Source organism: Pollicipes pollicipes, unplaced genomic scaffold (genome assembly GCF_011947565.3).
Source record: "Pollicipes pollicipes isolate AB1234 unplaced genomic scaffold, Ppol_2.1 Scaffold_4219;HRSCAF=4965_pilon_pilon_pilon, whole genome shotgun sequence".
Lineage (NCBI taxonomy): Eukaryota > Metazoa > Arthropoda > Thecostraca > Pollicipedomorpha > Pollicipedidae > Pollicipes > Pollicipes pollicipes.
In genome coordinates, this window is record NW_023596448.1 from 33,508,606 (window position 1) to 33,559,423 (window position 50,818).

General features: G+C 52.4%; 2 protein-coding genes and 1 long non-coding RNA gene across 3 annotated transcripts; 2 read left to right on the top strand and 1 right to left on the bottom strand.

Moving 5' to 3' along the window:
* Positions 1 to 9,254: 9,254 nt before the first annotated feature.
* Positions 9,255 to 11,248, bottom strand: LOC119095729 (uncharacterized). The gene is made up of 3 exons (XR_005093934.1): positions 11,195 to 11,248; positions 10,639 to 10,722; positions 9,255 to 9,509 (listed from the first exon to the last, which is right to left on the bottom strand). It is a non-coding gene; the product is annotated as an uncharacterized LOC119095729 (long non-coding RNA).
* Positions 11,249 to 11,655: 407 nt separating this feature from the next.
* Positions 11,656 to 16,006, top strand: LOC119095618 (early nodulin-75). Its single transcript, XM_037218476.1, has 4 exons — positions 11,656 to 11,683; positions 13,421 to 13,641; positions 14,818 to 14,912; positions 15,178 to 16,006. Exons 1-4 carry the CDS (start codon positions 11,677 to 11,679, stop codon positions 16,001 to 16,003), a joined length of 1,149 nt encoding a protein of 382 aa, XP_037074371.1. The 5' UTR covers positions 11,656 to 11,676; the 3' UTR covers positions 16,004 to 16,006.
* A 4,900-nt stretch (positions 16,007 to 20,906) lies between these two features.
* Positions 20,907 to 38,619, top strand: LOC119095227 (uncharacterized). Its single transcript, XM_037218096.1, has 6 exons — positions 20,907 to 20,947; positions 33,856 to 33,965; positions 34,486 to 34,609; positions 35,814 to 36,929; positions 37,917 to 38,114; positions 38,301 to 38,619. Exons 1-6 carry the CDS (start codon positions 20,907 to 20,909, stop codon positions 38,617 to 38,619), a joined length of 1,908 nt encoding a protein of 635 aa, XP_037073991.1.
* The last annotated feature ends 12,199 nt before the right edge of the window (positions 38,620 to 50,818 follow it).

A 50,818-nucleotide genomic window follows, 5' to 3' on the forward strand; every position in this document is an offset into this window, starting at 1 on the left:
GCCAGAGCGGTGTTAGTCAGATCGTTGACGTTATAATGTATGGTGATAGTGGTCTCAACCGGAACGAACACTCGGCGTCGTCGCCACCTTCTACCATGTACGGAACCGTGTAAGAATCCGTGCTCTCGGCTGACTCGCTAGCGCTGAGACCACTTGGTCCCGGAGCAGGCTCGGGTCAGCACTAGCAGCCAGCGCTGGCTCAGCAGGCGGCGTGGGCTCAGCAATCGGCGGGGAGGGCGATTCTGGTTTCAGCCGCAGACACCTTCTCACATGGCGGCCGAAGCTGCGACGTCCCCTGGAGTTCGTCTGGTCATCCTCCGCATGCTCTCGAGCCTCCCAGCCACACATCGCGTCCCGGTCATATGACCTCGAGGTAAGTTTCCGGTGCCTGCACTGTTATCTCAGTGGCTAACCTGCTCCTGGTTTTTTACACTGTGCAAGCAATGGGTATGACAAGCTGCCACTGGTGCTGCATTTTGCATTTCGCGACATCAAGAAGCTTGTTGAGTTTCGCGGTGGTGGCGTTGCTGTGTCACTCTCTTCTTTCTTTGATCTCTTGCTGATAGCTCTGCTGGGATGATATCAATCCCCATCGATAAATTTTGTCACGTATTTAGATCATGAACAGGGATCGCTTCGTTGGTCCACAGTACCCCTGATTTCTACCGTCGCGGTCTTGAAGATGGTGCTAGTGACATTCCTCTTCGATTCGCTTAGCCTCCTGATGTGGCTCAATGCGTTCCCGTAGTCGGCAGTTGGTGGTGGGACAGTAGAGCCGGGTGGCCTATCACAAAATGTTTGGTGCGCGACCGTGTAGCCTTCGGCAGACTTACGCAAATAATTGTTCGAAAGAAATGTTTTAGTACCCGCAAAACTAAAGTAGTAAACCCATATCCCGCACGCAGAAAGCACATAGATTGCAAATCAACATCACAAAGATGCGTTAGCATTAACGAACTTAAACCTACCCGGTCTGCTGAAGCATTCTCATAACTGCCCAGTTTTGGGTATCACCAAAAATTAAGGTTCTTTACTAAAAAGCCAGCTTAAAAGCTGTTTGGCAATGTTTTGCTGGCGCTCTTCATGATATATGTTTCATACTTAATCCGCCAAGTACCAGTAGCGTGGAAAGTGGCAGCTTTGAGGCTTGTTGGACGTTGATCCCAGTGCGGAAAACAGGTGGCGTTAGTATTGAATACCGCTTTCTTGGCATATCGACGGAAAGCTGTTTCCGCCTCACGAATATCAACATTGGTGCGGTGCGACAGACCTCAAAGTTTATCATCAATCCGTGTGCCGAGGAAAAACTTTGTCTCAGCTGATTCCAAGAGATTCACCCCCTCGATGACACACCCTACTGCTCATCGACTGTTGCATACGAGCTTCGTTGTGTCTCGTATGGGGCAAACGGACGACAAAAACAAAAGCAAATGGGCCCAGTCTTCTTCTGAATGTCTTAAACGCATAAGATTAGATGAGAAAAGGCTTCAAAGGAAGTGTTCCACATTTATATGGGTTCTGATCCGAAGCAGCCATCCTGACGAACTTCCGCTGTTATTCACAATCCTACTCTTTTTAAGATCTAAGCCCCTCTAGTTTTCGAGCCACACGCCCGCGAAAATGGGAAAAGGTATATCACGGAGAGTATTTCAAAGGCACCTTGGCATACATGACGTCATAATAGCGTCATTCAAGTCCTGCCATTCTATAAGTCACGCGGCGATAAAGGCCAAACAATATAATTGTCGAGGTGTTTATGTCTGGCGTTCGTGAGCACGATTTTGCGATATAACGGCCGTCAATTGGTTCTTAACCAATATTGTGCAAGGAACGATGACGCAATCAAACCATGACGTCTTTTTTAAATATTTGATCTAAACCCTTTGAATGGATGGATTTCCGGGATCAGAGCTGATGCTAAGCAGTGTTTGTTGTGCGAGCCATGACCCCTACCATCCGATCGCGCAATTCCATGTCAACGGCGGAATTTGGTGGCGAAAGCTTAACGTGCCGCAATGCTCGGCACGGTCCGTCCTGCCCTCTGACGTCAAATGACCTTTAGCGCGACCGTTGCCACCGGCTGCAGGTCATACCTGTCAAGGGCAAATAGCGAGCGCCCCAAAGCGACTCGAACCCACCCCGCCACGGGTCGGTAGATCGGAAAGCAGACGCTCTAACCAACTGAGCCACCTGAACAGACAATCTTGAGTCGATTGTCTTGTCAATCAAGTCTTGAGGAGCATAAGTATGCAGAGAAGTATGCTGAACTACTACTAAACTACTTCTGAACTACTGAACTAAGCAGAGAAGTATGCAGTCTATAGCAGCCTTTTCCACTTAAGAAGTATACCAATAGTTATAAGTGAGCTTGTTCATCATATCTGACGCATGCTTCAATATTTTTTAATGCGAAACATTCTCTTTAAACACGCATTAACTTGACGGACAGCACACCTTACGAATGATCATTTATTGGACCTGCTGTAACTTAGCATGGTAGTGAGCCATGTTGCGCCTGCACTATTCCACTGATTTGTTCAGGAATTATAGCCATCGACGGAAACAATCGAATGGAAATAGCCAAACCTAAATCGGGATACATGCCTTGTCGACAGAGATTGGAAGAGGCTTTGGCGGAGCACCGCGCTCGACATGATCCGATCAAACACATTACCTCGGCCAGCCGATCGCGAAGAGCTCAGGCCCTTGATCTGGTCACTGCGCCTGGCCACAACCGCAGCGTGACCTGGCACTTCACGGCCCGCACGCGTCCCGCCCGGAGCCTCCTCCCCTGCGCCATATAAGGCCGCTGTTCTGACGAGCACCACCCTCGGACTTGCGGGGCAACCGTCCGCGGCCGGGCCTCCCTCCTCCAGCCACTCCACCGCTCGCCCCTCGGGAGAGGCCTGAGGTTGAGGCGGGCAGCTGCCGGAGCTGGGGGCGCAAAGGCTCTGGCCGCCCGCTTGCGTGTGGGAGGAGACGCACTGTGACACCGCTGTCGGTGTTCTCTTCCCCCCCCTCTTCTCTCTCCCTCTCTCTGCTCCTCTCTCCTCTCCCTCTCTCTTTCTCTAGCTCTCGCGCTCTCTCTCTCTCTCGCTGTCCCTCTCTCGTCCCTCTCTCTCTCTCGCTCCCTCTCTCTCTCTCTCGCTCTCTCTCTCGCTCTCTCTCTCTCTCTCTCTCCTCTCTCTCTCTCTCTCTCTTCTTCTCTCTTCTCTCTCTTCTTTCTCTCTCTCTCTCTCTATCTCTCTCTCTCTCTCTCTCTCTCTCTCTCTCTCTCTCTCTCTCTCTCTCTCTCTCTCTCTCTCTCCCCCGGGATAGACAGCTGGGAACCCCGGCGCCCTCCCAACAGTTGGCGTGAGAGCTTGACCAGGGTGGTGGGAAATCAAAGTTACTCCGGGGGCTGGTTTGTCGTCAAAAGTTTTCTCAAATTCTTGATGAAGAATTCAAAAGTATCTGAAATATCTCAAGTACCCCAAATGAATAAATACTTATGAAAAAAGATAAGTGTGCCGGATCTTGGCCGCAGGTCAGAACTGAAGCGGATAATTTTATCAATGGTTTCAGCCCGATTGATATAACCCACGTTTCAGTGCAGCTTTAATGTGTTTAGTCTTAAATAAAGCAGATTTGTGAAAGCTGGTTTCCTCGGCAGTGTCCCTCTCACCCCCCCCCCCCTCGTGCGGAACCTATTGCCCCTACTGAAGGGCCTACCAAAGGCCGCATAAAGCACCGTAATGTTCACGCCGCACGAAGGCGATTCGCTCGCAGTTCGTCCTCAGATGGCGGGCCCTCATCATGTGCTGGTCCTCAGACGACGGGCCCTCATCATGTGCCGGTCCTCAGATGGCGGGCCCTCATCACGTGCTGGTCCTCAGATGGCGGGCCCTCATCATGTGCTGGTCCTCAGATGCCGGGCCCTCATCATGTGCCGGTCCTCAGATGGCGGGCCCTCATCATGTGCTGGTCCTCAGATGCCGGGCCCTCATCATGTGCTAGTCCTCAGATGGCGGACCCTCATCATGTGCTGGTCCTCAGATGGCGGGCCCTCATCATGTGCTAGTCCTCAGATGGCGGGCCCTCATCATGTGCTGGTCCTCAGATAGCGGGCCCTCATCATGTGCTGGTCCTCAGATGCCGGGCCCTCATCATGTGCTGGTCCTCAGATGGCGGGCCCTCATCATGTGCTGGTCCTCAGATGGCGGGCCCTCATCATGTGCCGGTCCTCAGATGGCGGGCCCTCATCACGTGCTGGTCCTCAGATGGCGGGCCCTCATCATGTGCTGGTCCTCAGATGGCGGGCCCTCATCATGTGCTGGTCCTCAGATGGCGGGCCCTCATCATGTGCTGGTCCTCAGATGCCGGGCCCTCATCACGTGCTGGTCCTCAGATGGCGGGCCCTCATCATGTGCTGGTCCTCAGATGGCGGGCCCTCATCATGTGCTGGTCCTCAGATGGCGGGCCCTCATCTGCTGCTGGTGGTCGGGCTGCTGGCCGTCGCCAGCTCGAGCGCCTCGCCCGCCTACCCAAAGGCCCACGGCAAGGGCCTCTGTGGCCGCGAGCTGATCGACATGTACCAGATTGTCTGCAGTCTCTGCCGCTACACTGAACCGCCGAGCGTCGCAGGTGATTACAGAGAGATGTGAACATGTGTCAGATCGTCCGCAGTCTCCGCCGCTACACTGGACCGCCGAGCGTCGCTGGTGATTACAGAGGGTTGTGAGCATGTATCAGATCGTCCGCAGTCTCTGCCGCTACACTGGACCGCCGAGCTTCGTAGGTGATTACAGAGGGATGTGACGCCCGTCACTCTCCGATGGCCGGAGTAGGCGCACTCCACGCCATCACATCTTCTTAATTGATTTGCACGTCAGAAGGCAACTACTACTGTACCTTCATAGAGGTCTTCGGATGCCTTTGTATTTAGGGCATGATGCTTTAGCCCTTTTTACACGAGGTGGAGAGGGGCGAATGGCTCCCCCAGTAGTTTTCTTATTTCCCCATCAAACAGCTTCAGCCAGAGGGTGGTATTTGCTGGCTCTTTCTGACCATGAGTTGCGCACATTCTAACAATACATTGGCTCTCTAGTCTCTTCACCAGGGGTAACACCAAGGTTTGTGTGAATATCGTCAAACTGAATACGTGTGTCTCTGAAAGAATGTGTTGGCAGATTGTTTCCGTCTACTGAAACCGTACTATGAACAGATTTCAGGCATTTGTAACTTTGCATTGAAATGGCGTCACATATTAACGTGACATCACAAATGATTCTTTGCGACGTCTCTTGAGGACTATAAACGGACTGAAGAGTTCATAGAATATACCTTGGGTGTAGCGCCACGATGAATTGACATTGATTTCGGTACCGTAGTTAGTGCATATTTACTCGCATGATAGCTGTGAACAAAGGGTTTATCTTCATCATGGATGCGGCGATAATTGCTCGAAGACAGGCTGAAGTAGATAAATGAAGAGGCAGTGACAGATCAGATAATGGTACGAGGAAAAGATGGCTTGTGTTTCAGCTGGGGCAATTTAAAATAGGCTGTCTGTTGATAAAGAATCGAAAATTACTACATACAAAGCTCACTTCAATGCCCACGGAACTCCAAAAACCTTAAAAACTTAAAGACTTACTCAGACTCAATTCTTAAGGGCCTCAAAGGTCTCATGGATGGGAAAAAACATTTTGAGATATCTGACACTCCTGGGAAACAGGTCACCCAAGCCAAGCCATCTAGGCGGCTGTTAGCCAAGCTGATATCTTCTTGGCTTACTAACTGGCTTTATCGCCGTGATACAATATTTCCCTTGGAAAAGTCATTTCCGTGTCTAGCCGTGCAAGTTTACAGCGATTGGTCCTGGAGACCTCAAGGCGATCTCGCTCGCTCTCTAATTGGTGTGCTCTACTGACCCCGTGCCTCAAACGATGCATTCGCTCTTCACCGGTTAATTATCACGGAATCTCACGTAAGTTCCGTATCCCGTGGTCGTGATGGCACCTTTTGAATGCTCTATGAAGGCTCTAACATGAATCATCTGGTGCCAAATAGACTGAATGCTCAAAAACCTACTGAAGCACTGAACTGCTCCTGGTGTTGGCCGCGAGGGTTAGCGCTGTTGTGTGGAGCGGGCGATGGTGAAAGTGGTTGTATGAAATGCTGTCAAATGGAAACATTGCACTTAGGTGATAAATCATCTATTGAGTGGTGAGAAGAGTTGATGCGATCAAAGGTGCCGCCAGGATTGCCTTAGCGGCAGGGGGGTGGGGGTCTCAGTCGGCACCTAAGAGAACCGAAAGAACCGCCTGTGGTGCGAAAGTAAGAATTTCTTACCTGAGCCCCCCCCCCCCCCCATGCTTTGACTGCACCTCTGGACACGAGCGAGGTTGTCACTAGTTTAAGTTATCGTGTCAGGAAGTTGCATTTGCTAGAATTAGTGCCTGCCAGATGGGTACAGCGGAGCGAAATGCATTAGGGCAGAGGTTAGTAACAGGTACCGATGCATGGAACGATTCGTGCGCACCTTGGAACTGCGCCAAAAGTGCATCTTCTCCAACTTCGTATATCCTACATGTGCCGCTTTGTGAGGTAATTCTAGTGGTTTATACAAGGGTCATAGTGTGGGATAGGGGAGGAAACGCTACTATTTTCACCTCACTATCGTACGCGCCACAATGTGCTCAGCGCCTTAGGTGACCAGCGCAGCGAGGCCCTCTGGACTGCTTGGCCTTCTCTCCGGCTGTCGAGGCCCTCCGAGCCTCGTCGGGACGGTAGTGGCGGGTGTCCTGTGATGATGAGTCCAATGATGATGTGAGGGCAGGGGTAAACATGCTTTTGACGAGGTATGTTTTCTTCCAGTGTCACAGGCCTAGCGTTATTTCTCGCGAAATTGCGGAGAGCGCCTGCCTTTCTGCTTTTTACCCCTCCTCGTTCACCGCCCGTGAGTCTTATGTTCTGACGCGGCGTTTCGCTGATACTTCGTTGCTGTGTGATGCTCTCAAAGTGCTGGTTCTCGCCTGACAAAAAATTTTGCATTTTTCAACAGATCGCATGCCTCAACAGCAAAACGCCATTGACTACCCAGCGTCCGCACCACAAGGCTTGGCTTCGTCAAATGGCCGACAGATGTCCCAGCGTGCGGCGGCTCAGCCGAATTACAACAGCCTCGCCAAGAAGCGCAACACCGAGGTTTCTGGTCGGGTGCTGTCAGCGTTCGCTGCCCGTCCGAGGAGGAGCGAGGAAGTACTTCGGCTGGCGGATGCCTGCTGCCGCCAAAACTGCGACCTGGAGACATTGCTGGAGTTCTGCTAGTGGCGGGCCTGAGCCTGGTCCAGGCCCGGTCTGGGGATTTCGATTCAGTTTCCTTTCGGGCTCGCGCTTGCGGTAACTCAGCCCGTAGCCCAGCGATTATTTCCAGCCCAGGCTTAGGCGCTCGTCTCATTTCATGAACTGTCCCAGCCCATGAAGCGAACTGAGACAATTCACACACTGAAAGTGCTTCCGAGCTCAGGCTTCCTTCCTGCAGTCGGATTTATAGCTGTATTCTGGTCGGTGCGCTTACCTCTGAAATATCTGGGCGATCGGCCGGCGGCTGGAGTGAGCGGCTCGACGTCCTCAGCCGCAACATGCTAATGAGCTCAAGTGCACGAGCCAAAGTCAGTCAGATGAATACAGCAGGCCGAACGGATCGTGTGATACGAGACGCATATCCCAGTGCGTGTGTGTACAGCATGCACGTCTTCCCTTGGGTTGTCTTCTGTTTCGTATTCCTTAGAAAGCGTTCATTCTGGGCTTGAAGAGAGTGTTCGGGTTTTCTCCATGGAAGCCTGGTTACTGCCTGAGATATGTACAACATAACGGCACTAGTACCCGAGATTATCCAAAGCTATGCTGGAAAGGCTCGCAGCTCTGTCGCAAACGTGGAGCTTTCGGCAGCGAGTGCCAACACTTCAAGTAAGCAGCGTCGGCTCTTCAACCGCGTTGGCAAGTTTTTCAGTGGGAGATGAAAACTTCGTCACGTGAAACAACTAAAAAGTAATTTGGAACCTTACGACTCACTTTCCAGAATTGCTAAAACTGAAAAGGCTCACCTATGCTGGTGTTTCGCAGTAATTTGACTAACGAGTGTGTAGGCGAGTATGCTATTTCTGTGAGCTATATGCAGTTACAAAAGCTCTGCGTTTCCCATTTGTTTGAATAAATTCTGCACTGAAAATCTACTGCCTTTTCAGTCATGCTGTTGCTGTTTTTATTGTCATATCAGCCAATCTGGCAGACAGTATGCTTACTTCACTTAATGCACACAAAACCCGATAACATGCAAGCCCCTCGAGTCTACCGGATGAATGTCACCTAACGTCTTTTCATTATGGATAGATTTATCACTACGGCAACAACCCCCAAATCGCCGAGCAGTCGGTTACAAACCGAAGAAAGCTCCACCGCACCCTTCGTTACACAAAAATGAAGGTTACTTTATCATACATCAATGCAAATCAGGCGCATAAGCAAAGACGCCTGGGGATCACCGCACGCTAAAGCGCTGTTGGGCTCTTGGTCGCCGGGCCCGGACGTTTTGTTTTATGCCTCCATTTGCGACGCGTTTCATGCTCAGCAACGTACAGACAATGTGTTGGACTACACCTAGCGACACGCATGTCAACGGTCGATGTTTTACGTTCATTGTTCTTGGAGGGACGGCTTGCACGAAATATATGTTGGACTGGTGCGAAAGCAAACTTATTGATGGAAGACCTTAGCCCTGCACGAAGCTGGAGTGAACTGTCGTCGCATGAAAGTCATGCGGGAAGGAAAGAAAGCTCATTTGCTGCGACCAGCGATCACAAAGCAAAGTGTCAATTTTCCAGACAAAGCTTCGTCGTGGCTAGAGACAGTGCTATTTGGAATTTGCATAAAGCGTCCTTGAGCATAATTTCGTTATATCAATCCTCCCAATGAGAACAAACCGATAATGAACAAAACCGATAATGAAATTAGTACGCCCCAGTCATGCTACGAGTAACACACAGGAGCGATATATCGCATTCTGTTAAGGCCCACGATAATGCCAGCAAATTGTTTCGATGGGTTGCATGCAACTGCACGGCTAAACTCACTAGGATTGTTTTTAAAACGTCGAACTCTCCTTCCGAAGCCATTCCATGGTTTCTACGGTGTATTTACAATGGACTATCACATCAATGCCCCCCATATCCTCCATATCCACCGTACGGACTGCTGTAGCCGTATCCGCCATGACCTTTACCCGCCATAACCATGTCCGCCACCGTATCCACCATAACCATATCCTCCATAATCAGCGTGGCCGTACCCCGAGTCGTAGCCGCCATAGCCTCCTCCGTAACCACCGTATCCGCCATAGCCTCCTCCGTAACCACCGTATCCGCCATAGCCTCCTCCGTAACCGCCGTATCCACCATAGCCTCCATGGCCACCGTATCCACCATAGCCTCCATGGCCACCGTATCCGCCATATCCGCCGCCATAGCCTGCAACAGAAGCATCAACGTCAGAAAATCAGAAAATATGTCAGCGACGATCAGTCTTGGGGAGCTCCTCCGGCTGCATGAAGAAAACTGCCAAACTATTGTTTCGTAGATGCGACCGCCAAAGCGTCACACATAAGGCACCTATATCAGCAAGTCACTCTTTGAAAAGAAATGCACAATGTATCACGTTTGTGAAAAACGGCTTACGGAATACCAGACTTGTAAGGAAAACACGTAGAAGTGGTTCAATTTCGAAAACATACACGAATCGGACCACAAACCAAGAACAGTCGCATGTGCCCGTCAAAAACGTGCGATCGAGGGAACTTTGGGAATATTCTGTGGCCGTCATCATGGAGGGAAGCATGAAATGTATAATTAGAACAAAGACCAATACTTTGTAATTTGTGTGCTTACTTTGTGCAGCGCAACCGACTTAAACAGATAGCATAGTTCATCTCGTCAGGTAAGGAATCTGCTACCATTCTAGAAGTAGCTGGGGATAAGTGGCACAGTGCTAAACTCGGCACTTGATCGTAAAACAATGCCGGAAAACTGGTCGAACTGCGAAACTGCGCCACCAGAAGTGGCCGCAAAACAATAACGAAAGCGTAGGTCAACCAGTGTGAAAACCGCGCTCTCGTAGCGAGGTGGGGAGCGATGGAGGGGTAGCGTTACGTGCCAGGTCAGATAGGTCAGGTCACGCCGAGGTCGTCCGGTCAAGATTGGGATCAAGTCAGATCAGCGCCAGGTCAACCACCCACGCAGCCCTGGTACTCTGACCGCACCAAACCCGCCGCAAAACACCGAGTGAAAGCTCGTAGTCCCGTAGAGGAGAGTCTGGTCAAGGTCACCTCACTTCCGTGCGAGACGGCAGAGGAGGGTCGGGTCAAGGTCAGCTCACCTCCGTGCGAGACGGCGGAGGAGGGTCGGGTCAAGGTCAGCTCACCTCCGTGCGAGACGGCGGAGGAGGGTCGGGTCAAGGTCAGCTCACCTCCGTACGAGACGGCAGAGGAGGGTCGGGTCAAGGTCAGCTCACCTCCGTACGAGACGGCAGAGGAGGGTCGGGTCAAGGCCAGCTCACTTCCGTGCGAGACGAAAGAGGAAAGTCGGGTCAAGGTCAGCTCACCTCCGTGCGAGACTACATGCCCACCAGTGTCGGCGCGGGCAGCGGCGCACCAGACTATCAAGAGCAGCAGAAGCTTCATATTTTCTGCGGTGCGGAAGAACACCACTCGTAAGAAAGTGCGAGGTACAGCAACTACTCATTTGAACAATAGGGACGGAAACTCAGATCATGCGAATCCTAAAAGTGCAGAGCGAGTGTCTTTTACCACAACGCCGCCTGTGAAACTTGATATTGGGGTGCGACAGAATTAGCGAGTTAACCAGTTAACCCCGATTTAATCTTAATTAACGCGATTAACTAACTGTGCGGAGATTACACGCCCACCCAGCACATCTAGGGTGTGAAATAAACGGTCAAGCGCTTGAGAACAATCGGGGACGCCGGAGATAAATGCAATGTTTTTTTTTCTGCAAACAAAACCCAATGAAGAACTTGCAAATTGTAAATAAAAGGATTCATAGCACGAACACGTAACATCAACGAAATTCTTCTGACCGATCTGATCAGCACTATCAACGTGAATGCACACCAAAGCAGGGTTACCTCAGACGCTCACCGGTTCAGGGGAGGACGTGGCGGCACTGCCCTCACTCGGTGCTGCTGGATCGCCGTACTGTGCCAGGGCGGCCATGTGAACGAAGCTTGTCGGGTGGAAGCGAGCGCCTGGCCTGGTAGGCTGTCCCGCCCGACGCCACGCTCTCCGCGCTGATTGGCTGAGAGATGACCTGCGCTTGTACATTAAACTTGCGGATAAATTAAGGATATGATGAGGTTTGCGTGAACATTTTACACGGGAACAGCCCGGACACGTTGAACATCATGCTAAAAAAACGGCAAGCGAAAGAGAGTCCGAAAATAGTTTTAAAACCGATGAAGAACCATGACCTCGACATCGGCCGAACGCACCCGCTGCGGGAGGCCACCACGCGGCCGCCGGGCGCGAAGCCGGCAGAGGTCAGCGGGGTCAGCGGGGACAGAGGCGCCGCCGTGCCCTCTCGGTCACTCTGCCGACTCGCGCTCACCAGCCGGAGGGCCGCCATGAACGGTACGTTCCGCTGAGGTGGGAGTCGTCTGCGGATGGTAAGAACGTGATGTTTCAAAACCAAATTAGCATTTGCAAAAGCTTTTGTAGCGCAGTTCTCAGCTGACTGGGACAATCAGACGCTTAGTGCTGGTAACTTAGCTAAACACAGTATGAGATGGTTAGCTACTTTAAACTATACTATTGCACGAATGGGCCATGGTGCCCTCCTCCACCAAAGTAAAACTGGGTACAACACAAGCTACATAAAATTTGGTTTGCTGGGCAAAACTTATCAAAGTCTTATGGCGAACTATTTATGCTTTGATTAAAGATCAGAAAACCATGCATATATGTATACATTCGTAGACTAGACACTTTTTGTTTTTGAGTTTGAGTTCCATGCAGTGAATATGCAGTTCAAAAGTCCACCTGTGTCCAAATTCACTACGGTAGATTGACGAGGGCTGCGTATGTCTAATTCAAAGCACATTGATGTGACGCATCATCCAGAAGGAACACCGAATTGTTATATAAGTCGTTGCTTGATAGAGATACGACCTAATTTCTCACACCGGGCTTCTCGAGCGAGAAGTGCGAGCTGTGGCGTCCGGTGACGGTCCGCCTGCATTGGCACGCTGCGTCGCCGACATCCTCGACATCGCTGGCGTTTTTGATCCGGCTCAGTTCGTCGGTAACTGGTTTCGTTATTCCCGATCTATAATCACGTGCGTTGCCGAGCAGAAACTCTGAAATTCAAAACTCAAAAACTCAAAAACTATGCTATCCTTAAATCAGTGTCTCTTGCTGACTTGGTTCGCTGGCCAAATTGCTTTTTCAACAAACAATCACGAAGTCGCTGCGCTGGTTAAGAGTTCGCTGGGAAATGGGCATTGTCATCGGGCAGCATGATGATTAGCTCCGTCGAAACAACAGTTCATCCGCTGAGCTATGATGTGCCAGGCTTGGCCGAACGAACCAGCTGGAATTGTACTATATTGCGATGCAGCTCTTCAGCGCTTTCCCGTACTAACGCGTCTTCCGCAAGTATCCGCCTCTTTTTTACCAACGACCGCTTCTAGTGTGCACTAACTAGCATGCTAAACGCAAAAGTCTTACCTTTGAAGAGCGTTTGTATTGGGCTCATGCATTTGGTTTGTTCAGTATTTGTGGGAAAAATCTGCACCATAGAGGCGCATACTGCCGCCGTTTTTCTTCAGCCGATCACGCAGCCATGTGCCGAAGGCGGGTCCGGGCGCCAGGGGTGCGGACGCCAGGGACGGAATTTGCCGCCAGCCCGTGAACACGTGGAGTCATCGGGTTCGCGGTATTTTGGCGCTAATTTGTCTGGAATCCCTCACTCACTCCATGAATGATTTATTGGAATTTTTGACGTGGCAGTGTGCTCCGACCCGGGTCGGAATATCATTTTGCTCGTGTGGTCACGCTGGTTGGTCAATGTTTGCTCGTGTCCCGTGTCTACAGTGATGGCAAAAGCGAATGGCGAGGGACCGGACATCCAAGCCCGTTTCTGCCCTTGGTAATTGCGTCCGTCTTGTACTTGCAGCCATGTGATATAATTAATGTCCCAATCGACGCCGCGACGCGCATATCAATTGAGCAACATTCACGACGTGCAAGAACGCGGTCTGAGATGCCTCCGCACTCCTGGCGGTTGCCGTTCATGGCTTGTTTTGCTCCGGTGACCTAAGGTCACAGCCGGGGCAGAGAGATTTATCACCGTTCGCGGCCTGCTTCCAGCGCCGCTATTCTGCTCGCTGCTGGCGGCCGCGCTGTGCGCATGCGCGGGCCAGCCGTTCGCTCCGGGGGCGCCGTTCGGCGGCTGGCCGGCGGCACGCGACGCCCAGGGTCACGCCTCCTCCGGGCACGGGGCTGCGCTCGGGACCGCCTCCTCTCAGCAGGGCGGAGCAGGGTTCGGGCCGCTGGGCGACTCGTACGCGCACATCTCGGACAGCTATCAGGTAAGTGACTGAGTGACCCACAGAGCGAAAGTGTTGCACGGAGTGGGAGCTCTGCGTTCCCCACTGACCAGCCGAATTACGTGAAATTTATAATTGCGTTTAGTCTTGACAAGATTCATCCCTATTCGATCATCCGTAAAGTTTTGTTAGGGAAGCTCACAAGCAGTGTTCAGCATGCATGCGGCCGCTCGCCGATTAACGTACGGATATTGCAGCTACGATATTACAGCTACATCACGTTCCATGCAATCGTTAGTCTTTCATGACTGATCAGGGTTGTATGACCAGCGGCAGTCCAAGCCCAGGTCCATAAGGACAGAGGTGGACTGCTGGTCTGTGTTGTGCGCGCCGGTATTAATACCCTCCACTCCATGTTGTTTCTCTGCTTGGGTAGTCGAGCTATATCGTGCATCCCGGATAAGCCGTTTGTGTGGAATTAGTGTTTGATAACTAACGGTGAGCATTGCATGAATTTCTTACGGTGAAAAGGGGCCCTGGGAAGCAGACATTTGTGCTTCAATGGGTCATAATGTTAATTTCCCTCGCACCAGATAGCAGGCACGCTCATTCTGAGCACGAAAGTGTCCTGGCACGTTGCTTTACGGGAATGTCTTTCCGCCTAGTCTGCCACTCGCCGATCTTCGGCTTGGCTATCACCTGGCGGAAAAGGTTAACAGCGATGTTTCGCAAACTCTTCCGCGCCCCCCCCCCCCCCCCGCTCCCCCTCTGACATCCCCACTCCGCTGATATTCCTAGTCCTCTGACGTGCTTGGTTCGACTCCTATTTCACCGTGGCGTTCCTAGTCCGCCGTGACGTTTTTAGTCTGCCGTGACGTTTCTAGCCCGCCGTGACGTTTGGCTGTGGTGTCCCAAGTTCACCGTGAACGTTCCTAGTCCGTTGTGACGCCTCTTGTCGCTCGTGATGCTTGTACCAGGAGTGTGCTGTTGTACTCTTGATGCTCGTTACAATTTACATGCGCTGACGTCTGTCGGCTTTATCCGCGTCGGGCGGGTTTGTCGAGTTTTAACCGTGCAGGTTCATGCCTCCCGGTGTCACGTCACAGCCCATTGCCAGTTTTGCCCCATGCCATTTCCCACCAGATGGCAGTGCTTACATCGGTTCTTACCCTATTATTACATGTATTACCACACTGTTCTGACTCCTCCTTTCGGTAGGAGTGTCCGTACGGCACGGTGTGCGTCGACGAGTACTCGTGCCCGCCGTACGGCCGGTCCGGCCAGACCGGGCCCGTTCACCCTCGCTCCGCCCAGTGAGTGTGCCGCGGGCCGGCTCCGCTCGTCCCGCTCAGACGCCACCGTGCAGCACACCGCGTAATGTTTCTTGGGCTCTTCCTCGTCATGCTTCTGATATCACTATTGTGCGGATGCTCGCGGATGGCTGCAGCATGACGTAGGCAGCTCCTTCACCCGGCACGGTCGGTGCCTGTCTTACGAGTGGATAGCCTTGCGTGCTGTCCTTGTCTTTCACGCTTCTTTTGACTCCTGTCCGACGCCGTGTATGTTGCGCTCCTACAGGTTCGGTGAGGGGCGCTCCTCGTCCAGCTGTGGCTACAACAAAATCTGCTGCAAAAAGGAGTTCATTCACAAGGAAGCGCACGGCTGCCACGGGCCGTACTGCCCGCCGCCTCCGCACCACCACCCACCTGGCTATCCACCGCACTCGCCGTACCCCAAGCCGTACCCCAAGCCATACCCCAAGCCGTACCCTAAGCCGTATCACGAGCCGTACCCTAAGCCGTATCACGAGCCGTACCCTAAGCCGTACCCCAAGCCGTACCCTAAGCCGTATCACGAGCCGTACCATTCGTACTCTGGGTACGGCGGGGACGCGCCGTATGGTGGCGGCCACTCCTCGTACGGAGGGTATTCGACTTATCAGACACCCTTCCCAAGCTATTCGTCGGGTTATTCAAATGATCACGGCTACTATCCCTCGGGGTATTCTGATCATTACTCTGGCTATTCCTCGGGCTATGGAGGAGGGTATTCGTCATATCCGTCGTACAAGACCCCATACCAGTCCCACTACCCCTCGTATTCCACTTATCCTTCGTACCCCTTGTATCCTTCATATCCTCATTATCCCTCGTATCCTTCGTACTCGCCCTACCCTTCCTACCCACCCCACTACCCCTCTCCGTACCCGCAGTACCCTAGTCACTACGGCGCGATCCCGTACTTCTCGGCCGCTGCCCAGGGCTCTGCCCCCGAGGATGATGACCGACCCCCGGTCGAGGGTCAGCAGTCAAGCCAGGGGTCACCAACCCGCGGCGGCGCCAGCGGGCCGGTCGACCTCGACCCGCCAGTCCCAGTCGGCGCCAGAACGTCGCGCATGTTCTGAAGGGTTGAAACTCCCCTGCAGCGGCTGTACTGCGCTTTACCGAGCGGGCGCGCGGTCCAAACAGCCGTTCGAAGCGGCGAATGCTTGGCGAACGCTTGTTATAAGTGGAGTATTGCTGTCGAAACCGAGGGGACAGATTTGGGGGCTGTTATCGTGATTGTTTTGTTTTGCAATGGACTGAATATACTAGAGGTGTCTGGCACTTTCTTTTCGTAGTTTGTGCACATGAGAAGATGCGTGCCACGTCTGAGAGAATTGCTTCTCCAGACTTCATATTACAGCTCTTCCTTCACTCGAACTTATCAAATGGGAGTGGGGGAAGTATGCCTGGCATCCATGGAATGCACTGCGACATGAATTCGCAAAACACTTGTCCGGACTGTAAGCCAATGTTACCGGTACGACAGGTCTTGATAGCACTAAGTAAATCATTTTTGGTAGGCCTCGAAATGCGATACGGTGTTGCCAGTGCTGCCAATTTAATGTCTGCATTACAGGCAATTGAGAAGCAACGGCTGAAGAATAACGGGGACAGGCTGAGAAATACTTGAAACAAAATCACCTGAAAACATTTTTCCGTCACGATCTACAAGGAAGTTCATAAGCTTCAGTCGTGCTGAGCTGGCTATAGTTTTATAAAAAAGATGCATTTTTTCAAGCGGTTAAGTCAGTTTATTTCACGGACCAGTTCTATGCAATTAGTGACTGCATTCCTGGTCAAGACAGCGCTGCTCCATTACGCCTTTAGACGGCGACTGGAATCTGTGGTTGGTGCAGAGGCGTCCATTTCATGAAACTTTGTGTTGATGCACCTATTGCAATATCCCTCATAAAACGCGAAACAGTGAGGAAACCGAGAGTATATTTTACCTTAAAGATTCACGGATAAGTTGATGCAGGCGAGAGGGCAAACACAGTACACCCTTATGGAATCGATGATGACCGCAATCACCCGACAGTGGCGCAGAATTATGGTGTTTCCTTGCCGCCTACACTACCCGGATGGCCTGAAATCAGTTGCACCACGAATCGACAGCGTACATCGTGTCTCATAACGCCTAATCTACGTCCGCGCAGGAACACTGCAGAATGAGGTCGGCACTGCAGGTAAGTAGAGCTTTGCCTTGGTAATACGAAGGCAAACAGTCCGTAACATAGAGACGGCACCACAGCCAGTTGGGTCTGGAATAGAGCTCTGCACGGCCCGTTGCGCACCATCCCACTGTGCAGAGAAGGCCCTGACGGCGTCTGGGCAGCGCTCTCTCGGCTGGGCCTCTGACGTGGGGCCGGGGCGTCACTGGGCAGGGCTGAGGGTAGGTTCGTTCGGAGCAGCCCGCTGCGGAGCCGACGAACACCAATATCGTCAAAACGCCGCAGAAGCGTGCGCCGTAAGGTGTCTGTTTTTGTTTTGTTTTTTGCCGCGGCGACCTAGTCGTAGCCGGGGCTGGGGGAACTTCTTCTGGCTTAAGGCCAGGCAAAAAGCTACCTTAAGCCAGCTTGTGATATCAGGCGCAAAGCAAGGGACAGGGATAAGTTATGTCACGTTAAACCGGCTAATTTCGTCCGGTAGCAAATGCAAAGTAAAACACGAGACACACACACATTGATTGTGTTCAACAAACGCAATACGTTTGGATGGCGGACGACCACCTCATCGCAGCAAAGGTTTCCCGCACGGCAAACGGCGGGCCCCCGGCTCGGCGGTCAAGTCCGTCAGCGACCTGAGCTGGGTCGCTCCCCACACTGAATGGGGGCAGCGGCCCGGTGCGACCTTGCCGTGTTGTGTAGTGTAATCCCGAAAAAGTCCTAAGCACAAAAAACTGGACTCCTATACCTATGGGAAAAACCAGCACGCTTATGTCGAATTGTGCTCGGAAAACACCCTTTGCAATTGAGGAAAACCAGCACGTTTTGGCCGAATTATGCGTGAAAAAAATTTCACGGCGATGAGAAAAACCTGCTCGTTGGCAGAGGAGCAGGTGAAAACCTCGCAACATTTACGTTGTTACATGTAATTATCTAAATTGTTTTTGTGTAGGCATTCGAGGAGGAGCGTCAAGAGTTCAGGATGTGTGTCGCCCAGTATCGTAGGCAGCGTCAATAGGAGTCTGTGTTTGTTTGTGTACTGCACGAGTTTTTCACGGCAGCGCCTGTAGACTGGGCACGCCAGCATGAAATGTGCTATCGTGTATGGTGTGTGGCAGTAGTGACAGAGTGGTCGTGGGTTACGTTCTATGATGCATGCATGAGTTAGTTTTGTGTGGGCTATTCGTAGCCCAGCGAGAAGTATCTCCTTAAGGCGCGTTTTCTGGTTGCCTGAGCTCAAGGGTGAGAGTGTTGGCTTGATATTGTGCATGTGTTGGCGGCCGTGTTCGTCCCATTCGCGTTGTAAAAAGCAGCGATATGTTGAGTTTATAACAGTGAGATAGTCTGGTACTGGGCAGGCAAGATGGTTTCGGGCTGGCATGGTGATGCTTTCTTTTGCAGCAGCGTCGGCGAGGTCGTTCCCCTGGATGCCCGCATGGCCTGGTATCCAGAGGAAGATAACGTGTGACTCCGCTGGTAGTGATGACAGTGTGGAGAGGATTTTGTAAATAAAAGGGTGCGAGGAATTGTGTATAGCTGATATGGCGTGCAGAGAAGAGCTGGAATCGGTGCAAATTACAGTTTGTTTTGATGGCATGTTTCTTTAACATGGCAAAGTGTTGAAAAGATTGCCACTAATTCTGATGCGTGTACTGCATGATGATCTGAGAGGCATTTGGCTTTTTAGATTTTGGCTTTTGGCATTTGGCTTTTTTTACGAATGTACCCGCATGTACCCGGCGGAAGGGCCGTGCCCCGGAAACGCAATCGGAACAGGGGTTGGGCCCAAGCTCCGGACGGCGCGACGGCAGGCGCACCACCTCCGTTACGCCCTGAGCTAGACACTCGCCGAGAATGTTCTCCTCGGACATCTCGGCGAGGGCCGGGACGTACACGACCGCCTGAACAGTGTTCAGGCGGTCTGCCATCACAACTATGACGTCTCGCACCAGAAAGCAATTCAGCCTTAGAAGCGCGAACGCCTGATGGGCGCCGTGGACTTTTATCAACAGAGCTGCCGAGTGAAGGGGTTTGGCCCCCTCCACCTCTCCAACGTTGTGCTCTATTTGGCGGGGCGGATCGCGAATGGGTTAAGGGTGGCAAAGTTTTTTCCGTCACTATTTTCTATTAAGAGAAACGATGGTCCGTCCGGCAGCTCGGGTGACGGGGGAGCGTGGGCCCAACGGCGGGGGTGGGTGCCGGCGCGATGGGGATGGGGACTCGGGCAGCATGTTTGGTGTTTGGTGATTTTGGTGCTTGTGTTGGGTAGAAGTGAACGCTAAAGGCTCAAGGCTGACGGAGTATGGGTTTAAGGCCCGGCAGTGTTGCTGAAGGCTGTGTGTGTACCTTACGGATTCGAAGGGACGGCTGCACGAAACAGGAAAACAATCGACGATAACTGAACTCTTCACACCTTGCACAAGAAATCAAACTTAATCGATGTCAATCTCTGCGAAACTAACGACTTAGCCCCTCGTGTTAGACACTAGACATAAGAGGTGGAGGTGTCTGTCACGCATTTCCCATCAGGCGCATTGACGTGGCATGCAGTTCAGTCTGCGCATGCGCGTAGGGTGCTCATGCGGCAGTCTCAAAGCACTACAGGATGCAGGGCTGCCTGCGGTCTCTGCGCGATTTGACAGATGACGTCATCCGCACAGGCGTGCTGTTCTCATTCTTCGGCGCGACACTTAAAACGCAGTGCAATGCGCTTATATTCAAGCTGATGATCCATGCCGTTGGATTGGGGTCAACACTTCTTCAGCAGCTCAGTTCATTTAGCGTCGAAAGCAGTTCGGCCGACCTCCACGGAGGCAGCGGAGGAAGGGGCGGAGGGGGGGGGGGGGGGCTTACGGGACTACGGAACTGAAATTTGTACAAGGAAGCCAGACCCAAACCGTGCTTAACGGCTCCTGTGGATGCGAGTGCTCTCCGCATGGAGTTACACTGTCCCGGTTATCATTCATGCCTTTGCTCGACTGCGTTGTAGTGCCATCGACAGAGACCCCGCGTGGCAGTGCATGATCACTTTGCTCCCCTGAATAGGGGCAGACCTGTGCTTATTTGTGTTGGCATTGCTTCATACTCGCACAAGCGCGACGATGTTCATCAAGGAGCAGGTTCGCGGTTTTTTTACCAAGGTATTGGCAATGAAATATATACCTTATATATATATATATATATATATATATATATATATATATATATATATATAATAGCCATGCAAAAATTCCGTAGAAATTGATGTCAGCGTAAAAACTGATCGTAGCATGCATTTCGGCGTCACCCATTGTAAATAGTTTTACAATTTTGTCGCTTTTGAGGTCAGGAATGCATACTAAAGACATGTGTTGCAAATTTTATCAACAAGGTCCTCAATGTGGTGGCTACAGCTCAATCACTTTAATTATCCCAAACTGAAGAACGCGCGTGACTTATTTAGAGAAAGCCTCATGTCGTTTATGTGCCACTCTTGATATCGCATGCAAGATGTCGCAGACCACATTGGCCGAAACACCATAATGCATATTGAATGAACGCAACAGCTTTCATGGCTTTCTGGTTGTTGGTTTCCCCCACGGACCATGCCGACCTCTAGCAGCACGGCCGCTCTGATTATTGGGCCGCGATTGTATGCGGCTACGGCGGGCCTTTTCAGTCGGCGTTCCTCAATGCCACGGTGGCTGGCCCTCAGTTGGGCTTTGAGAACCGTCAGTGATTTGCGGCGTCTTGCCCCAAGTGGGCCGACGCCTCCGCCCTTCTCGGAGAAGGCGTGGAGCTGTCACCCCCGGGTTCTCGCGGGGAAAAGTCAGGAGCCATGTCGCTCCTGTACGATGCCGATGATTACACCAAAAACAGGTGAGTGTGACGGGTGTCATCTAGAAATGCTTGTGTATGCAAAAGCTGACGTCCTGCGTGGCGGTAAATTTTGGCATTCTAATCTGAGCGAGCCACATTCTTTAAAGGCTGCTTTAGAATATAGGACAACTGAATGATTAATGAATCATATATCAGGTGTTTATTTTGTGTGCCTTCATTGGCAAGCAGTTGCGGTTGCATTTAGCTCCGAGAATAGACCGTAGAAATGGAGATAGAAAGTTGGTTTTTAAAGGGTTTTCATGCGCTTGGTCATGAAACGCATGAAAAGTCTTAGAAATGCTCTCCATGGAGCTTGGATTGCCTTGAGCTTTCTTTACAACTCCAACGTCGCTGTTCTCTCCTATCCGTGTTCTACGTCATGTTCCAGTCTGTCCGCTTGTAATCCTAGATTTACACTTCCTTCCTCGTTGAATCACAGTCTTATGTAAGTGGAAAAGATAATTTGGAAGGTATTTTTCAGCCTCCTCTGCGCCCGATACATTTCAGCTTTTTCGTAAATAGTGCTCGTACAGATGTTAAATGACGATCAATAATATTGCGTCCTTGCACTAATCGTAGAGCAATACTTTCGGCTCGCCTGTTTACGGACAGTTACAGCGATGGAGAGAGCGCCCGTGACCTGTGGGACATTTTCCCAGGCGTCTTGTTGAGAGGTGTGTATATTGTTTCCAATGCATTTTCTGCTAGCTTGGCGATCAACGGATTTGTGCCCGTGATTTCCTTCTACTCAAAAATTACGTAAAGGCACCTACTCATACTAAAGGGACTTGAGCACAAAAGGAGTTTGAAAAATGCTCTGCAAACGTCAACTCACAGCAGCCCATACCGCTCACTCCACTTACGAGTACGAGCTATTCGATTGGCGCAGCTCTTGACCATTTATTGCACACAGTGGTCATCAGGAGCATCAGCGATTCAGTGACTCATCTCATCAATGATTCACATTGTCAGTGATTCACATGAAAGGCAGCAGGGAAAGAGCCACCCTGTGAGGTACCAATATTTTAACGAAAAAAAAACTAGTACAAATCTATACACAAATGAACCTTCCAGCGGCCGCCTTTGCCGCATTCCTTGCACCAGAGCACGATCTGCTCATGTCAGGCACATCGTTGGCACTATGTTTCACGATGAGCGTTCGTCTTTTGTGCGCTGCGCCGATGAAACACGACTATGAAACTTTCTGTCAACACCTTGGGCGCGTCGACATCCGTCTGCCCAAGCTGAGAACGGCTGCATTGGCAAAGCTTACGCAGTTATGCTGCGGATGGATTCAAGAAAATGAATTCTCGTCAGGCAAAAGGTTCAGCTGTGTTTTTGAGCCACTGGCAGTTATTGACAGCTTCCTAAAATTTTGTACAGATGAAATGGTTCCCTTTGCACATTCATTTGCCTGATGCATATTACGTAAAAAAATGTTGATGCCGTAGTTCGGTAAGGGCCTTACCGCAAGGTATTTTGTTTTCCCGGTAATCGATATTTTGTATTTGATGCTCAGCTTCGTCTCATCACATGACATGACAGTGACTCCACAAATAACACCCATACCGCAATTATTTCCGGTCACTGAAATGTACACATGACCTTTTTGATTCAGATGCATTCCTCACTTCTGTTACTCATTCTATTTGGTCTAAACCAACATGCTATGACAGTGAGTCTGTCGTATCCTTCCCGAAAGGCAACTTTATGGCGGGTGACACTAGCAGTATACCATCAGGCATATACGCTGGACCATGGGCGTGGCTTCGCAAAAAAAAAATTGGGGAGGAAACAGGCTGAACAGTGAAAATAACTTGACCTACTCCAAAAGACGACACAAGTAGGTTTCTCCCCGGATTTGGCCCTCTTTCATTTACAAGTTTTTTTTGGGGGGGGGAGGCTGAAGCCCTTTCCCCGACTGAACGGCAAACAACAACCCTGCACTTAAGCACCCACTTTTTAGAAGGCAGTCGGCTTGTTCGCTGTTTGAAGATGTCACGTTAACCGTTTTACGGCACCGAGCTACCCACCAGCATTGGCTCCATGCTTAAACTCATTTCCGGGCCCTCTGGTGAAGGATTCGTCCCCCCTCCCCCTTCCCTCCCCCGCCCGCCTTGCCACATGCGCACGCAAAAACTCCATCGGATAATTTGTCCTTCACGATAACCATGCCATAGTTGGTATATTTGGCAAATTTCCGCTAGCGTACATGTCTGTGTCGACCATAGCCAATTCAGCCATTGTAAACAGCACGGTGCTGTTCTCAGATCGCGCGACGCTCAACATGCAGATTGTATGAGGTGCAATGATATGTAGCTTGCGATAAAGGACGCTAGTTTTTTGTTAGCTCTGTCTCGTCACAGGACAGTTGCAGAGCACACGGCGGAACGCGATCTCCATCTTCCTTAAACTGACATTAGCACGTGTAAATCCCCTGCATGCGTCTTATCGTCGAGTTCAAAATTGCTTGATAATGGCAACGCAAATCTGTTTCAGATCATTGTTAGCATCGGCGGCACCTTTCCCTCACACCTGGTTGCACCATTGCTCGTTATGAATGAAAAAGGATGGATTAGGTATAAAATCTTCCACCATGACTCGGGAATTAATATGCTATTTTTTGTTTTCAGCTACAGCACTTACAACAGCTATAGGCCTCAGACAAACCTACCGCTCACGTGAGTACAACCGGAGTGCAGACACTAACAGCTACAGCACTTACAACAGCTATCGGTCTCAGACAAACATACCGCTCACGTGAGTACAACCTGAGTGCAAACACTAACAGGTACGCGATTACTGCCTATACATTTGCATAATTTGTCGAATATTCACATCATTTAGCGAACGCAGGACTTCAGAGCATTGCGCGGCCCGTGAAAACATGTAGTCTTCAATTTGTGGGAAGGAACACAAGTACGGTACGTGAGGAGCACTGAGGGCGCAGACTGTAATCGCGAGCATAACAAGCGATGCGCTGCTGGATCAGTTACCGCAGCACGGAACTGTCTAGGTTACGTGGCGGCGAAGTTGGCCATCCGGGATGGAGGGCGACGCGTGTCGGAGTGGTCTAGTTATCGAGTTCCTGAGGATTAAGTCGTCCCCTTAAAACGAATGTAAAAAGTGGAAGGCCAAAATTTTCATTGAAAATTCATACTCAAGATAAACCGCAACTAAGATGCCTTTACCGTATTATATTAAAACTACTTTCAGCACAGGAGTACCAATTCATTCGAGCCGTCCAGACAAAACGCACGTGAAGAGGTACTACAGTCTATGATACTTTTCCTCTGTCATCAATTTTCATCCACGAACAAAAACTAACATTATCAGCGAGACGGACATAGTCTAATTCGTCTTGAAAATATGCACCGCAACTCTGGCAAACCTCAGGTCAAGGCGATCTATATTTAACGGTTTTTTATTGACGCAAGTCAGTAACAAAAACACTCAAAATTTGCTATGGCCGTCTGGAATCGCTTATGCGACCCTCAACATCATGTTTTGCGATCCATTTTTACCGTACCAAACAGTAATGTTCGAGGCAACCCGTCGAAAGACGAAGATGAAGAAAACTCCTGTAGAGCGAAAGAGAACAAAACTCTTATAGGGCGAGGGTAAAGAGAACTCAGTTGGGGCGAAGGTGGAGAAATCTACCCGAGGCGATGGATAAAGGTGACACAGAAGCCAAGGCTTCTTCTTAACGCTGGGTTAGTTTACATCATCCTTGCAGGTCATTAAGCCTCTCTTCAATCGATGGACGCCGGAGGCCATGACCTGAGGTCCGAGAGCCACGCTACGGAACATCCGATGGTTGGGTGGTCACGTGTAGCCCACTGAAGAGTGTCACGGTGGTTAAGAGATTGTAGGTGAACATCACCTCTCAAGTTGACGCTTTACTTTGTACATATGTAGCCATTAAATTAAGCGTGTCGAATTTAAGCTTCTAGACCTTTCCCCTTTTTTTAAAATAAATTTGATCCGAACTCTTTGAATGGATGGATTTCTGAGATTAGTGCTCACGCTAAGCAGTGCTTGCTCTGTGAGCACTGAGCACCGCCATCCGATCACGCAATTCCAGGCAACGGCAGAATCTTGTGGCGAAAGCTTAACATGCCGCAGTGCCCGGCACGGTCCGTCCTGCCCTCTGACGTCAACTGACCTTTAGTGCGACCGCTGCCACCAGCCGCAGGCCATACCTGTCAAGGGAAAATAGGGAGCGCGACTCGAACCCACCCTGCCGCGGGTTGGTGGATCGTAAGACAGGCGCTCTAACCAACTAAGCCGCCGTGACTGATAAACGAGACGGACGGACAGCTGCTCGTCAATAGCAGACATTTTTCATTTCGAAATAACTGTTCTTACGGCGCTTGCATTTCACATGCCAGTTCTGATCCGCCACTGCTAGAATGGTTAGCCTTCAGCGCTACTTACTTCGCTTTAATGCGTCAGTGGCCGAAGTACTTGTCCAATGTAAGTTGAGATAAGACTATTATTTTTCGGGTTTGTACCTCAAAACTTTATCCCAATGACAAACATTGTTAATGGACACAGCGACATCCAGTGCAAGCCAAGCAGCTTAGTTTCTTGGGAGCAGACACTCCCTGCCGTCCTCTTCAGCGCAGCATCCTCTCCGTCACACATGCGGCGAGTTCATTTGGCCGCTCCAATCTTAACTCGATCCACCGGCTGGGTGTCGACTTGGCACGACAGCTGGCGCCTGACTATGGCGGCCGGTGAGAGCTCGCTTCTCGTTTTTCCGAGGATATATGCGGCCCTCCCGTCAGCTGCAGGGTGACGGGAAGTCCCATCCTATCCCATTCAGGTGTGCCTCACGGCTCACTCGTGTGAAATCATGAAGAGAACTGTCTCAGATTACAGGTCGCAGGAAAGGTTTTCTGCAAGCGCTCAAACACAGTAATCAAGCTCAACTCCTCCCCTTTCTACCGTCAGATGAGACCGAATCTAGGGCTGTCCATGATGAGGATTCCACTTTCCGACTTTGCCACCAAGGGAAGACGCCGAACTGGGGCTGACCGATGCCTGATTATTGCTTACCAGTGACCGAGTGCCACGTTCCCCATTTAAAAAGTACTTACCTGAGTTGATACCTATGACGTTGCAAACGCTCACGTGCCCACTACAAGCGACCATCCTCCAAGCCGTAAGAACCGTTGTGACGCATTTACCTCAGAGGACGTCATAGGTTGCGACTTATGGACGGCGTTTGACGATGGGAAACGCGACCCCGGCTGCAGCAGTGGCCTGCGCCGTGGAACGGCGACGGGGGCAGGGGCGACACAGAGGCGTCCGTGCCGGACGCCGGGAGCGGCTGCGCCGGTGCCGCCTGCTTGGACAGATCAGCAGTCAGCCGTGTGTGGGGCTGGGACCCGTGCACTGGCTGAAAGGTCGCCCTTATGGCTCGCGCCGGAGACGGCCGCTGCCCTCCTGACGGCACCGGAGACGGCCGCTGCCCTCCTGACCGCACCGGAGACGGCCGCCGCCCTCCTGACCGCACCGGAGACGGCTGCCGCCCTCCTGACCACACCGGAGATGGCCGCCACCCTCCTGACCGCACCGGAGACGGCCGCTGCCCTCCTGACCGCGCCGGAGACGGCCGCTGCCCTCCTGACCGCGCCGGAAGACGGCCCGCCGCCCTTCTGACCGCACCGGAGACGGCCGCCACCCTTCTGACCGCACCGGAGACGGCCCGCCACCCTCCTGACCGCGCAGGAGACGGCCGCTGCCCTCCTGACCGCGCAGGAGACGGCCGCCACCCTCCTGACCGCACCGGAGACGGCCGCCACCCTCCTGACCGCGCAGGAGACGGCCGCCACCCTCCTGACCGCACCGGAGACGGCTGCCGCCCTCCTGACCACACCGGAGATGGCCGCCACCCTCCTGACCGCACCGGAGACGGCCGCTGCCCTCCTGACCGCGCCGGAGACGGCCGCTGCCCTCCTGACCGCGCAGGAGACGGCCGCCACCCTCCTGACCGCACCGGAGACGGCCGCCACCCTCCTGACCGCGCAGGAGACGGCCGCTGCCCTCCTGACCGCGCAGGAGACGGCCGCCACCCTCCTGACCGCGCAGGAGACGGCCGCCACCCTCCTGACCGCGCAGGAGACGGCCGCCCACCCTCCTGACCGCACCGGAGACGGCCGCCGCCCTCCTGACCGCGCAGGAGACGGCCGCCGCCCTCCTGACCGCTGTGTGCGGTGTCACATTATTGCTACGGCAAAACCGCCTTTCGAAAGGAGTGTCCTGACATCAGTTATGTGCGACTTTACATCTGCTGCAAAAAAAACTCATCCAGGCTCAACTTATACGCGAGATTACTTCTACTGTAAAGATTCAAACACGACGTATGTGCTATACGACAAAATGCATGCTTCAAAAACTTATACGCGCTGCTATATATGTTAAAAGCGCAAACAGTCAAACATACGCGACATTAATTCCGCGGTAAAAACTCATGCACGTTGTGAGTGCTACTACGACAAAATTGTACTGCAAAACTCATACTGGCCAGTGCTTTAACAGTACACCATTTTATAGGCTTTACTTGTACGCGGCACTACTTCTACTGCAAAAACTCTCTCTGCTACTACTGCAACTACTGCAAAAACTCGTACCACGCGACAAAATTTACGCTACAAAAACATATACCAGTCATTATGTCTGCAGCAAAGGCTTGACCACAAATCTGCTGTAGCACTTAGGTCGCGTCGAATCTTTGCAGTAAAAGTAATGCCGTGCATAACATATGACTGTATAAGTTTTTGTAATAGAGGAATGATGGGCATTAGTTTGAAGCATGAGTTTTGTCGTGTAGCACTAATGATGCGGGAAAATATTTGCATTAATATTAACTTTGTGTATAAGTCTTCGTGGTGGAAGAAAAGTTGTATATAAGCAATGACTATATGTTTTGCAGTGGAAGTAATGCTTTGACTATACGTTTTGTCATGTAGCATTTCGCCGCATATGCGGTTTTGCAGTAGAAGCAACGTCCTACGTAAGAAATAGTTGTATAAATGTTTGCCGTAGAAGCAATGACAAGCCTAAGTTTTTAATGTAGCGACAATGTTGTGCCTAATTATTGACAGCGAAAGTAATATCGTACCACTCCTGTCGGTAGGAGTTGTTGCTCTTGTAGCACTAATGTCGTACCTAAGTATTGACAGCGGAAGTAATATCGTACCACTCCTGTCGGTAAGAGTTGTTGCTGTTGTAACACTAATGTCGTGCCTAGTATTGACAGCGGAAGTAATATCGCACCACTCCTGTCGGTAAGAGTTATTGCTGTTGTAGCGCTAATGTCGTGCCTAAGTATTGACAGCGGAAGTAATATCGTACCACTCCTGTGGGTAAGAGTTGTTGCTGTTGTAGCATTAATGTCGTGCCTAAGTATTGACAGCGGAAGTAATATCGTACCACTCCTGTGGGTAAGAGTTGTTGCTGTTGTAGCATTAATGTCGTGCCTAAGTATTGACAGCGGAAGTAATATCGTACCACTCCTGTCGGAAGGAGTTGTTGCTGTTGTAGCATTAATGTCGTGCCTAAGTATTGACAGCGGAAGTAATATCGTACCACTCCTGTCGGTAAGAGTTGTTGCTGTTGTAGCACTAGTGTCGTGCAGCCGCGCCCCTACGCCCGGTGCTGGCACTGTCCAGCCAGCTGCCGTCACACTGAGATTGAGGACACATGGACATAAGGCCTCTGATGCCACCAATTGACGCCGTTATTGTACTTTTGCGTGGTGGGAGGCTGGACATGATGTGTCTGTCGGAAAACGTTTCGGGCAATTTTCTCGTGTTCCTGGGCGGCCGCATGTCCGGCGAGAGGGATGGGGGATTCGCCGAGAGGGGGTGGGGGATCGGCGGGAGGGGTGGGGAGATCGACGATAGGAGTGGTGGATCGGCGAGAGGGGTGGGGGATGGGCGGGAGGGAGTGGGGGATGGGCGAGAGGGGTGGGGGATCGGCGAGAGGGGGGTGGGGGATCGGCGAGAGGGATGGGGATTGGCGGGAGGGAGTGGGGGATCGGCGAGAGGGGTGGGTATTGGCGATAGGGGTAGAGGATCGGCGAGAAGGGGTGAGGGATTGGCGGGAGTGAGTGGGGATCGGCGAGGGGATAGCGTGACCTCACTATACCGTGAAGATCATCGTGTCCGAGAGGGCTGACGTACCGCACTGGGTCATCGCGGAAGTATCACTGCACTGGAACATCCTACCGGTGCTCCAGGAAAACAATATGGAGAGATATTTGACGGTTTGTGATCTCGACGAACAAGACAGAACCAGCTCCTCTTCCACTCGAGCAGGCGACTCGACTGGCTGATCGCCTCAATGCACACTTTGCTGCTGTAGGTCCAGGCGTTGCCGCTGCCGCCGCCACAAAACAGGCGGCTGCGCCGCCGCTGAGCCCGTGCCCGCCTCGGGGTGCGCAGTGACCTCTACCGGGTAAAACCGCCAACACTCCCGGAACTGAGGCAGATGCTCGGAAGCATGAGTGTGTCGAAGGCACGCGGCGTTGATGCCATAAGTCTTGCGATGTTGCGCCTCACGTTTTTAGTCACCTGGACCCCACACGTTGCGTGTTGTGAACGCTTCTGCTGAGACGGATAATGTGTCATTCGACAGCGAATTAGCCCGCTGTAGCTTCATCAGCTCAGAGTTTACCACCATGGGCTTAGGAACAGGAGGAACGGTTGGGCCATGCCCCCCCCCCCCCCCACACACTTTACAAGGTGGGGGGCCAGCAGTGTTAACTGCCCCCCCCCCACACACACACACACTTTTCAGGTTAAGGTTGTGTTTACCTGACTTTTGCACCAAATTTAAATATACACTGCCAATTTACCTAGTTCACCTAGCCATCTTCCCCAAGATGCGTCATCTTTTTCGTTTGCTTATTGACCATCGCTTAGTATCACAGCTGCAGGCCGACGCCATGCGGGCTATGGAGACGGTAACGCCGGGAGTTCATGCTGCTGTTGCTGTGACTTGCGAGCGCGTATATTCAAAACCATACTGCATATTTTTATCAGTAATCAATTCTGACTGAATCTTGAACATTTTAAGACAAGCATGGATCAGCCATGTTAATACAAGCTTAGGACCCGTTTCATCTACAATCTACGTTCAGGGATTCCTCAATATTTCTGAAGAAAGCAGAAAAACCCGGAACTGGAGCCTGTGTGACAATTACTGGACCACCTTTGGCGATCAGGGGCGTTCTTGCGTCAATGGGGGCTTCTGTGCTGATACGGGGCCAACCGTGTGGGTAAGAAGGCCTCTCGTGTGAGGGGGGGGGGGAACAATGTGATGTGATATAGCCTTCCAATGGCCACCGGATCGACCAGGAGATCCCGCCCCGTGTCGCTAGAATGCCGGCCATAAGACGCTTCGCGATGGGATGGAGCAAACCTTCAGCTCTTGACCGGAACCGGTAATATGCCCTTGGTGTTGCACTCGAGGGTCCCCTCGCCCGGAAGGAAATAAGGGGCCTCATTATTGTTGAGTAGGGTGAAGATCTCATTATTGCTGAATGGAGTAGGTCGAAATGAATTATTAAAGAAACGGACAAGGCCATCCCATGTTTGCCTAAAAGCGCTCATTTTTCAGAATGGATTAGTGAAAAAAGTGCATCAAAAAGTTTGAACATGCCCGTCCGCAACCTCAAGAGCAAGGACAGTGATGGTCTGGGTTGCAGCTTCCGTAAAACCGAACGGCTTCGGCCGCTGCAAGTGCCATCAGACGGCGGGCGCCGTGATGGTCTGTCTTCTGGGCAAATTGATAGCTACAGAAACACGAAAAATAGAGAATCTAGATTTGCTCTTCCAGTTCCATCGCCGTATTCTGGCACCACTTCGCGGTGCTTAAGGGCCAATCCGGTCTTATCATCAGTCTAAAAATCGCACGCGCGAAATATACGCCCAGACTTCCTTGTAGATGTGAGATTTGATGTCCGGAAGCGTTCAAAGGTACTTCTTTCAGAAGCGTCATCATTTTCGTCCACCCTGTTGGCCACTGCTCAGTATTAGCTGTTGAGTCGAAGCTGTGTGGCCCTACGGAGACTGCAGCGCCTGGAATCGGCATTTTTTTACTAAGATTTGCAAGTACGCATGGTCTACATTATGTCACATAAGTTGTATTACTAACCGATTCAAGTTTTTAAAGTTAATTATTTCAGAACTGTTATTATTTTCGTCCACCAGTGGACCATGAAGAAAAGTTAACTGCTAAGCTAGTGCTCCGCGGCCTATGGAGACTGCAACGCCTGGTGTCGAGGCTTTTGTTGCTAAGATTTGCGAGCACGCATGTTAAAAACCACGTTATATAGATTGTATCACTAATCGATTCTGACTAAATGTTAAACATTTTCAGACAAACATGGCTTGGCGATGCTAATACGCATTGTTGACTACTCGATCTACAATCAAAACGTTCACCCCCAAATTTCGATCAAACATATCGATCTACAATCTACCCTCGCGATGTCCTCAATGTCTGGAACGCAGATGAAACATTATGAAAAATTTTGTGAATTCAGTCGGTTTAGAAAGAGTCAACTAAGCCATTGCAAATTAAGGACACCGGGGATTTATTCAATGCGGTCGTTAAACGCATGTTCTCTGCAGGTCGTTGATTTCAACACGCGCTCGGGTGAGGGGTCAAATTGACTCGCCCCGAAAGTTTCTCCAGAGTGGTTTCCGAACGCATAGTTGTAGACAAATGAATAGCGGATCATTTGGCATCAAAAATGTATATATACTTTGTAAGGTCGCTAACCTATGGCAGGTCAGTCAGACCATGGTTTCAGGGAAGTCAACTTCTAGGGAATCGTTCAATCTGATGCAGCAAGGGAGTGTTAGACGAAGCCATACATCTCTGAGATGCTTTCTTAGGCAACACAAATATTGATTGAGAAAATTACGTTGGCCTAAGGTCAGGTATAAATGTCAGGCCAAGGTCAAAACCAACCTGATTTATTTCTCTAGGGCTCGCTGTATGGGATAGTTTCTGGTACTCACTTCGAGTTTATTGTTAGCAGGAACCGCATTATGCATCGTCCATGGACTTCTCAGAGATAAGAATAGGTCATTGACCTAAAATGACCTAGGTCACATTTTGGTTTTAGAAACACACTGCCTAGCGCAATCTTTTTCGCCTATTCAAATGCAAAACTCAGAGCAGTCTTGTGTGATTTCGGTCACCATGACCTTCAACAGGCCAAACAAGGTCACTGACCTTGACTGAACATGTGACCTTTTGCTAAAAAACAATTATCTAGGTTCTGGGGGCACGTAAAGACGTAACTACGTGAAGACGTACGCGCGAAATTTGACCTTTTTAGGGGCACATATTGAAACTGATAAGAGCACTCGGCCAACTTGTATATCACCGAGCGAGTGCTATGTGAGCAAAGAGTTGCGGGCAATATCAGCTGAACAGATGAAAATGTATCAATGTTCCATTTTGCATGTAGAGGGCACCACCCGATACGTAGCCAGATCAAACACCAGCTATACCCGTGGAAGCGTCGGCTGGCGTGATGACGCGCCGAGCGTGACGTGTTGGCCGGCCCGTGCGCCACACATTCGCCGCCCCGCCCAGCCGTGGCCGCGTTGTTTGCCCCTGACCCAGCACGGCCGGCGGCGGGTGCCGGCCGGGGCCGTCACAGCCCGTCGATACGTGCGGCGTATCCATAACAGGCCGCAGACCACCTGGGCAGATCAATGGCCCCAGGGCAGCCGGCGGCCGGCCCCTGCCCGGGTAAGTCCGCCCTCTGACCCCAGCCACCGAGTGGCCGGAGGGCAGGGGTCACGGGGTGAACCGGTTACCATGCCGTGGCGTTGTGAAGCACGGCTGTTTTGCGCCGTTCGCTTCGGTCGGCTGTGGTTGGATTTCACGGTGTAGGAGAGGGGAGGGGCTGCACGCAGCTAAACGTGGAGGTAAAGAATGCAGGCTACTGGTTCTATGCACACTCCGTTTTGTCGATACCTGCTTAGCGCGTGGCGGTGTTTTGCCTTTACTGGTTTCCATTTGATTTTCGTAGGCGAAATACGGGGCGGAGATAACAGCGTCGTCAACATCGCCATAAACTAAAACACACCGATTGCGCTGTCTTCAGCCGGAAGCTTACACCGGTAACTTGCAAATCTGTTCGGAACGTGATGGATTGGATATGAATGGTTCAAAAGTATATGTAATTTGCATAGCACACTCCCTTCTGTTATTCGCCATGGTTAAAACGAATTGCTTCATGGTTCACAAATTACCAATTCGGCAAATTGGGGATGCTGCGTTTCATATCAGGATTCTATTAATGTCAAACCGATTCAGTTGTACTCGGCTGATGGTAGCAGTAAAGATTTTTATTCGCTATAGATCCAGTGCGCTGATGAACAATTTACGCGGGAAGGGATACGGTGCCGGTGAAACAGTGACTAACGGATCCTACCTTCCACGAACATTAATTACAGTGGATTTTTCCTCGTTAACCCTCAGCGGAACAGGTGGGCCGACATTCTTTTCAGCACTCTTTGAATAAGCCCCGCCCCCCCCCCCCCCCCCACCCCACCACCACCTGTCTTCCATGCTGTGGCTATTGTCCGTCGTTCTCCCTTGTTAACGCGATGCACCATGACGCGTTCCATTCAGACCCCCCGGACAATGCATAGTGAACAGCCCGGCGGTCAACAACTCACTCCTGAAGAATAGCCGGAACACGCTGACGCATCAATAACTCGGCCTCCCTCATTCCCTGGATTTACAGCCGCGATCGCCTCCTTGGACGATTTACCAGTATGTGTTGCAGGGAAATGCAAATCGCCCCGGCTTTCGCTCACGTCGTGGCCGGCCCGACCTGACCTGCTCTCCTTACACTGCCTCTTTCGCAGCGATCCGTATTCGGGCCTGGGTCCGTACGACTATGGCACCGGCACGGACTACACGTACCCGGACCTCCAGTACCAGTACGGGCCCTCAGAGACCCAGGAGATGTACCCAGGTACGGTGCTGGCGCCGCTTAGTGTGAATCAGCATGGTACAGAAAGGTGCTGACATTCCAGTCCAAGATATAAACCTTTCGGGAGCCGTTAGTTAAGTGACTAAATCCCAGTATGAGCTGTTTTATGGTGTGATGGTTTGTGTAGCTCAAAGCGGTGGTTTCACAGTTCGCTATTATATTTAACTACAATGTCTCAATGTGGGAACCGTGGTCATGGGTCAGAACTGCATCGATGTGTTTGACACAGCGGACAGATTTGTTTATAAATGACGTTTGCCGAGCATAAGTATTACAACCGCGCAATATGCGTATCAACAATTTTCTGCCGGCGAATAATAAGACGTGCCAAGTACAGCACACTACTGGAATCGTTGTCATTTGCATGTCGCACAAGGCTGTTCGGCGCAGCGTAGCTCCCCACTGGTGCGTAGCTCCCTGCTGGTGCGCGTAGCTCCCTACTAACACCGTGCCGACCTCAACTCTAACCTGTTGGCCGAGTGTGACCTTGACCCGGTCGCAGGTTACGACCCGCAGCAGCCGGAGCGGTACGCCGTGCAGGACACGCTGGTGCCGGGCGGCGATATGACCAGCACGTCAGAGGTAGCCGACCAGTACAGCAACTACCAGTACCAGCAGCCGGAGAGGTAGGTCAGAGCAGGCCGACCAGTACAGCAACTACCAGTATCAGCAGCCGGAGAGGTGGGTCACAGCAGGCCGACCAGTACAGCAATTACCAGTACCAGCAGCCGGAGAGGTGGGTCACAGCAGGCCGACCAGTACAGCAACTACCAGTACCAGCAGCCGGAGAGGTGGGTCAGAGCAGGCCGACCAAGTACAGCAGCTGCCGGTTCTGCTAGGGATGTGGCCATGATGTGTTTTTTTAATTAATTTATTTCGGATGGCTTGCATGAGTGCCTTTGGTTTCAGAGTACATGCTAAGCAGAGGCTTGTTGCGTGCACCCTAAACCCACCACCCAAGTCGTGCCGTCCAGTTCAACGGATAAGCCGTCCCTGCCCTTTCGCCAGACATGAATGTGGAGGGTTTTGCGTGCCGCACAATACTGCGGAACAGCCGCTCCAGGCCTGGGTCAACCCGCGTTGGCCAGTTGCCAGCTTATCTTTCCTCTTCAGTCGAGCAAAACAATGCGCCTGTCCTGGAACTCCCACCCGATGCTGCTGGATTGCGAATCCAGCATCTTTCCCATAGACCACGGGTACAATAATGATAATGATGATAATTGGCGCTTTACGTCTCGCCGACCACTGGGGCCACTCCGAGGCGGGATGCCTGTGTGAGGTTCCATGCGGGACATGGAAATGGTGTGGCGACGACCCGAACCCAGGGGCGAATTGTCTAGAGCTGAGCGTTCTAGCCACCTCACAACCACCGCCCTCGACGTGGCATGAGGTGACCAGGCAATCACGGAAAGTACCATTGTCATGAAACTAAACGGTGTGCGTTTATCGCAGTCACTCAAGTAACACGACTTGACGTTTCCTGTTTCCGGTGTCGACCTGTCATTCAGAAGTCGCATTTCGTTTTGCTTTTCTATTTAGAATCGCAATGTTTAAGGAGTGAATAAATCACGGTGCATCTTCACGTGCCGCAGCGCTCAGCACGGTCCGGTCTGTCCTCTGACGTCATCTGACCTTTAGTGCGGTCGCTGCCCCAGACTGCGGGCCATCCCGGTCAGGGGCCAATACTGGGCGCCTAAACCGACTCGAACTAACCGAACACGACACGGGTGGGTCGGCCGGCGTAACGAACACCGATCGGCAGGTGGGAAGACGCACTCCCTGACAAATCGTCCTGCCCGAGCAGATGTTACCGTGCCTCCCCTCTGGCAGGTACACGATGGCCAACAACCTGGCACCGGGCGGCGGCATCGACGGCACGAGCGAGGCGCGGGACCAGTACCAGACGTACAACGCCGGCGCCCCCGAGCGCTACACCATGGTCAACAGCCTGCGTCCGGAGGGCGGCATGGAGGGCACGTCCGAGGTGCACGACCGCTACCAGAGCCACGACGCCAGCAAGCCCGAGCGGTACACGATGCAGGGGAATCTGAAGCCGCAGGGAGGCATCGACGGCACGACAGAGGTGCATGATCGGTATGTGGGCCACAATGCCAGCAAGCCCGATCGGTACACGATGCAGGGGAATCTGAAGACGCAGGGCGGAATCGACGGCACGACAGAGGTGCATGATCGGTATGTGGGCCACAATGCCAGCAAGCCCGATCGGTACACGATGCAGGGGAATCTGAAGCCGCAGGGTGGAATCGACGGGAACACGGAGTTCAACTCGAACTATCAAGGTCATGATGCAAAGAAGCCTGATCGGTACACGATGAAGGGGAATCTGAAGACGCAGGGCGGAATCGACGGGAACACGGAGTTCAACTCGAACTACCAAGGGCATGACGCGAAGAAGCCCGATCGGTACACGATGCAGGGGAATCTGAAGCCGCAGGGCGGAATCGACGGGAACACGGAGTTCAACTCAAACTATCAAGGGCATGACGCAAAGAAGCCTGATCGGTACACGATGCAGGGGAATCTGAAGACGCAGGGCGGAATCGACGGGAACACGGAGTTCAACTCGAACTACCAAGGGCATGACGCGAAGAAGCCCGATCGGTACACGATGCAGGGAAATCTGAAGCCGCAAGGAGGCATTGATGGTGATACCGAGGTCCATGACAAATACCAAGGTCACAACGCAAAGAAGCCTGACCGATACACAATGCAAGGAAATCTGAAGCCTCAAGGAGGCATTGATGGTAATACTGAGGTCCATGACAAATACCAAGGTCATAACGCAAAGAAGCCTGACCGATACACAATGCAAGGAAATCTGAAGCCTCAAGGGGGCATTGATGGTGATACGGAGGTGCATGACAAATACCAAGGTCACAACGCAAAGAAGCCTGACCGATACACAATGCAAGGAAACCTTAAACCGCAAGGTGGCATTGATGGTAATACCGAGGTCCACGACAGGTACCAAGGTCATAACGCAAAGAAGCCTGACCGTCATACAATGCAAGGAAATCTGAAGCCTCAAGGAGGCATTGATGGTGATACCGAGGTCCATGACAAATACCAAGGTCACAACGCAAAGAAGCCTGACCGTCATACAATGCAAGGAAACCTTAAACCGCAAGGTGGCATTGATGGTAATACCGAGGTCCATGACAAATACCAAGGCCATAATGCAAAAAAACCTGACCGATACACTATGAAGGGAAGTCTCAAACCGCAGGGGGGTATTGCTGGAAATACGGAGGTCCACGACAGGTACCAAGGGCACGATGCGAAGAAGCCTGATCGACACACCATGCAAGGAAATCTGAGGCCCCAAGGAGGTATTGATGGCAATACTGAGGTCCATGACAAATACCAAGGTCATAATGCGAAGAAGCCTGAGCGACATACAATGCAAGGAAATTTGAGGCCACAAGGAGGTATTGATGGCAATACTGAAGTACATGACAGGTACCAAGGGCATGATGCGAAGAAGCCTGACCGACATACCATGCAAGGAAATCTAAAGCCCCAAGGAGGTATTGATGGCAATACTGAGGTACATGACAGGTACCAAGGGCATAATGCGAAAAAGCCTGATCGACACACCATGCAAGGAAATCTGAAGCCCCAAGGAGGCATTGATGGTAATACCGAGGTACATGACAAATACCAAGGCCACAATGCGAAGAAGCCTGACCGATATACCATGCAAGGAAATCTGAGGCCCCAAGGAGGTATTGACGGCAATACTGAGGTCCACGACAGGTACCAAGGGCATGACGCAAAAAAGCCTGACAGACACACCATGCAGGGACATCTACGACAGGAGGGTGACATGGGCAAAATCAGCGAAACCGATGACAAATTCCGCGGGCATAACGCCAGGAAGCCTGACCGCCCGACGATGCCGGCAAACCTCAGGCCGAACGGCGGCATCGACGGCATCACCGACACCAAGGACAGCTACCGCGGCCACGACGCCGCCAAGCCGGATCGCTTCACGATGGGCACCAACCTGCGCCAGGAGGGCCAGATGCAGGGCGTCTCCGAGATCAAGGACAGCTTCCGCGGCCGGCCGGGACCGCGCGGCGAGCGCAGTCCGATGCCGGACCAGCTGCGGCCCGAGGGCGACCTCGCCGGCGTGACCGAGGCCGCCGACCGGTACCGCGGCCACGCGGCCGACCGGCCGCCGCGCCGCCGCGCCGCCGACAATGTCCGACCCGAGGGCGAGATGGCCGGGTTGACCGAGTACGATGACCGGTACACGCCGATCATGTTCGACGGCGCCGGCCAGAGGACGCGCAGGGCGGCGTCGGGCGCGTCGTCGGTGTCATCGTCCGGCGCGTCGTCGGCCTCGTCGTCGGGCGCGTCGTCGAAGGCGGCGTCGGGGAAACTGGACGATGGGCTGAGCGAGTCACAGCGACCGCCGGCCAAGTTCGGCCGACGTGCGCAGAAGGCGGACGCCTCGAACAAGGCGGGGGGTGGCGAACCTCCCCCGGCAAAGGGGGGCGAAGCCAAGGGCCCGGCGGGCCGCGGCAGGAACGCCGCGGACGGCCTGAGGCCGGAGGGCAAGTACAAGAACGCCGACCCACTCAAGCTGTTCAAGGCACCGGCGATGATCTAAGGGACGGCTTCTCCGGAATGGAGGTGCAGTACCCGAAAACGCACGTGCTACGCAGAGCTGTGGCGAGCAAACCACGGCATCCCGGCCGCTCAGGCCTGCCTTGCTCACGTATTGTTGTGCTTTGGGCGAACAGAGGAATATGCACCCACACACGTATCGGTTGTGCTATGTGGGCTTGCGTGCGGTTACTGCAATTATGGCATGCATCACGTTATGGATGAGCGATGTGCAAATTCGTTCAAACCAAGGAAGATGTATGGCGTGGTGACGTTCCGTGTTGTAGGCGAAGGCACGCCTACGGCACACCCTGGTTCAGTTCGTGTCGATTCTGATGAGTCGAAAGAACAACCTTAATAATCAAATATCATACCGTCCATCATGAATCCGAGCTATCCCCAGCCGCGTTCCTAAAAGCGCCTGCGCTTACCCATGATGTGTATTGTCGCAACAAGACAAACACTTCGAAGCGATGTCAATCCTCACGAGTTAATGAAGCATCCCTGGATTTGTTCCCGACTACGCTGCTAGTGCTCTTATGCTGTAGATTTACGTTGGCGAATATGTGTCGCGAACTGCAGTGGTGTGTGTGTGGGAATCAGTGCCTTATCTTAGCTGTAAAGCCTCAGCTTTCTGTAGCTCTGGCGTGCAATGGCAGTCTTTAAGCTGAACTCAGAACATCATATTTTGTTGTGTTTCGCCGACATTCGCAGACAACGCCAGTCTTCTCCGAATGGTTGAAGCTCGTTTCGGTAGAAGGTATACTCGCCTGCGTCACCAAAACGTCACCCAAACGCGGTGCATACGGCATTCACACCTCCTGGAATAAAATAACCCTTGAGATGTTTGATCGGCATCTGGACTGATTGCAAACCGGAGCGACATCATACGAACTCAACGACCCTCAATAAGCCTAGGCCCGGTTTTCCTGGAGAAGCTGTTGGCAGCGCAACCGTGTCTCGACTGCGTCGTTATCGCTCCATTGCTCGTTATAGCGAAGTGAAACAATACATGTTTATGTTTTGGCATCGAGTTTTAAATCAGCCTAGACAGCAGTTTCATTTGGCAATCGGTGGTAGCACCAAAGCTGCCTGATTATCATATGATCAAAGCTTGAAAGAAATATTCTACGTCGGCTCCGTACCAAGACATCGTTCTTCTCGCTCTCAGTGCTCGGGATTGCATTCGACATCGGCACCGCGGCCAGCGTTCCAGATCTATGCCCATCGTCTGATTCGCCCACGCTCGTAACGTGTTTGGTTAATGAAAAAAACACATAACATTGGACTTGCCTGACAGTAGGTAAGCGACCCGAGACATTACATCTCTCAGTCCACATCGACCGCAGTTTTGAAGATACGACCATCTTGCATCGAATACCCAGGCCGACCACGACACAATACGGTAAGCATCCATTCCGAACACTCAGTAATGCCACACGTTAACCAGGTCATTAATTTATTGTATAAAGCATACCGGCGGCCAGCCACCACCCTGATCACAAATGTCCCCTCCGACGGCCGCGTCATCGGGACCGGGGTGCCACCCTGCCACCTGGCGTTAATTGAAGCAAACTGGCGGCGACAGGTTCGCATCGGACCCCAGACCGTGGCCGAGTACGCCGAACGGACCCCGCGCCGCGCCGACTAGAAACAAACCAACGCCGCCGGCGCGACGGCATTCAGTGCGGCGGGCCTCCGCCGAGCCGAGATTCACTGGGGCGGCGCCTCTCCGAGCCCTGGCCGGGCTCGTCGCCAGCCAGGGCCACCGGGAGCTCGGACGCCCTCCGGCGGCGCCGACCCCACCGGCCCGGCGGGCTGACCACCCTCGGCGTCCGTCTCCGCACCCGTCCCTCGCACCGGCGCACCAGCGAACACTTTTTGGCGTCAGTCTCCAGCTCCAGACCACTGGGTCTCAGTCCAGCGGGCGTCAGTCCAGCGGACCTCAGTCCACCGGGCGTCAGTCCAGCGGGCCTCAGTCAACCGGGCGTCAGTCCAGCGGGCCTCCGTCCAGTGAGCCTCCGGGTTCAGTCCACCGGGTTCCAGTCTAGCGGGCCTCAGTCCAGTGGGCGTCAATCAACCGGGCCTCAGTGCAGCGGGCCTCAGTCCACCGGGCCTCAGTCCAGCGGGCCTCAGCACATCAGCTGGCTGGGCGCCGCCGTCCGCCCCCGGCCGGGCGGCGCCGATCGCGTCAGTCCAGCTCGCCCGTGTCCATCTTGGCCACCTTGGGCACGGGCGACTTGGTGGAGGTGCCGGAGGCGGCGTCACCGTCCGAGTCCGAGTCATCGCCGCCCTCCAGGCCGGACATCAGCGACTGGATCAGGTTACCTGCCGACCGGGCACGTGCTGCCAGAGGCTGGGCCATCGCCTCACACGCGGGCACACAGCACTAGCGGCCGGCATGGACGGCGATGGCGGCTGGGGCTCGGGACGGCGTGAGAGGGGTGGCCGCTGGTCAAGTAACAGTATGAAAAGCCACTGGTGCAGATAGACAATGCTCTGACAAACAGGGAGCATTGCAACAAACCGGTGGCAGGCTAGCAAGGACCAATGAGGTATGTAGACAAGTCACATTTCATAAAGTCACATTACCGGCCCTCCCGACACCTCCAGCGGCGGTCTCACTCCCTCCCTCCCTCCCTCACTCACCCACCCACTCACTCACTCACTCACTCACTCACTCACTCACTCACTCACTCACTCACTCACTCACTCATCACTCACTCACTCACTCACTCACTCACTCATTCACTCACTCACTCATTCACTCACTCACTCATTCACTCACTCACTAGCCCGCCTCCCTCCCTCCCTTACCGAGCATGCCCTGTTGCCGCTGCGGCGGCTGTATGCTGAAGAAGACGAGCCCGACCCGCGCCTGCAGCTTGGCGAAGGTGGGGTCGCGCTCCAGGCTCGGCCGGTAGATGTCGCAGAGGGCGCGGAACTGGCCCGCCTCGCCGCTGCCGGCCAGAGCGGGCACGGTCAGACACACGCGTGGTCGGCACGGCACCCACCGGCCGTCCAGAGCGGGCACGGTCAGACACACGCGTGGTCGGCACGGCACCCACCGGCCGCCCGAGCAGGCACGGTCAGACACACGCGTGGTCGGCACGGCACCCACCGGCCGCCTAACGGGCACGGTCAGACACACGCGTGGTCGGCACGGCACCCACCGGCCGGCCAGAGCAAGCACGGTCAGACACACGCGTGGTCGGCACGGCACCCACCGGCCGCCTAACGGGCACGGTCAGACACACGCGTGGTCGGCACGGCACCCACCGGCCGGCCAGAGCGGCCGGCGCCGGTGCGGCACCAAGAGCCAGTCTGTTCCCGAGCCGTCATGTGCGAGACGCAGACGCTCGGGCAGCTACACGCGCGCGGAGGCTCAAATCCGAGTGCCTGCGACAGACTGCGAGATCGTTCACGCACGGTTGCCGCTGTAAGGCGCCACGGGGGACCGGTTCGGACGTGTCCACGCGTGCGTTACCTGATGGCGTCTTACACGCACAACTGGCGCCACATAAAACCAACGCCGGTCCTCTCGACACGAAGCGCAGACCACAGCCATGACGGTCAACACAGACAAACGGGCTGAGCGCCTCTCCGGCCCCCGGAATGACAGCCGGCCGCCGGGCCCGTCTCACCTCTCCACCGCCTTCAGCAGGTAGTGGAGGAAGTTGAAGAGGGGCAGCGTGAAGGGCGGCGCGTCGGCCTGCACCAGCGGGTGCCACTTGAGGTAGCCGGCGAAGCAGGCGGCCGCTGCGTGGCTGTTCTTCAGCGCCAGGTACCTGCCGGCAGCGGAACGCCGGTGATGGGTCTCCAGGGTCTCCCGGCGGTACGGCCATGGCGCTCCGTATGTGGCGGCTGGCTGATGTTCCCCACGCGCGTTGCCAGTGCGGCGATGATGTTAAACACATCAGCCGAAACTCCCTCTTGAAGATGGCGATTATTGCTCAGTACAGCCGTGCAACCGCCGTCATTGTAATGTGCCTATACACCAGCTGAATAGCAACAAATACAACGCAATGGCGGAGACGGTTCGGACTTGAGGACAACGCATACACCGCGAGATCAATCTCTGTACTTTAAGATGTAGCGGGGGAGTTCTGGTGCAGGCGATAGCACTGCAACTATAGTCTGTAGGTCACGTGCTCATCCGTAGGGCAGAGCAGAGCGCAATGACTACTCGTCACAGAGACCATCGTGGCAAGTGATAGCAGCGTCAAAGACGTCTGCCAGTGCCACGGCTGCGGAAGGATCCGCACAATCAACAAACAAAGGCCACCGATGAGTTTATTATTCCACGTCGAACGGGCCGTGTCATCTCGATGTGGCCGCACTCACTGTAGGACGGCCTGTGTGATGAACAGGTCGATCTCGTCGGCGGCGCCCCGCTGCGTGTGCAGGTCGACCAGGAGGCGCGCGCATGTCTGGCCGTCGTCAGAGCGTATCAGGTGGTAGCGCGCTCCGGCTAGGTCACCCTCTGCGGCAGAACAGCATCGGCCGACCCGGCGTCAGGGCAGTCTCACCAGGCGTGACGTCAGATGACGTCACCACTCTCATGGCCAAGTCATCCCCTACAGCAGTACAGCACCGGCCGGCTCGGCGTCAGGGCAGCCTCATCAAGCATGACGTCATATGACGTCACCTGTTTTGGCAAAATTGGGGCACGAGCGAAAGCACCGCACAGGAGACGCATGATTCTTTACGACTTTACCATACAAGAGGCATCTGGTGAACCATCGCCCGTGGGTCATAACATCGAAATCAGCAGCGAGGCAATTAGCGAAAGTGCGAAAAACGACAGCGGCTAGTATCGAACACCGGGAAGCGGGAACACCAGAACTAGTCAACAAGCCATCGGGATTTCCAGATCGCCCAAGCCCTCCTCGCTTCTGTGCCTGGGCTAAAACGTGGCACCAGACAAGCCATCCTGCAACCACGAACGTACTTAGCAGCCGTCCGTTAATCCGTGGGGATAACCGGTCTCATCATTCGTGGAAGCTACGTCACACATGGCCTCCACGAAAAGCAAACTCCTGGGCTAACGCTCCCGCGCTCATGTCGCAGTTCTTCTCTGTCACGATTCGGACGTCTCATATCCAGCACACCCACCCTGATGGCATCAACTGATCGCCTGCCGCCCACGCCGTGAGACTGCGCACGCACGCACGCACGGGTCGCGCCCCGCCTGCGCTGACCTTTCCAGAGCACCTTGCCGATGGCTTGGTGCAGGTCGGGGTGTCCGCCCTTGGCCGTCGGCCCCACCTCCTGCGACCAGCGCACGGCGCGGCCCAGGAACGACGGAACGGTCGGCGGACTCGGCGTCGATGGCGGCGAACAGGCTGCAACGGCCGACACGCGGGTCAGGCGGCCTCGAGCGCGGGCGCCGCCCTCGCTCCAGCGGCCGGCCTGCTGACCGCGCCGGCCGACCAGACACGTCGCAGCCGAGGGTGCCGGCCACACCGAAACATCGCTGTCAAAGTACCAGGAGCAACCAAAAGCTGGGGAGAATTTGACCCATCCAGAATGGGGACGGGGGGGGGGGGGGAACGATGTGCAAAGCTCAGAGTCCGAAATGGCCAGCCAGAGATATCATTTCCACACGAAGCCTCGGATTTAGGCACACAGTACCATACAGGAAAACCCGCACGAAGTGCTGGGTCCCGGGTATGACGCCAACGCCGCGGTTCGCGTCCATCCCCACGCGACTTCCTGGGCGGCGGTACGCGTCATGAGGCAGCGCTCCAGCACACAGGGCCCCGCCTCGCCGTCCGTAAAGTGGCTTGTGATCTGCATGGCGCGGCACCAGCGCGGCGAAGGCGTGGCAGCCGCGCCCTCGCGCCGCAGCCCGTGCGACAGGCCCCGCTGTGAAGAGCGCCGCGCCCGCCCCGTCACGAGGCGTCCGCACACGCAGCGGACTGGACCGCGGTCTGTCGCCGCGCGAGGGCACGACGTCTGGTGTCCGCGCACCTGGCCACGTTGGAGACGGTCTGGGCGTCGCAGGACGTCTCCGACTTGGCCAGCACGTCGATGTAGAGGGAGGCCAGGTCGGCGCCGCTCTCGGTCTGGCCCTTGGCCAGCAGCAGTCGCGCGCCGTCCAACAGGAGGGTCTTCAGCTCCGTCCACTTCTCCATCCCGGAGTACCTGCCACGATGTCAGGCACCAGACTGGGTCAGTGTAGAAATGGCTCGCAAACAACTATGCACTGCAGTGAGCCAGCATGGCAAGCACTGCATTACAAGGTCTGTCTAAGTATGTCTTGTTACAGGTCGTAAGCAGCCTGGGCTTAAAACAATTGCTCGCTGCTGATACACTATCCTAACCATGCCTTGCTGATTTCTCATTGCCTCTGAGTCATACTGATATGCAAGCAAATTGTGAATGCACTAATAGAAATATCCCATTGACATGGCTTATGGACTATTCTGATCATTTTAAATAAAGCCATAAAGCAAAGTGATTTCAGCCAATAGAGCATAATCATGCTCAATAAATCTGTTCAATCATTTGGTCAGCATGTTTGACTGTCATGATGACTGTGCTGACATGCAGCATGATACCAGTAGCTTCCAGTCACTAAAACTGTGATGCTTACTGCAATATAAACTGTTAACCCCTGCAGAGCTTACCTAAGTACAGTGTCCTGTACATCTGGTGTGCCTCATAGTACTCTCCATTGTCCACTGATGTCCGCAGCTTGGCAAGGACCCTGTCAGCTCCCATGCCCTTTCTTGTTGCCATGGTTATCACACCAGATCACAAGAGCTGCCTGAAACAACATTGCTTATATGAGCAGGTTCAGACATTAGGACACAATATTTTGTAATGATGTGTTCACATGGAGAAAATGTGCAATCTGCATAGCTGCCTATAGTCTACATTAAAGACTGATGCCCCCCTCAATGACATAGCAGTACAAACAATGTCAAGGTCAGATGCTGTCAGGTTACTGTGAGGCAATAGTCAGTCCTGACCAGAACCTGAGGTTGGTTTAAGTAGCATTTATGTGCCAAAGCCTCCAAAGAATTGGGTAGCAGCTAGATAGTATGAACCTGTATATCAAAAGATTATGGGCTCAAAGTCCAGAAAAGCCTTGCAAGTTACACTTGAGACTGATGCAGATATAGCCAACTAAGCTAGTATGCACATTACACCACACAACAGCTAGCACAATCAGTCCATACAGTGGTGCCTGTCAAGGGCAGCGGCACATGCGCATTGACCAGCAAGCATGGGTATATTTGAAACTTTGCGAGCTCTTTGTTACAACAGTGGTCTAAGCTCCATCATTTTATTTCTGGGTGCCATCAATCATGACAAGCAAGCAATGAAAAAACATCTATTTCTAAGCAATATTCAGTGGAGCTGAAAATCATGTACTGTTGAGATCTGCAGAAGAAATGATCAAACATGTTATTTTTATCAAGCTGAAATTGGACCACACCATATCAGGGGCAAGTGATGTGACTTTTCTACACAGTTGCTTTAAAACACATCTTTTTCCTGGGTTATTTGTGACTATTCTGCAAGCTTTTAAAATCCAAGTGTGTTCTAGAAAGATATTAAATCATACAGTTCTAATGGCCCACTACTTATAGCACTAATTCATACAGCACATGGCCAATGGTTACAATTAATTCATAGTGGATACTAGCAGCTTGAATTACACACATAGGCCAAACATCACAGCATTTTGCCAGTGGCATTCCTCCACATTATCTAGGTGTAGCATATTACGGGCAGGTCCAAATTGAATGTTCCTAAATTCCTCGCACCATGCTCAACCAGTACAAATCACATATTACATCCATGCCATGTTGATCTGGCTCAATGCACATAGATATAATTTCACTGAGTGACCTATCCGGAACATCAGTGTCATCGCACAGGCAACAAGCAGTTCCAACAGATACATACGACCAGAATTGAGCATAAAATGGACGCAGAAACTAACAAATAGAGCAGGGTATTCCGTCTTTCACTTCATCGCCGTCATAGCACAAAACAGGGCAAGCAAACAATCACTCGCAATGGCATCGGAAGCGTTCATGGCAATGTAAAACAACGACGAAATTGACGCGAGGAAGCGACGCATTGTGAAGGGTTGTTTTTGTCGCCCTTACGGATTTGAAATGACGTCATTGCTCCAACCCCGTGGCGCTTCATCGCAAGCCATCCAAAGAATCTAGCCACCACATTACGTTACAAAAAGGAAATTGCGCCTTTACACATGAAAATTGGTCACATGTAAGACATGTCAGACGTTGGCACGCATAGTTCATGGTAAGTAACTAGAATGACAAGACAATTTTACCGTTACCCATCAAGTTCCTGTTGGTCCGGCATAATAAGGCGTCGGTGTTCTTCCTGACTTGTTTCTGATTCAGGCAGGAGTTGTACTCCACTCCAATCAATACATTGTCTCGTCAAGGTATCACGATTGCTTTGAAAATGCGCGAGACTCAAAGTCAATGTTGAGGCAATCGTGTCGGATGGGAAAGTGGAAGGGCCAGCGAAACTCAAATGTCAGCCTATATACTTACATATGCTTTCTGTCACACCTTGTTAGCTTATTAAATAAAACACTAGCTATGCCCAGGGACATAGGAACAGCTTAATACCACCGTCGAACTGGGTAGGCCCGTTTTCCCGTAGTTCGTTTTCAGCCGAAACAAATCCGCGCATCACAATAAAACAAACCTGACCACCGACGAAAGCGGTCGGGCCATTACCCAATGGAACTTCTTCCTGCGTCCCAGGGAACGTAGCGCACAATTGTGCGTACAAAGTGTACATGGCTGTCGTCATGAAAGTGTAAATGAAAAGAAACACCAAGAAAATTGCTGAGGTTTTATTTATCCCATGAGTACTTGCAGTTTACAACAAAAGAAAGGTGCTTTGTTCTGATAATAACATGCGTCAATACATCAGAGAATTGTGAATAAACGACACTGGTTCGACGTTTAAACCACGTTACAATGTTAAACGATGCAAATGTAGCCAATAATTACTAAGATATAGTTCATGTTTGTTCAGATATCAGAACACAGGCAGGCTTCTGACTTCGAAACCGAATCCTAGACAGTGTCACGAAGCCAAAGGTGAAGCCGAAGTCGGTGGCTTCAAAGCTTCGCACTGCGAGCCGAAGCTCATGGCTTCGCATTTTGAAAACGTAAAGCCGAATCCAAAGCCCGTGATTCGAACTTAAGGAACGAGAACCCAAACCCGAATATATTAGTTCCAAATCGGAAGGCCGCAGCCGACGCTGCATTACGGATGCAGCGTTGTGATGCAAAACCAATTCCATTTTCGCGTCAGCTAAAACTCCATCACGCACATCGTAAGACTTTTGCGGAGTGATTGAGACAAGCTGCTGGCGTTATGGATGGGACAGTTTGGGGGACTATCGCCACCGTCTCCTGCCCAAGTACATACACAATGTTTTCTGAAGTTAACCTCCGACCGTCGTCATGCCCTGAGGAGAATGCCCGGTTAGCTTTGGCTTTCAGCCATGTATGCGTCGCAGCCTTGAAAGTGTATGGTATTTGAGAGTGATAGGGATGAAGACCTTCACTTGCAGTCATGTCAGGTTACAGATACGTCGGTGCGTGCACAGTGAGACGGGGTACCATTTCCACTTGAAAAGCACATTTAAGGGAATGTTTCACAATTTCAAACATGGAGGCAAGGCATCAAATATGATTTGACCATCAAATGTGCTTACTTCTAACTGTTGGTACGCCTTTGAGTTTACAAGCTGTTCTATATAACAAAATTAAGGTGGCGAAATTCATGAATTCTGAACCAAAAATGGCCCGATGTTGTGCTTTTTAATGCAGTGCTTCATCGACTCAGCCTAGTTACAACTTTGTCGATACACAGCACACACCTACAACATACTTAGAGCGGCACGTTCAGCTCATACACGACAGATTGAGCCACAATTTGGAAATGTAAGCACAAAACCCAGCTTGGATGTTTTCTGAATGGCACTTTCGGGGCATCGCATAATGTAACTGGGACTGAGAGCCCACATGACGTCATAGTAATCTGAAGGTCAGAACACAAACAATCTTCGTTGGTCAGTCAGCTGTGTGCTTGATGGCTGACCATCTACGCCTGACATAATTCGGGTGAATTAGAAGAAACATAACATACCGAAAGGCACGGCCACGACGGTAAGTACGTTTAAATGACACCCTCTCGTTCCATCGCTGAGCGGAGTTGGGCACTCGATGTCACCCACCTGTCCAAGCTCGTCGAAATAGTTGCTGACGAATTCGCCTTGTTATATTGCTTCCCTGAGAGGAATTCGGGGTCGCTCGCGCGGCACACTGGATGTACTGGTGACTTCTCATGCGCCACGCACACTCACTCGGCCCCCCTTGAACTACGCATCCACTTGCCAAGGACCATTCCACCTCAAAGCCCCACACCACTGGTGGCCCTCGCGCTTCTATGATTGCCCTGTGCCATAAAGGTCAAGATGCCGATAAATACGAGAGATCGTGCTTCCGACAGCTGATTGCAGCTCATGACGTCACGGGGGCGTGCAACGAATCAAGGCTTGGCTGGTCGCTAAACATACATTTTCCCTCCATCTCGAAACCAATGCTAAGAGCAGGGGCGGGTCCAGGATTTCGTCAAGTGGGAAGAGGGTACGCAACCTTGTATCCCTCGTAGATTTTGAGGCCCTCCCAAAAATACATCATCGCATTACAAGAAGTAAATTGTAAGAATTTTGCTATGTTTTTATACGGGAGCCCATTTCACAGTGCACAACCCTTGAAAACTAGGCGTGCTACGCATACACAAACGTAGAGCTTATTAATTTTCTCCAGGTCACGGTGTCATTTTGAGGGTGTGTTTTTCTGAAAAAGGTGGCGAAGAAACTAAGATTGGTCGCTAAATACTATCAGAATCAAGTGCAGAGTTGATTTCCAGCTTATTTACGGCTAGTCGGCAGGTCGATGTGATCAGCTGATGGCTGATGACTAATGCAGATCCGCTTTATCTGATATGAGAGACCACACAATATCCTAGCACTCAAAATATGCCAAAATGTGATGAACAAGTACATCAGGTGTCGCAAATTCAATAACCAACGAAAATCACACAGATCGACGTCGGCGGCATGCAAAATTATGTACAACTCCACGTAAAATTCATCGACGGATATCTAACTGCTGCTCCACGGCCAAGGCACCAAGGCCAACATGGTGGGCCCCTGCACGATGGTAGTTCCCCGGCAGGCTGGCATATAGATCCCGGCCAGAGCATGGTACCCTCTGAGCAAAGGGAAATTACCCAAGACCAGTGTACCCGCAGTAATACCCCTGTGCGATCAAGGGTGTCCGGGCAGGTTAACGGAAAGGGTCCCGATAGGAGTGAAGGGTCCTCCGAAAATGAGATCAAAAGAAAAGGGCCCAGATCAATGGAGAGGGCCTCTGGGAATCGAGTGGCTCGGTGCCTTACCCCGTACGGGCCCCAGGAACAGTGCAAGGCCCTCCGAGCAAGTGGAACGAACCCGAGACCAATATGAAGGGCCCTAAGCAACTGAGCGTTTCCCGCCACATGGGACTCATGACCCTGGACGTGGGCAAAAGCGTCTAGAGCCTGTCGGGCGAGTGGCGAGAATCCACGGAGGACCCCTGATCGGTCAAGAGTGTCCGGGCATGGTATGGCCGCAGAGCATACCTGCCAAGGCCAAATAGCGAGCGCCTGATGCGACTCGAACCCACCCCGTCACCGGTGGATGAATCGGAAGGTAGGAGATTTGATCAACTGAGCCAGCGGGGCGGACTTTGAAGAAGAAAGTGGGGCGATTCCGGAGAGAATCTCGCTTGTTGGCGTGTTTTGGCGGGTGGGTTACGTCCGGGGTGTCACTTTTTTAAAGATCTTTTTCGTATCTTTTACCTGGTCTGAGCATATAAGCAAATAAGGGAATGCTGGGCTAATGAAATGCAGCAAGTGTCTGGACTGCTGGTACACTAGGTACCTAAACACACCACCGTGGATACCATCATCATATCGCATCACTATCACCATCACATTGGCTTCAAATCGGAAGGTATTCCTTTGACATACAAGAATTGAAACTCACCTCTATTTTTTATTTAATTTTGGCATCGAGCACGCAAATCAAAGTGGCCGAGTTCTGAGGAAATCGAGATTTCGGTTAGGTCGCCTTTACTGGCTCA

Coding starts and splice junctions, on each gene's coding strand:
- LOC119095618 (XM_037218476.1), top strand. Junction 13,642..14,817: donor ACATCTCGGACAGCTATCAG/GTAAGTGACTGA, acceptor TCCTTTCGGTAG/GAGTGTCCGTACGGCACGGT. Junction 14,913..15,177: donor GTTCACCCTCGCTCCGCCCA/GTGAGTGTGCCG, acceptor GCGCTCCTACAG/GTTCGGTGAGGGGCGCTCCT.
- LOC119095227 (XM_037218096.1), top strand. CDS start 20,907: ATGTCGCTCCTGTACGATGCCGATGATTACACCAAAAACAG. Junction 20,948..33,855: donor GATGATTACACCAAAAACAG/GTGAGTGTGACG, acceptor CCTCTTTCGCAG/CGATCCGTATTCGGGCCTGG. Junction 38,115..38,300: donor CCGATGCCGGACCAGCTGCG/GCCCGAGGGCGA, acceptor GAGGACGCGCAG/GGCGGCGTCGGGCGCGTCGT.